The 72089-nt window shown below is 42.8% G+C and overlaps 1 protein-coding gene across 1 annotated transcript; it reads right to left on the bottom strand.

Annotated features, from left to right (window-relative positions):
* Positions 1 to 21998: 21998 nt before the first annotated feature.
* LOC123481589 lies at positions 21999 to 45531 on the bottom strand. The gene is made up of 5 exons (XM_045206126.1): positions 45492 to 45531; positions 44845 to 45293; positions 42743 to 42807; positions 25913 to 26105; positions 21999 to 22040 (listed from the first exon to the last, which is right to left on the bottom strand). The coding sequence occupies exons 1-5, from the start codon at positions 45529 to 45531 to the stop codon at positions 21999 to 22001; spliced, it is 789 nt and encodes a 262-aa protein (XP_045062061.1).
* Between the last annotated feature and the right edge of the window lie 26558 nt (positions 45532 to 72089).

Genomic DNA, 72089 nt, shown 5'->3' with positions numbered 1-72089 from the left:
CACTGAGAGACCTGACTGACTAGCCACTTCCTGAACAATAACATCCCATAAGCTACATCTGGATCTTTGATTATACAGCCCCACCTCTTAACACCACTGTGAAATGTTTTCTGTTGTGTCTTTCTTTCTACAGTATATGTTGTCAGGTTTTTGTAGTGTTTCTGGGTTTCCTGTCACTGTGGTCCTCAGAGCACAGTAGTACAGAGCAGAGTCTGTCACTTCAGCAGAGGAGGTCTCCAGATCCACACAGGTTCTCTCCTTGTTCAGTGTAACAGACAGTCGAAAGTATTGTGGATCACCTCTCACTTCATATGGATTATTGGTAGGAATTGGAGACCTGATCCAGAGTACTGTCTATACCACAGCAGACTATCTGCTTTTACTGTATAGTTACAGGAGAGCTTAACTCTACTACCTGTGATGTCACGAGAGGCTGTGTCCTGGAGGGACGTTACATCCCCCTGAGATGGCTGCAAACCCAGACAGCTATGGCTCCATCTGCTGGTATGGTCGGGAACTCCAACCCTCTATGGCCAATCTTCCCACGCAGCTGAAACCAATCAGGAGCTGATGAGCTGAAGGTTTGTTGAAGGGAAGAGACACAGTCTCCAAGCTGGGCTCTCTGGAGGACAAGAGTGCTGCACGTCCACTTCCAGGAGGAATATAAGGATTTGGAGATACTTACCTTTGGGGAAATACTCACCTTTGGATATATGCACCTGTGGAAATACGTGTGGGACATTTGGAAGGACGTTTTGCTGGGTTGGCCACTAGCTGCAACGTGGAATACAGTAAGACTGGGGAAAAGTTATTTGAGCGAGGGAGAGTTATGATTTTGGATGTGGAAGAGACATCCCTGAACTGTTAACCCTTAAAGAGCCACCAGAGAACAGAATTGTGTTATACTTTCGTTAGTTTCCCAAGACCTTTAATAAAATCCTTGTTTTTGGTTGAACCTGGTCTCCTTGCACTACTTGAGCAATCCCGCTGAAAGCTGTGTAGCCTCTCGTGACATCACAGATGGTGGAGAATACAGGCACGCTCAAGCTGCTAATAGTGCATGTCAGAGGAGGATACCGAAGGTTTGATCACCCAGTTTTCCAAGTTGGCCGTAGGCTCCCCGCGCGACTGAAATGGAGGACATATTGAAAGCCCTTGTTGCTGGCCAGCAAGCCCAGATGCAAGCAAACGTGGCTCTCTTGGAGGAGCAAAAGAAAGCCAACCTTCTGAAGGCAGAGGAATTGCAGTTGCAGAGACAGAGGGTGGTCCAAAATACCCGCCCAATAAAGGCAAGTGACTTTATATCTAAGATGGGAGCTACCGATGACATTGAGGCATACCTGCATGCATTTGAGGCCACGGCCACTAGGGAAGCCTGGCCCAAGCAACAGTGGGTTGGTCTGTTAGCCCCCCCTTTCTAACCGGGAAGCGCTGAATGCTGTCCGGGACCTGGGCCCTGACCAGGTTACTGACTATGATGCCCCTGAAGTCTGAGATCCTCAGCAGATATGGACTCACAAAGTTTGGTATGGCCCAGCGCTTTCACAGTTGGACCTTCCAACCAGACCAACCTCCTCGGGCGCAGATGCATGAACTTGTCCGAATCGCAAGGAAATGGCTGGATCCGCAGAGGGAATACAGCAGCGGCGGTGGTGGAGGCCGTTGTGGTGGATCGTTACCTACGCGCCCCCTGCCTTATGAGGCAAAACGGTTCATCAGTCAACAGGCCTTGACCACGGCTGATCTGACCGTGGAAGCTGTGGAAAAGTACCAGGCCACAGCGGAGATGCTGAATGCTTCCCGAAAAAGACCCCAGGAGGGCGGCCCCACCACAAATGGGGAAAACCCGTCCAAAGGACCCCAAGGTCTCGAACCCCGCCGTCAGGACTTATCCCGGCTCAGGGGGAGCCAGAAACCAGGCGGGTCCAAGAAGAGTACACCAGGATGGGGAACCTCGACAGTGTTACCGGGTGTGGGGAGATGGGACATATCTCCTGGCAGTGTGGGAAACCAGCCGATGAACCTATGCCCACTGCGGAGTCCTCCAGCTCAGCACCCACACATCGTTTTGCCTCGCTCTTGGGAGTCGTAGATGGCGGCCCAGATCGACCCCCCACCTGCCCGGTAACTGTGAATCACCATGATGTGGAGGCCTTACTGGATTCTGGTAGCCGGGCCACCCTGGTGCGTAAGGATTTGGTGGGCCCAACGTGTCTGACCCGGGGAAAGTCCTCCCAGTTTCCTGTGTCCATGGGGACACCAGAGAATACCCCATTACTGAACTTACAATGACCAGCACACGGGGAACCATACACACGACGGCGGGGGTGGTTGATTCCTCCCCGTCCCTGTCCTAATTGGACGAGACTGCCCAGCCTTTTACCCACTCTGGAGAGAGTCTCAGGAGAGGATAACCCGAGTACCTCGGAAACGGAGAGGCAAGACTCATCCTGGGAAGGCTCCGGTGCAATCCTCCGAGTTACTCACTCCCGCCCGGGCTCTGATAGGGATGGCAGGTGCCCAGACCGACACCGAGACTGGTCCGGATACGGGAGAAGAGAACGCAGCCCAGGGAAAGTGCTCCGTTCTCCAGTGAAGAAGACGTCCCAGGCACCCAAGAGCTTCCCCCTCTCACAGGCCAGTATGGTACGGCTCAATTACAAGATCCTACTCTTGCAAATGCCTTAAGAAATGTGCAGGTATTAGAAGGTGTAGTGTTAGGTGATAAGACAACCCCTACTTACCCCCATTTCGCAGTAAACCGGGGGTTAGTATATCAGATAGTCAAGAAAAATGAGGAAGTGCATGAACAGCTCCTCGTGCCACAGCCCTATCGGGCCACAGTACTCAACCTAGCCCACACACACCCGCTAGGGGGCCCACTGGGGTAGAGAAGACTAAGGAAAGAATCATGCAACGTTTCTTTTGGCCAGGAGTACACAAAGAGATAGAGAACTACTGCCGTGAGTTGCCCTGAGTGTCAGCAGGTTGCGCCAAAGCCCACATATAGAAACCCGCTCATTCCCTTGCCCATTATCGAAACTCGCTTTTGAGAGGATTGGATTAGACATAGTCGGGCCCTTACCGAAAAAGTGCCAGGGGACATCAATACATTCTGGTCGTTCTGGACTATGCGTCCCGGTACCCGGAGGCCATTCCGCTGAGGAAGGCTACATCCAGACAAATCGCCAGGAGCTGTTCCGTCTCTCAACTAGTCTGGGAATCCCAAAAGAGATATTGACGGACCAAGGGACTCCATTCATGTCCAGGGTGATGAAAGAACTCTGTGCTTTACTGAAAATCAAACAGCTGAGAACCTCGGTCTACCACCCCCAGACAGATGGCCTAGTCGAACGTTTTAACAAAACACTAAAATCCATGCTGCGGAAAGCGGTAGGGGAAGATGGGCGCAACTGGGATCAGCTGTTACCATACATATTATTTGCGGTGAGAGAGGTACCTCAGTCTTCTACTGGTTTTTCACCCTTTGAGCTCTTGCTTTCCTACAGACCCAGAGGACTGCTCGACATCACCAAGGAGGCCTGGGAGGAGCAGCCATGCCAACAGCGGACACTGATCGACCATGTAGGGGCTATGAGGGGAGAGAATGAAGGCCATCTATCCCATGATGCGGGAACACCTGGAGGCCAGTCAGCGGCAACAGCAAGCCTCCTACAACAGATCTGCTCAACCCAGGGAGTTTAAGCCGGGGGACAGAGTGCTGGTCCTGGTGCCAACCGTTGAGTGCAAATTCCTGGCAACCTGGCAAGGACCATATGAGGTCATTGAACGCATGGGAGAAGTAAACTACAAGGTGAGGCAACCAGATAAAAGGAAAACTGAGCAGATTTATCATGTTAACCTTTTTAAAGAAGTGGCACGCCAGAGAGGCGCTGTTCAGCTCTCTACCCCCACAGAGACCCAGGAACCGGCGCGAGAAGAGGTTCAGCTGGGTCCAAATCTGTCCCCACATCAACGACAGATGGCCCTGGAACTCGTGGAGCAGAACCAGGATGTCTTCTCCTCCCTTCCGGTCACACAGAGGTGGTCCAACATGAGATCCGCACCATGCCTGGCCGAACGGTAAACCAGCGCCCGTACCGCGTGCCAGAGGCTCGTAAAGTGGTTATACAGAAGGAGGTAAGGAAGATGCGGGAGTTGGGAGTAATCGAAGAGTCCCACAGTGCCTGGGCAAGTCCCATCGTACTAGTTCCCAAGCCAGACGGTTCAGTACGATTTTGTAATGACTATCGAAAGTTGAATGAAGTGTCTGAATTTGATGCATACCCAATGCCTCGTGTCGATGATTTAATAGACTCCTTGGGGCATGCTCGTTTCCTAACCACTCTTGATCTCACAAAGGCTACTGGCAGGTGCCCTGACCCCGGCGTCTAAGGAGAAGACAGCCTTTGCCACCCCGGAGGGGCTCTACCAGTATACCCGACTTCCGTTTGGTCTCCACGGGCACCTGCCACGCTTCCAACGCCTGATGGATCGAGTCCTGCGCCCCCACAAGAGGTACGCAGCGGCTTATTTGGATGATGTTGTTATACAAAGTCAGGATTGGGCCAGCCACCTACCCGGGTACAAGCGGTGCTGGATTCGGCTCAGGGAAGCAGGGCTCACGGCAAACCCGAAGAAGTGCAAGGTGGCCTTCAGTGAGACAAACTACCTGGGGTACACCATTGGGCGGGGGTTGGTCAAACCACAGGAAGCCAAACTGCGGGCCATACAGGACTGGCCGCAGCCCATCAACAAGAAGCAAGTAAGGTCATTTTTGGGCCTCGCTGGCTACTATAGACGCTTTATTGCAGATTTTGCTACCATAGCTGCACCGTTGACGGAGCTGACGACCAAACGCCACTCACGAATGGTGAAGTGGAACCCTGCGGCGGAGGCGGCTTTCCTCAACCTGAAGCGAGCACTCTGCTCCAGTCCGATCCTGGTGGCACCAGACTTCAAGAAGGAATTAATTGTCCAAGCGGATGCTTCGGAGGTGGGTCTGGGTGCTGTCCTCACCCAGGCACATGACGGTGAAGAACATCCCATTCTCTACCTAAGCAGAAAGTTACTTCCAAGAGAGAAGAACTATTCAACGGTGGAGAAAGAATGTCTGGCTGTAGTCTGGGCCCTGGAGTCCCTGGTTCTATCTCCTGGGCCGACGTTTCATGGTGGTATCTGATCACGCCCCTCTGCAGTGGATGGCCAAGAACAAGGAATCAAACAGTAGAGTAACCAGATGGTTTTTGAGCTTGCAAACCGTTTAACTTTTCTGTTGTCCACAGGGCTGGCAAGCACCACGGCAATGCGGACGCCCTCTCCCGGCGTGATGCCTTCTTCGCTGCCTTTACCCGACGAGGACGTCGGTCCCGAGGAGGGGGATGTGTGATGTCACGAGAGGCTGTGTCCTGGAGGGGACGTTACATCCCCCTGAGATGGCTGCAAACCCAGACAGCTATGGCTCCATCTGCTGGTATGGTCGGGAACTCCAACCCTCTATGGCCAATCTTCCCACGCAGCTGAAACCAATCAGGAGCTGATGAGCTGAAGGTTTGTTGAAGGGAAGAGACACAGTCTCCAAGCTGGGCTCTCTGGAGGACAAGAGTGCTGCACGTCCACTTCCAGGAGGAATATAAGGATTTGGAGATACTTACCTTTGGGGAAATACTCACCTTTGGATATATGCACCTGTGGAAATACGTGTGGGACATTTGGAAGGACGTTTTGCTGGGTTGGCCACTAGCTGCAACGTGGAATACAGTAAGACTGGGGAAAAGTTATTTGAGCGAGGGAGAGTTATGATTTTGGATGTGGAAGAGACATCCCTGAACTGTTAACCCTTAAAGAGCCACCAGAGAACAGAATTGTGTTATACTTTCGTTAGTTTCCCAAGACCTTTAATAAAATCCTTGTTTTGGTTGAACCTGGTCTCCTTGCACTACTTGAGCAATCCCGCTGAAAGCTGTGTAGCCTCTCGTGACATCACATACCCTCTAAATAATACTCCTCAGGGCTGGTTGGGGTAATATCATCCACTAAAGTATCACCTGTGAAGGAGACGAAAATAAGCATGAGACTAAATATCAAAACCTCTTATTTTATATTTGAAGCAGCCCAATATTTACGAATGAAATAATGCCAGACAGTGTGGAAATTACTTTACATAAAACCTTACCTACCAACAAGTGGTGAAAACAGTAAGATTGTAGTGAGCAACATCGTGGTGTATGTGACAGAAAATGCAGCTACAGGACAGGGGTTATCTCAACTGTCTGATATGCAGTGTATTGTGATATGTGATATGCAGTGTACTGTGATCTGCAGGATGTGATATTTGATATGTACTGTTTGGCTGCTGTCTGTCTGCCCTGCAACTACCTCCACTGTCAGGAGGAGGAGCCACCTGCTCAGAGAAATAGAGGTTTGTGTAGTGTTGAGGTGAGGCCCTCTACAGAAGATAGGGAGTTATACTGTATATCTTTGTTGATTTAAATGGTGTTGATTGGGGTGTAGAAGGACTGATAATGTGGACTTCTTTAAGCGTTAAGGTGTTGTCAACCTGAGTTGGAACTGACAGATAATAATTAGATCTGAAACAGTTCACAACAAGGATTGTTATCCACTGCTTCTGTACAGTTGTTGTAAAGTGTTTCTGGATTTTCTGTCACTGTGGACCTCAGGGCGCATTAGTACAGAGCAGAGTCTGTCACTTCAGCAGAGGAGATGTCCAGATCCACACGGGTTCTCTCTTCAGTCAGATTAACAGACAGAGGGGGTCTTCAGGTTTAGCTCTTATTACAGAGGGCTTTGAGGTGACTGTAGTGTAGAAGAGGAGTTGGTATGCTGATCCAGAGTACTGTCTGTGCCAGAGCAGAAAGTCAGATTTTACTATATAGTAACAGGAGATCTTAACTCTGCTACCCTCTAAATAATACTCCTCAGGGCTGGTTGGAGTAATATCATCCTCTAAAGTATCACATACAAGTGCTGAAATCAGTAGAATACAACAGAGTAGCATCATGGTCCATGTTAGAGATCAGAAATGAATGTGTTATTTAGAAAACAGCAAAGCCAAAACACTGCTATGACTTTGAAATGATAAGTAGCCATATACAATGTTGCTCCTCCTCTTTACATAGGTTTTTAAACACAACCACCAGGTTTCCTGTTAAAAATAAAAACCTTGAGATGTAACATCTCCTGTTGGTCATGTCATGTAACTATAGAATGTGTCAGGTTAGGTTTTTGTACAGCGTATGTAGGTTTCCTTTCACTGTGGGCGTCAGTGCACAGTAGTACATAGCAGAGTCTTTCTCTTTAGCAGAGGAGATCTCCAGATCCACACGGGTCTTCTCATCATTTAGTTTGACTGACAGTCTAGGATCCAGACCTGGAGCCCGTGATGGAGACCCAACACCATGCAGGATAAGCAGGATATACTGAGGAGCTGATCCAGGGTCCTGGAGATACCATTGAAGAGAGACTGCAGATGAGTAGGTGCATGAAAGTGTAATATTGCTACCTGCTGGAGCATACACCTCCTCTCTGATTGGTTCAATGGTCTGACCATTACTGTCACCTGCAAGAGATACAAAATATGTTATTCTTCTATTATTACTCTGTTATAGATCTATTTTAAACACATAAAACATATATTTTTTTACGGATTATAGTAGATTACTTACATGCAAATACTAAAAACAAAATAAAAGTGTAATGGTTGACATTGTGGCTGAAACTGGAAGTTAAAATGATACCACACAGCACAACAAGATTTGTGTATACTAAAAAAACATCCTTCTCCTTCTAGTTTTGAATGGACCATCTGTTCTCAAAACTTTGAAGCCCCACCCCAAAATACAGAGAGTTGTCAGATCATGCAGAAGTAACAGCAGACTTGTTGCTGCTGCTTGATGCCACTGTCACATCCTCAAAATGCAGGTCTGCACTGAAATATGATTACCTTGGTCTCCATCTATTGGATATTGTATAAAACTGTGTTATCTATCTCCATTTATTTTCTTGATTTTAGGGCAACAGAGTTGCTTGATGCAAGATCTGCAAGATATTCATTTATTCAACATGAGGCGTTCATTCATTAATAGTTTATTTTATTTTCTTATTTAAATCTAGAATCTAAAGTATATATAAGCAACACAATCAGATAGCCTTAATACATTTCTGTCACGTTTCCATGTTATGTTCATTTTTAGTGTTCATTGAAAATCTTTCATTGCTCATTTTCTGTGTATGTGTGTTTTGTCTATGCAAGGTAATGTTGAAATAGAAAATAAGGGGATATCTAGGGGATGTCAGTTTTCTTTCCAGGTGTTTGTACAGTGTACACAGGTTTCCTGTCACTGTGGGCTGCAGGGCACAGTAGTACAGAGCAGAGTCAGACAGCTGCACCCTCCAGATCATCAAGGGGACTGATTGTTTCTTGCCATTTAGACTTGCATCAAACCTCTCCTTGAACCCTGCAGCATTGTCTCCAGATCCAAAAGAATAACGGCTCAGCATATGTTTAGGGAAGTCATTTGCTTCTTGTTTGTACCAATATAGATATGCATTATTAGTACTGGTCTTATATTGACAACTCAGTGTTACCAGTCCTCCTTCTGTAACAATCACACCTCCTGGTTGCTGTTGCACATTATCTCCTGTGCACTCTGGGGAAAAAAGAAAGACTGAGTGATAGTTTTAAGATGATAGAAATTTAAACTATAGGTCAAATTAGTTAAAGATGAGATAAACCAATGAGAGAAAAGGTTCCTTCATACCGAAGCACAATACAGCAAGAACCAGCCAGATGATCAGACAAAGTACCATGGCTATGCAGAACACACAGGGAGTGACTGTGAGTTACAGTAAGAGGTAGAGATCTCTCTCTCTCTTCCATGTCCATCTCAGCCTGTATATCATCATCAACTGACAGACATGAAGGAGGAGCCTGTTCAGAGAGAGGAAAGATTGTATAAAATGTATGAATCAATATTGTGTCTGGCAATATTAGATATTCTCACTCTCTGCAGTACATTAGACAAAGTGAAAAGCTTACATCTTGCTCACATGAAATCGAAAGTAGCTTAAAGCAATTGTCAATTACATAAATGTTCCATGATGTGAGTATGACAAACATATACAGTGGGGAGAACAAGTATTTGATACACTGCCGATTTTGCAGGTTTTCCTACTTACAAAGCATGTAGAGGTCTGTAATGTTTTATCATAGGTACACTTCAACTGTGAGAGACAGAATCTAAAACAAAAATCCAGAAAATCACATTGTATGATTTTTAAGTAATTAATTTGCATTTTATTGCATGCCATAAGTATTTGATCACCTACCAACCAATAAGAATTCCGGCTCTCACAGACCTGTTAGTTTTTCTTTAAGAAGCCCTCCTGTTCTCCACTCATTACCTGTATTAACTGCACCTGTTTGAACTCGTTACCTGTATAAAAGACACCTGTTCACACACTCAATCAAACAAACTCCAACCTCTCCACAATGGCCAAGACCAGAGAGCTGTGTAAGGACATCAGGGATAAAATTGTAGACCTGCACAAGGCTGAGATGGGCTACAGGACAATATGCAAGCAGCTTGGTGAGAAGGCAACAACTGTTGGCGCAAGTATTAGAAAATGGAAGAAGTTCAAGATGACGGTCAATCACCCTCGGTCTGGGGCTCCATGCAAGATCTCACCTTGTGTGGCATCAATGATCATGAGGAAGGTGATGGATCAGCCCAGAACTACACGGCAGGACCTGGTCAATGACCTGAAAGAGAGCTGGGACCACAGTCTCAAAGAAAACCATTAGTAACACACTACGCCGTCATGGATTAAAATCCTGCAGCGCACGCTAATGTCGCCCTGCTCAAGCCAGCGCATGTCCAGGCCCGTCTGAAGTTTGCCAATGACCATCTGGATGATCCAGAGGAGGAATGGGAGAAGGTCATGTGGTCTGATGAGACAAAAAAATATAGCTTTTTGGTCTAAACTCCACTCGCCGTGTTTGGAGGAAGAAGAAGGATGAGTACAACCCCAAGAACACCATCCCAACCGTGAAGCATGGAGGTGCGAAACATCATTCTTTGGGGATGCTTTTCTGCAAGGGGACAGGGCGACTGCACCGTATTGAGGGGAGGATGGATGGGGCCATGTATCGCGAGATCTTGGCCAACAACCTCCCCTTCCCTCAGTAAGAGCATTGAAGATGGGTCGTGGCTGGGTTTTCCAGCATGACAACGACCCGAACACAGCAGCCAGGGCAACTAAGGAGTGGCTCCGTAGGGGCATATCAAGGTCCTGGAGTGGCCTAGCCAGTCTCGCAGACCTGAACCCAATAGAAAATCTTTGGAGGGGAGCTTAAAGTCCGTATTGCCCAGTGACAGCCCCGAAACCTGAAAGATCTGGAGAAGGTCTGTATGGAGGAGGCCAAAATCCCTGCTGCAGTGTGTGCAAACCTGGTCAAGACCTACAGGAAACGTATGATCTCTGTGAATTGCAAACAAAGGTTTCTGTACCAAATATTAAGTTCTGCTTTTCTGATTAATCAAATACTTATGTCATGCAACAAAATGCAAATTAATTACTTAAAAATCATATAATTGATTTTCGTTTTAGATCCGTCTCTCACAGTTGAAGTGTGCATGATGATAAAAAATTACTAGACCTCTACATGCTTTGTAAGTAGGAAAACATGCAAAATCGGCAGTGTATCAAATACTTGTTCTCCCCACTGTATATATATATATTTTTGAAAAGGTGCAGTTATTCTATTATAATTCAGGGAACAAACACTCATGTAGCCTACAGAGTATCTAATTCAGGTCTACTACTGTACATGAAGTATATTGAAATGTTTGATTTGGGTCCCAACTTTTCAGTGGTACTGTATGTTTCTATGGACACATGTGAACCAAATAGTTTTGTAAGGACTCTATCTCCTGTTGTCACAGTGGGCCTCAGAGCACAGGTAGTAACAGCAGAGTCAGACATCTGCAACCTCTGGATTGTCAAGGGGACTGATTTTGTGTGACATTCGAGACGGGCATCAAATCTTTCCTTGAACTCAGTAGTAGTGTCTCCAGGTGAAAACTTATCCCTTCTCAGCATAAACATGGGGGTTGCTATTTGTTTGTTGTTTGTACCAGAAGAGATATGGTTATTGATCAGTTGTATCGAATAGACAAGTGAGTGTTGTTGGTTGTCCTTCTACAACCATTGCATCTTCTGTTGGCTGTGTTACATATATTTGTGCAGAGCAGAAGACTATCTTCACAACATATAATAATAATGTATATAAATAAAATGAACAAATGCACAGAAAGAGAGCAGATGAACAGAGTGATGTTATACCAAAGCAGCATGCAGCCAGAACATGCAGGATCAGCCAGTTTCTCATGACTAGTCAGTCAGTTTGAAGTGTAAAAGGTAAGGAGCAGAACAATGCTGATCTATCTATCACAGAGCTTTGACACCCTCTGTCCTACTGTTGATGCTTCATGTTGTTCTGTATTACATGCAGTAGTAGACCATGGGGAGGTATCTGTCTGTATGGCATCCTCTGATTCAGGGGTGTGTGTGCTTTGTTAGGTTGCCCCCTCAGGTTGACTTTCATACTACACCACCAAAATCAAATCAAATCAATGTTATTTGCCACAGTGAAATGCTTACTTACAAGCCCTTAACCAACAATGCAGTTTTAAGATAAAAAATGTTAAGTAAAAAATAGATAAGTAAAAAATTAAAAATAATTAAAGAGCACCAGTAAAATAAAATAACAGTGCGGAGGCTATATTCAGGGAGTACCGGTACAGAGTCAATGTGCGGGGGCACTGGTTAGTTGAGGTAATTGAGGTAATATGTACATGTGGGTAGAGTTAAAAAGACTATGCTTAGATAATAAACAGAGCAGCAGCAGCGTAAAATCACCACCTCAAGCTGAACCCTGGCAAGACGGAGCTGCTCTTCCTCCCGGGGAAGGACTGCCCGTTCCATGATCTCGCCATCACGGTTGACAACTCCGTTGTGTCCTCCTCCCAGAGTGCGAAGAGCCTTGTCGTGACCCTGGACAACACCCTGTCGTTCTCCGCTAACATCAAGGCGGTGACCCGATCCTGCAGGTTCATGCTCTTGACAACATTCGAGAGTACGACCCTGCCTTACAGAAGCGGCACAGGTCCTAATCCAGGCACTTGTCATCTCCCGTCCTGGATTACTGCAACTCGCTGTTGGCTGGGCTCCTGCCTGTGCCATTAAACCCTACAACTCATCCAGAATGCCGCAGCCCGTCTGCTGTTCAACCTTCCCAAGTTCTCTCACGTCACCCCCCTCCTCCGCACACTCCACTGGCTTCCAGTTGAAGCTCGCATCCGTTACAAGACCATGGTGCTTGCCTATGGAGCAGTGAGGGGAATGGCACATCCAGGCTCTGATCAGTCCCTACACCCAAACGAGGGCATTGCGTTCATCCACCTCTGGCCTGCTGACTCCCCTTCCTCTGCGGAAGCATAGTTCCCGCTCAGCCCAGTCAAAACTGTTCGCTGCTCTGGCACCCCAATGGTGGAACAAGCTCCCTCACGACGCCAGGACAGCGGAGTCACTCACCACCTTCCGGAGACATTTGAAACCCCACCTCTTTAAGGAATACCTGGGATAGGATAAAGTAATCCTTCTACCCCCCCCCCAAAAAAAAATAAATAATAATAAATACATTTTTGTAAAGTGGTTATCCCACTGGCTATAGGGTGAATGTACCAATTTGTAAGTCGCTCTGGATAAGAGCGTCTGCTAAATGACGTAAATGTGCCCTTGAGCAAGGCACTTAACCCTAATTGCTCCTGTAAGTCGCTCTGGATAAGAGCGTCTGCTAAATGACTAAAATGTAAATGTAATGTAATGTAAAAGATGGAGTGCAGTGGGGTAGGGTGGGGGGGACAATGCAAATAGTCTGGGTAGCCACGATTAGCTGTTCAGGAGTCTTATGGCTTGGGGATAGAAGCTGTTAAGAAGCCATTTGGACCTAGATTTCGTGGTCCGGTACCAGGTGGCTGGAGTCTTTCACAATTTTTAGGGCCTTCCTCTGACACCGCCTGGTATATAGGTCCTGGATGGCAGGAAGCTTGGCCCCAGTGATGTACTGGGTCGTATGCACTCTACCCTCTGTAGCGCCTCTGCAGTCGGAGGCCAGCAGTTGCCATACCAGGCAGTCATGCAACCAATCAGGATGCTCTCGATGGTGCAGCTGTAAACTTTTTGAGGATCTGAGGACCCATGCCAAATCTTTTCAGTCTCCTTAGGGGGAATAGGCTTTGTCGTGCCCTCTTCACGACTGTCTTGGTGTGTTTGGACCATGATAGTTTGTTGGTGATGTGGACTCCAAGGAACTTGAAGCTCTTAACCTGTTCCACTACAGCCCAAGCTGTGTAAATTGTGAGGAGGAGTAACTACAAACAATAACATTGTTGTACTTTGTCATATTCCCAAGTGCTTTTCCAACCAATATTAAAATACCTGTCTAACTGAAATTGAAGACTAGAAGAGTGACAAATTCATCTTTCTCACAGTTCATTGAATATGAAGACAGAGAAACACTAGACAACCTGGTGATTGCACACAGCACAGGTGTGACCACACTTCTCTGATCTCAACCTCTGCTATTATGATATCACATTGTGGTTTGATGTTTAATTATGTTCCACACAGCAACAAAGCATTTTTGGTCTGCAAGTTTTTGTACGGCATCTTATACACTTTGTATCACTGGGTATAATCACTGAGAGCACAGTAGTAGAGAGCTGTGTCTGCCAGGGTTAGGCTTGTTATAACCAGTTCAGTTGATGTCCAGGATGTTGTGGGTTTATATCTCTTATCAGGGATATGTTCATAATCGCTGTATGATCTGGCACCTTTATACAGTAGAAACTGAGGAGCCTGGTTAGGATAATGCCGGTACCAGTGAATTAAGATGTTACTGCTGCTTGTTTCATATGTACAGCTCAGAGTCACTGATGATCCCTCAGTGGGGGTGTACTCCTCCTTGTCAGGAGTCACACTATCTCCAGATACCATTCCTGCAGAGGAAAAATAGATAAAGCTGATTGAAAACTCATGCTAATTATTTACATTTAAATGACTTTAATATACATGTTTTCCTACCAATACCATAATAATAATAATAATAATAATCTGATTATAAGGATGCAAGGATTTCAAATGTTTAGGTATTGTTTACCTGTAGCCATAATCAGAAGGATCAATACACTGATTGATTTCTCCATCTTCAGACTGATGTTTGCATGCATTCACTCTCCTCTGAAATGTTCTTCTGTGTGTCACTGTATGAGGTATACAGCCCTGGTTACGTCACACCCACCACATAAGTAAGGCTTGCATTTTTTCTACACTAGTGCCAAGGATACACTCGTGCCAGGGATACACAGTGGGCATCAAAGCACAGTAGTACACAGCAGAATCAGACAGCTGTACCCTCTGGATCGTCAAGAGGACTGATTTGGTGATGGAACTGAGATGGGGCATCAAATCTCTCCTTGAATTTATCATGAAAATCCCCTGATCCAATGACATCTTTCCACAAAACACATTCAGGGTAATTGTTTGTGGATTGAACGTACCAGAAGAGAGATGGAGCTGATAAACTGGTGTTGTATTCGCAGTTGAGTGACGTGTTCTTCTTCATAAGCAGTCACTTCTCTCTTTGACTGACTAGCACTGTCTGCTCCTCTGCACTCTGGAAACAAAGAAGAATACCTTTGTGATAAATGTCAGGATTCCAGTAACATCAGAGTATTGAGAAAAAGATAATGAGAGCCATATCCTACCAAAGAGAAGTGCAGCAAGAACAACAGAAGTACACAGCCAATGTCCCATACTTATCATATGATACAAAGACCAAACAAAATGATGTTACAATATAGAAACTGGTGCGCTCTCTTGATTCCTGTCTTTGTGGCAGCACAGGCCTAGACCATGCAGCAAAGCACAGAGGGGATGTTCAAATAGACAAGTCATTTCAGAGTAGAAAGCAACACTCACTTGGTACTGTGGCCCCTTGTGGTTGATGCTGGTTTTTACATTACTCTACACAATACTGAGTATAACTTTTTTCTCCTGAATTAATCTAGTCAGACACTACTAGCTGTGTATGTTCTAATCCATGAGATATGTTAATGGAATTTTTATGTCTCTTACATCTACAATTAGAGCTGATTTGGAAGAGGGAGCTCTATTGGCATCAACAATGACTTACTGTATAATCATCATCACTATGATTATCATCATCTACTACCACTAGTCTTGGTAGTATCAGGAAGGTAGTGAGAAGGTTGCTGTGTCAATTTCAAAGTGGTGTTGAATACTGTACAGACAGGTGTATTGTCATTGTGTAGCTCAGTATGTTTTTGTAAGGGGCTGTATATCCTGTTGTCACAGTGGGCTTCAGAGCACAGTAGTACACAGCAGAGTGAGACAGGCTGCAACCTCTGGATCGTCAAGGGGACTGATTTGGAGTCTTTATCTATGGGCATCAAATCTCTCCTTGAACTCAGTGGCATTTGCACTTCCAACAGAAAAACGTCCCAGCATGAACTTTGGGAAAGCCATTTACTTTATGCTTGTACCAGAACAGGTGAGATTAGTTAATATCAACTGCATCAAATTGACAGCCTAGTGTGACCTGTTCTCCCTCAGTAGCGATCACATCTCCTGGTGGCTGAGTGACTGTGTCTTCTCCTCTGCATTCTGAAAAGGAATGAGAAAAATATCAAGCAACATGATATACATTTTAAATTAATTCATTTAGCAGACTTATCCAGAGCGACTTACAGTAGTGAGTGCATACATTTTTGTACTTTTTCATACTGGTCCCCCGTGGGAATCTAACCCACAACCCTGGTGTTGCAAGCACCATACTCTATAACTGAGCCACACGGGACCACACTTGATAGAGGATATAAAGACATATGGAATGAATACTGGTAGTGTTATACTGAAAAATATGTTTGAAAAAGAAAAGGATGGGAGCAAAAGGCAGTAAACGAGTTAGGAAAATAATGTTATCATACCATAACAACATGCAGCAAGTATCAGCACATTCCTCAGCCAGGGTTCCATGCCTACAGTGAGATGGGTGGGAGAAGAGTAAAACACACTGATGTATGCTACATGTGACATAAGACTATGAAATCATTGTCTCCTCCTCTTTCAGTGTATCATCAAACATTGAGAAGCTTGTGACATTGTCTTAATAACACTCTACCCTGAGTTTTTGTGCAGTGACTGAATCTACTGATGTCACAGTGGACCTCAGAGCATAGTACAAGCAGAGTCAGTTGGCTGCAACCTCTGGATCATTCAAGAGGACAGAGCTGATGTTGAAATTCAGCCTGGGAATCAAACGGCTTCCTCTTCTTGAACTCATCACTATTGCTCCCTTCTGAATAGCGATCTCTTCTCAGGATATACTGAGGGAGAGTCCCCAGTTAACTGGATGTACCAGAAGAGATCAGGAGATGTAGTATGTGTAGTGTTAGTTACAGCTGAGTGTTACCAGCCCTCCTTCAAGGGCAGGTAACACCTCCTCTCCGTGGTCAACGGCCTCTTCACCTTTGCAATCAGAAAAAATATAATTTGGTTTATAATACTGCTACAGGTTCAGAGAATGAGAATGCCTAGAAAGGAGAAGACTATACTGTACCAAAATAGCATGCAGCCAGGATAAGTACAGTATTCTAAGCCAAGGGCCATTATGATTAATGTATAGGGGAAGAATAGACTGTTACAGACTTTTATGTTCCATCCACTGCAGCTGAGAGTCTCTCATAATTGTGGGGCTCTGCAGCAGGGGAGAAGCTTATTGTATATTCAATTTAGATGAACTGCTAGAAGGATTCCCTGTGAAATGCTGCCCCTTCTCAGGTTGATTTAGTTTGATAGCTGCTAATTGTGGGGAAAATTATACCAGCAAACCACACCTGTAAAGTGTTGACATGCTGCATGCATCATTATAAGGTTGAATTGGGTGTTATAACTCGTGACATATGTAATTATTTTAAGATGGTCATACCATGAGTAATTCATTTGATTTGGAAGTTTAGAAACCCTTTAGGTATAAAAACATAACAAAATGATTTGATAAAATATTCAATTTGGCCTTTATTACCAAATCCCATGGGGGAACATTGAATACAGTCATAAATGGACAAGAAATGACATTCAAAAAAATAAATCACACAGAATAAGGTTAAGTGTCAGTTCTATATCTAGGAGATAAGAAAGCTCAGGAAAACACATATTTAACCCCTTAAATTATCCATCATGTTTGTGGGAGAGTCTCCCCTTTTTCACAGTGGGGTCACAGTTTGTAGCCCAAACGGTGTACGCTCATACGTATTCGTGAGAGTCTCTCATCTTTAAATAGAGTGGTCATATCATTTTTCTAGGTCCAAACCGTTCGGACTCTACAGACGTTTTTTGTGAGAAGACCGATTTTCGTGATGTCATATGGTTTGACAAACGGGCGCTGAAACTCAGCCACCTTCCACCACAGATCGAAAGACCGCCATAGCCTGATGCGGTGGATTGAGATGCAGCCCATGCAAATTATATTTCTAGCTTAAAGGAATAGAAGCAAACTGATGAGACTCCACTGTTGCCTATTGACTCTCAGTAGTAACTTGCCCTTGAATGATATTAAGCAATGTCAAGGTTTCACCTTGTTGGGCAGAATGTTGAACACTAGATGGAACTATTGTATCATTATACATAGAAAAACCTTGTCACTGGACTTCACCTTGGTGGGAGGGCAGTCTACAGGAGGAGCAGAGACAAAGAAGATCTGTCACATAACAGTCAGGAGGCAGAGAGAACAACTCTCAGTTATTGTGGCTGAAGAGTGAGAAGCAGTGTTTAAGAAACTTGGCTCACTTTGGCCTGATCAACCCATCCTTCAGGGAAGGTGTAGTGGGCAGCGACATGTAGGATAAGAAGGTACCTCACCTGAAGATCAGCCAGGAGCTGCGGAAACGGCTGTTTGTGGGTAAATATAAAGAAAACCCTTCATAATTTTTAGTCGCTCTTCAACAGTTTGATACACATTTCAATGATAACAAATTGTAGCGTTTTCAGCACTGGGTTCTTTGTAAGGCCGGTTTTACACATACAAACACACAACACCAGTCCAAGTGAAGGGTTATACCGGATTATTAATATCAAGCTTTGACAGCGTTGTTGATATACAATACCCAAAACAAACTAAGTAAACACTTCACCACCAGTGGAAGGTCCTCCAAGCTTTGTCTTTGGGGGTTCAATCCTTATTGAAATCATATTTTCCTTTCTTCTATAAAACCTACTTCTCCACCGTACGCTCTGTCTCTCCAATAACCTCCTACTCCTTCACCTGCCGGGTCAACAAAAAAACAAAGAAAGAAAACCCAGGGCATGGTTAAGTTTAGTAACTGATTGGTTTCACCTGTCTGCGGTTTGGCTCTGATTACAACTGGAAACAGGTGTGTCTGGTCTGCTCGCAGACTAGAAGTTTCCACTGAGCTGTCTGTGGTCCTGCCTCTGGGGAATACTTCACATTGCTGTCCAGGGTCCTGGCAGCCAAAAAACAAAGGAACCTCGCAGGTACATAACGTCCATCCACAACACAACCCCTGAAACCGCAACAATATTATGAAAATTCATAACGGCTATTGTAAATATTATAATATTTTTCTTACAATCAATCTTACAATCAAAGTTTCACATTTAACCTTTGAGTGTGAATAACAAAATAAAACCACCTTAAGGACAGGTGAAACATTCCAGTCATAGGCTTTATTAATAGGAGACATTAAATCATTCATTAGTGTTTTGATGTCCTCAAAGTAAGGGTTAGAGAAAAGTAAAAAAATAACCCAGATAAATTCCTGCTGATGTGCTCCCTGCTGAGTGTTTTTTTTACAGTGTGTGTAGGTTTCCTGTAACTGTGGGCCTCACAGCAAGTAGTACACAGACGCAGAGTCTGTCACTTCAGCAGAAGAGCTCCCCCAGATCCACACAAGTCTTTTCATCATTTATTTTGACTGACAGTCTAGGATCCAGACCTGGAGCCCGAGATGAAGATCCAACACCATGCAGGGATAAGCAGGATATACTGAAGGAGCTGATCCAGGGTCCTGGAGATACCATTGAAGAGAGACTGAGATGAGAGGTGACATGAAAGTGTAATATTGCTACCTGCTGGAACACCACACCTCCTCTCTGGTTGGCTCAATGGTCAGATAATTACTGTCACCTGCAAGAGATGCAAAATAAAAAAAAAATAATAATTCTTCAAAATAATTATTCTTCTGTGGCCTTGTTATCAATCTATTTTTCAACGCATCAACACTTAGTTTAGATTCAACATAAAACAATTAAGTAGATTATTTACATGCAAGTACTAAAAGCAGCAAATTAAATGTGGGGATTGACATTGTGGCTGAAACTGGAAGTTAAAATGATAACACACAGCACGACAAGTTTTGTGTATACTAAAAACATCCTCCTCCTTCTAGTTTTGAATGACCCATCTGTTCTCAAACCTTTGAAGCCCCACCCCAAAAATACAGAGAGTTGTCAGATGAGAAGAAGTAACAGCAGACTTCTTGCTGTTGCTGATGCCACTGGGTCACATCCTCAAAAATGCAGGTTTGGATTGAAATATGATTACCTTAGTCTCTCTCTATTTGGATATTGGGAAAAACTCCATTTATTTTCTTGATTTTTAGGTCAACAGAGTTGGCAGAAGGATCTGAACTGTCTACTGTGATGTCATAGGGGAACATTGCTTGAAGGGAAATCTAGTTAGATAATTAATCTATTGAACATGAGGCATTCATTTTCACAGTTATTTTGGTTTCATATTTCCAATCTAGAATCTAAAGTATAAATCAGCAAAACAATCAGATAGCATTATTGGGTTTCTCTCACTTTTCCATTCAAAATTGGAATCAACATTATTCTTTTGTTGTTAATTTAAAAATATTGAAGTGTTCATTTTCAGTGGCAGGGTGTTTCATCTATAAAGGTAATGATAACATTTAAAATTAGCCTGATGTTTTTTTTTCACTTGCAGGGTATGTCACTCTTTTATTCAGTTCAGGTTTTTGTACAGTGTTTCTGGGTTTCCTGTCACTGTGGGCCTCATGGCAGTAGCAGAGTGCAGAGTCTGTCCACTTCAGTAGAGGAGATCTCCAGATCCACACGGGTTCTCTCATCATTCAGTTTAACAGACAGCCGTGGGTATGTAGGAGAAGCGTTCACTTGCACGGGGTTTGAGGACACTCCGGTGAGGAGGAGGAAGATGGGGATGATCCAGGGTACCGTCGATACCATTGGAGATTACTAGCAGAGGAGTAGTTTACAGGACAGCTTTATGACATCACCCTCCAACCCAATTCACTATCATGTTGGGAGTAATGTCATTCCCATGACTTTGCCACCTGGAAAACATTTATGAAAACAGGAATTATTATCAGAAATTATCATACAATTCTACTCATTATTCAGTCAAGTGTATTAAAAATTGTCAAAAGATCCTTCTGGGAATATGACTCAGTCTTCAGTAACCATTCATAGTGATTGGATATGAAGAACAACATCAAACTCACCCACTAGTGCAAATATTAAAATTGATCCCCGGTATCATTATGGTAAGTGTTATTTAACACAGTGAAAATAGTGAACACAAGTATAGTTATGACAGAATAGCTTCTCACTGTCAGCTATGAAAGGTATTTCCTTTCTTCTGCCTCAATTATGTAACACCTCCCTTGACTTTTTAAAATGGCACACAACAAAAAGTTCTGTACACACCCACATGCACACACAGTGTTTTGTAAAGGGGGCTGTATATCCCTGTTGTCACTGTGGGCCTCAGAGCACAGTGGCGTACAGAGCAGAGTCAGACAGCTACATAACCCCTGGATCGTCAAAGGGGACTGATTGTGTGTCTTGGCATTACAGACTTTCCTTGAACCCTGCAGCCTTGTCTCCAGATCCAAAAGAATAACGGCTCAGCATATGTTTAGGGAAGTCATTTGCTTCTATGGTATTGTACATGTATCATTAAGAGCAAATGTAGGAGGAATCAAAGGTAAAATAATAATATTAGTAATAAGCATGGATATGTTGTAAAATTAAAAACCTATATGCCTTAAAATGTTTATGGATTGAGACAGTTGAAGGGTTAATACGAGCAGAGACATTTATGTGTTTTCATAAAACTCCTGCAGCTGGTCTGGGAATGTCAATGACGTGATGGCTGTGTGGAGATTGGAGTAACAATGGAACTAGTGTTATCATTTCTTTATGCTTATGACCTTATGACCTGAGACATGGCCACATGCACATAATCTCAGGGGCCGGGGAGGATGATGAATGATAAATGTTTTATAAGGTGTTATGAAATGATAATGGTGAAACAGAATGAACATGTTGGATATTTTATAATCCAGATACATGCTTAAATAAGGAATATAGACATGGAGTATATGCTGTGTTTTAATTGAATACATGTGTTCTTTCACAGGGGCTATTAAACTGTGGCCCATGGGCTTGTTATAGACACATGGTATGCATTACATTAGTTTTTTAAGAAGGGGCCTAAGCACGCAGCCAATAGAATGATAGAATGAGAGGGGTGGTACAGAACTAAAAAAAGTTAGGAATGTACGGCATGTTTTTCATTTGTGTGGATATAAAGAGATCTCTAAGCCAGAGAGAGACAGTTTTTGTTCCATGGAGTAGCTGGGCTTTGTTATGCAATAAAGTCTAATTCTTGAATTCTAGCTCCGATTGTCTTGAGAGATATTTTTGAGTTGATTATCTATTAGTCAAATATTTCTACCACGACACTTCTTGTTTGTACCAATATAGATATGCATTAGTAGCACTGGTGTTATATTGACAGCTCAGTGTTGCCAGTCTTCCTTCTGTAGCAATCACACCTCCTGGTTGCTGTTGAACATGGTCTCCTGAGCACTCTGGAAGACAAACAAATATAAAGTGAGTGATAATGAAAGATTCAAAAAATTAAAATTAGATAGATGACGAAATGGTTCCATCTTACCAAAGCACAGTACAGCAAGAACCAGCCAGATGATCAGACAGAGTACCATGGTTATGAAGAACACACCGAGAGTGACTGTGAGTTACAGTAAGAGGTAGAGATCCTCTCTCTCTCTCTTCCATGTCCATCTCAGCCTGTATATCACCATCAACTGACAGACATGAAGGAGGAGCCTGTTCAGTGAGAGGTAAGATTGTATAGAAATGTATGGGTCAATATTACCTTGTCAGTATTATATTAGCACTCTTTGCCGTGACATTAGAGACTGAGTGAAACATTTCGTCTTAGCCCAAAATAATATGGTAGGTATTGACAATGACATAAATATTGTATGAAGTGAGTATGATTAACTTATTTGAAAATAAATGTTTGAAAAGATACACATATTCAATTCATATTCTTCTACTGTATATAAGGGACCAAATAATTCATAACAATATGTCTCCGTAATCATATGTATAGTTTGAACAGGATCATTTCATAGCTCCTCCCTTTGACATAAAACCCATTCAATGATGGCTCTTAAGGAAGTTAGGTGGTAGTGATGAAGGTTTGGTTTACTAAATGACAGTAAAGATGGCATCAAATGGCATTTATATGAGAGAATATTTAGAACGTTAAGTCATATGACATTTCTGATAGTCATGATATATTTACTTTATTTCCAAATATAAAATGTGGTCACTGGTAGTTGAACAAGCAAATCACTTTCATATTTAAATAAGGGAATATAATGGATGGGAGGTAAGATCTATTCAGACTCAGGTTCTAGGGGTCTCAGGTTAGATATAAGCACTCTTTCCAGTACATTAGCCAAAGTGAAAAGCTTACGTCTAGTTCACAAGAAATGAAAAGTAGCTTAAAGCAATTGTCAATTACATAAATGTTCCATGAAGTGAGTATGATGAACATATATTTTTTGGAGGTGAAAATGTACACATACTCTATTATAATTCAGGTACAAACACTCATGTAGTCTAAAGAGTATCTAATTCAGGTCTACTACTGTACATAAAGTATATTAAAATACATATTGCGCTTTGGTCCCAACTTTTCATTGGTACTGTATGTTTCTATGGACACATGTGAAACCTATAGTTTTTGTAAGGTGGCTATATATCCTTTTGTCACAGTGGACCTCAGAGCACAGTAGTACACAGCAGAGTCAGACAGCTGCACTCTCTGGGTCATCAAGGGGACTTTGATTTTGGAAAGTGTGAAATTTTTAGACGGGCATCAAATCTGTCCTTGAACTCAGTAGCAGCTTCCCCAGGTGAAAATGTATCCCTTCTCAGCATAAATATGGGCTTGCCATTTGCTTGTTGTTTGTACCAAAAGAGATATGGTGATTGATCAGTTGTAATGAATAGACAAGAGAGTGTTGTTGGTTGTCCTTCTAAGACCATTACATCTTCTGTTGGCTGTGTTACATTCTCTTCTGCTCTGCACCTTGAAAATAAAGATAAATATATCTTGACAACATATAAAATAATGTATCTAAATAAAATGAACAAATGCACAGAAAGAGACAGATGAACAGAGTGATGTTAACAAGCGCATGCAAAAACATGCTGGGGATCACCTGAGTTTCTCTTACTAGTCAGTCAGTTTGAAGTGTAAAGGTAAGGAGCAGAACAATGCTGATCTATCTATCACAGAGCTTTGACACCCTCTGTCCTACTGTTGACTTGCTTCATGTTGTTCTGTATTAAGTGCGTAGTAGACCATGTGGGGAGGTGTCTTGTCTGTATGGCATCCTCTGATTCAGGTGTGTGTTCTTTGTTAGTTGCCCCCTCAGGTTGACTGTCATACTACACCACCAAGCAATGTGAATTGTGAGGAGTAACTACAAACGATAATATTTTTTGCACTTTGTCATATTCCCAAAGTGCTTTTCCACCGATATCAAAATATCTGTCTAAGTGTGGAATTCAAGACTACTGATATGAAGACAGAGAAACACTAGACCTCCTGTGATTGCACACAGCACTGGTGTGACCACATTCTCTTTGATCTCAACCTCTGACATTATGATATCAAAGTGTGGTTTGATGTTACATTTGTATCCCTGCTTCATCACAGCATTTTTGGTCTGCAGGTTTTTGTATAGGGTCTTATATGTATCACTGGTTATAACAATCCCTGAGAGCACAGTAGTAGAGATGAGTCTGCCAGGGTTAGGTGTGTTATGATCAGTTCAGTTGAAATCCGGACGTTGCGGATGTATATTTCTTTTCAGGGATATGTTCACTACGGCTCTGTGATATGGCAGCTTTATACAGTAGAAACTGAAGAGCCTGGTTAGGATAATGCCGGTACAAGTAAAGGTCAATATAATTCCTGTTTATTTTGTTCTGCAGGTGTTTGTACAGGGTATTTTATGTATCACTGGTTATAACAATCACTGGAAGCACAGTAGTAGAGATAGGGATATGTTCACTACGGCTCTGTGATATGGCAGCTTTATACACAGCCTGGTGTCATAGACTAGACGTAACATAGTAAATGTAAATCCGGGACAGTCAAATAAGTATGGTATGTTATGTTTGGTATGGTTACATAAGACAGATGGTTACTTAAGGCAATAACAAAAGTAGGGTGGTTAGTCGGGGTGGATGGTTGGGCGTATAACGTGAACGTCTAACAACCCTAAAGTTGTGAGTTCAAATCACAGCATGGACAACTTAAGCATTTTAGCTAATTAGATAATTTTCTACTACTACTACTTTTTAGGTACTTTGCAATGACTTAGAATGTTAGCTAACCCTTCCCCTAACCCTTTCCTTAACCCTATAACCTAATTCCTTAACTTAACCCTAATCTTAACCCTGACCCCTAACCCTAACCTAGCTAGCCACCTAACTAGAATTCGTAACATATCATACATTTTGCAAATTTGTAACATATATAACAAATTGTAATTCGGAACATATCATACGGAATTGGGTGTCTCGGATTTACATACAGAATAATATGAAATGATCTGAGACCAGGTTGTTATACAGCCGAAACTGAGGGGCCTGGTTAGATAATGCAGGTACCAGTAAAGGTAAACATAATTGCAGCTCAGAGTCACAGGTTTTCCCTATTTAATGATGATTTCATTATTTACAGCAGTAATGTGATCCCCAGCAATCTGTCCTGTAAAGATAATTTAGAAACAAAATCAATAGACAGTAGTTTAAAAAAGTAATTACCATCAACAATACAGGCTCATTTACAAAATGTTGTAAGGCTCACCTGTACAAAATGTATAGAAAATCCAGATTAAACCAAATAACATCATCATTCATCTACTATATGCTGGATCACAGTCAATTTAGTGTATGTAAACTTCATGCTGGACCAACTAATTCACAGAAATATGTATCCTGTAATCATATGTACAGTTTGAATAGGATCATTCCTGTAGATCCTCCCTTTGACATAAAACCAATTCAATGATGGCTCTTAATGAAGTGTGGTGGTGGTGATGAAGGTTTGGTTTACTAAATGACAGTAAAGATGGCATCAATGGCATTTATATGAGAGACTGTTTAGAATGTTTAGTCAGATGAAAATATTCTGATTTTCATGACATATTTATTTCATTTCCAAATTAAAAGTCTGTTCACTGGTAGTTGAACAAGTAAATAACTTTCATATTAATAGAAGGGAATATAATGGATGGAAGATAAGATATATTCAGACTCAGGATCTATTGTTTCTAGGGGTCTCAGATTCAGGTTCTCTGTGTTTGTATTGTCAAGATAGGTTTTTGTACAGTTTTCTGGGGTTTCCTGTCACTGTGGGCTTCAGACCACAGTAGTACAGAGCAGAGTCTGTCACTTCAGCAGAGGAGATTTCCAGATCCACACGGTTGTCCTCTTTTTCATGTGTGAGGGTCCATTTTGTACTATCAGTGTTGGTTATGAACCCAGAGTAGTCCAGTATGAGGAACTGTGGAGAGGATCCAGGGTGCTGGCGATACCATAACAGACTGGTGGTTAATGAGCTGTTGTATCTACAGGAGAGTTTAACACTACTAACCTCCATAACATCCACTACATCTCTGTCTGGAGTAATTATGTCTTCAACACTTGCACCTGTAAAAAAGAAAAACATGGATTACTGAGTCAATGTAGACAGCATACACTATATCCACACTTGGTGTTTCAAAGTGTATTAGCACTTGATATTGATAATACCATATTGTAATGAACACTGAACAGTGTACATTCTGTTAGTACACATTCAGTTAAAGGAGAGTGAATTCTTACCTACAAGTACACACAAAAACAAGCAGCATCATAGCCACTGGGTGTTAGACAGAGACTCATTTCTAAATTGAAATAAAAATGTATTGTTGTAACTTTCAAAACAGAATACATGACACTACTTTGAAAGCATTATATAACTTACCTATTGCTGAGAACATTATAATTGACCAGATGAACAACATAGCTGGGGATGGAAGTCAAACTGACTAATTTCACAACAGAAGCTGAATACTCCAAACCAACTTCATCTGCAAGGTTTTCAGTTTATAATTTCTGCTTAGTTTACCTACAAGCTCCACCCCAAAGTACAGTTGCTCTAAATATACTCCATCTCTGCTTTCTTTCCCTCTCCTCTACACTCCTCTGTCCCATTGACATATATCTCCTCTCCTCCTCTCTCATCTCCTCTCCTCTCTTCCTCTCTCATCTCATCTGCTCTTCTCATTTCTCTTCTCCTCCTCTCTCTTCTCCTCTTTTCTCTTCTCCTCCTCTCTCTCCATTCTCATACAGTTGAAGTCGGAAGTTTACATACTGTCATTAAAACTCTTTTTTCAACCATTCCACACATTTTTTGTTTACCAACTATAGTTTTGGCAAGTCGGTTAGGACATCTACTTTGTGAATGACACAAGTCATTTTTCCAACAATTGTTTACAGACAGATTATTTCACTTATAATTCACTGTATCACAATTCCAGTGGGTCAGAAGTTTACATACACTAAGTTGACTGTGCCTTTAAACAGCTTGGAAAATTCCAGAAAATGATGTCATGGCTTTAGAAGCTTCTGATAGGCTAATTGACATAATTTGAGTCAATTGGAGGTGTACCTGTGGATGTATTTCAAGGCGTACCTTCAAACTCAGTGCCTCTTTGCTTGACATCATGGGAAAATCTAAAGAAATCAGCCAAGACCTCAGAAAAAAAATTGTAGACCACAAATTTGGTTCATCCTTGGGAGCAATTTCCAAATGCCTGAAGGTACCACGTTCATCTGTACAAACGATAGTATGCAAGTATAAACACCATGGGACCACGCAGCCGTCATACCGCTCAGGAAGGAGACGCATTTTGTCTCCTAGAGATGAACGTACTTTGTTGCAAAAAGTTTAAATCAATCCCAGAACAACAGCAAAGGACCTTGTGAAGATGCTGGAGGAAACAGGTACAAAAGTATCTACATTAAGGAGAACAAGTATTTGATACACTGCCGATTTTGCAGGTTTTCCCTGCTTACAAAGCATGTAGAGTCTGTCATTTTTATCATAGGTACACTTCAACTGTGAGGGACCCGGAATCTAAAAACAAAAATCCAGAAAATCACATTGTATGATTTTTAAGTAATTAAATTGCATTTTTATTGCATGACATAAGTATTTGATCACCTACCAACTGTTTAAAAATTTCGGCTCTCACAGACATGTTAGTTTTTTCTTTAAAAAGCCCTCCAGTTCTCCACTCTGTCCTGTATTTAACTTACCTGTTTGAACTCGTTACCTGTATAAAGACACCTGTCCACCTCAATCTGACTTGAATCCAACCTCTCCACAATGGCTAAGACCAAGAGGCTGTGTAAGGACATCAGGGATACAGAGTGTAGACCTGCACAAGGCTGGATGGGCTACAGGACAATGAGCAATAAGCTTGGTGAAGGCAACATTTGTTGGCGCAGGTATTAGAAAATGGAAGAAGTTCAAAATGACGATCAATCACCTCGGTCTGTAAAACGTGCATGATCTCACCTTGTGGGGCATCAATGATTGTGGGGAAGGTGAGGATCAGCCCAAAACTACACAGCAGGACCTGGTCAATGACTGAAGAAGAGCTGGGACCACAGTCTCAAAGAAAACCATTAGTAAGCACACTACGCCGTCATGGATTAAAATCACACAGTGTAATGTCGCCCTGCTCAAGCCGAAAGCGCATGTCAGGGCCAATCTGGAGTTTGCCAATGACCATCCTGGATGATCCAGAGGAGGAATGGAGAAGGTCGCATTAGTCTGTTGAGACAAAAGCATAGCTTTTTGATCTAAACTCCACTCGCCGTGTTTGGAGGGAAGAAGGATGAATGCAACCCCCAGAACACCATCCCAACTTGTGGAATGAGATGGTTTGGAACAGCGTGGGGATGCCACCAAAGGGGACAGGGCGACTGCAGCGTATTGAGGGGAGATGGATGGGGCCATGTATCGCGAGATCTTGGCCAACAACCTCCTTCCTCAGTTAGAGCATTGAAGATGGAGTCGTGGCTGGGTCTTCCAGCATGACAGCGACCGAAACACACAGCCAGGGCAGCTGAGGTGGCTCCGTAGAAGCCATCTCAGGTCCTGGAGTGGCTGCTTGGTCTCGAACCTGAACCCAATAGAAAATCTTTTGAGGTAGCTGAAAGTCTGTATTGGTTAGCGACAGCCCCCGAGAACCCTGAAGGATCTAGAAGTCTGTATGGATGAGTGGTGAAATCCCTGCTGCAGTGTGTGCAGCTGGGTCAAGACCTACAGGAAATGTATGATCTCTGTAATTGCAAACAAAGGTTTCTGTACCAAATATTAAGTTCTGCTTTTCTGATGTATCAAATACTTATGTCATGCAATAAAATGCAAATTAATTACTTAAAATCATACAATGTGATTCTGGTTTGTTTTAGATTCCGTCTATTAGTATACCTATGATAAAATTACAGACCTCTACATGCTTTGTAAGTAGGAAAACCTGCAAAATCGGCAATGCTATTAAATACTTATTTTCTCCACTGTATATCCACAGTAAAAAATTGTCCTATATCAACATAACCTGAAAGGCCTCTCAGCAAGGAAGAAGCCACTGCTCCAAAACCGCCATAAAAAAGCTAGACTACGGTTTGCAACTGCACATGGTGACAAAGATCGTACTTTTTGGAGAAATGTCCTCTGGTCTGATGAAACAAAAATAGAACTGTTTGGCCATAATGACCATCGTTACAGTGGGAAAAAAAAGTATTTAGTCAGCCACCAATTGTGAAAGTTCTCCCACTTAAAAAGATGAGAGAGGCCGGTAATTTTCATCATAGGTACACGAGAAAAAAATCCAGAAAATCACATTGTAGGATTATTAATGAATTTATTTGCAAATTATGGTGGAAAATAAGTATTTGGTCAATAACAAAAGTTTCTCAATACTTTGTTATATACCCTTTGTTGGCAATGACACAGGTCAAACGTTTTCTGTAAGTCTTCACAAGGTTTTCACACACTGTTGCTGGTATTTTGGCCCATTCCTCCATGCAGATCTCCTCTAGAGCAGTGATGTTTTGGGGCTGTCGCTGGGCAACACGGACTTTCAACTCCCTCCAAAGATTTTCTATGGGTTGAGATCTGGAGACTGGCTAGGCCACTCCAGGACCTTGAAATGCTTCTTACGAAGCCACTCCTTCGTTGCCCGGGCGGTGTGTTTGGGATCATTGTCATGCTGAAAGACCCAGCCACGTTTCATCTTCAATGCCCTTGCTGATGGAAGGAGGTTTTCACTCAAAATCTCACGATACATGGCCCCATTCTTTCCTTTACACGGATCAGTCATCCTGGTCCCTTTGCAGAAAAACAGCCCCATAGCATGATGTTTCCACCCCCATGCTTCACAGTAGGTATGGTGTTCTTTGGATGCAACTCAGCATTCTTTGTCGTTCAAACACGACAAGTTGAGTTTTTACCAAAAAGTTCTATTTTGGTTTCATCTGACCATATGACATTCTCCCATTCCTCTTCTGGATCATCCAAATGCACTCTAGCAAACTTCAGACGGGCCTGGACATGTACTGGCTTAAGCAGGGGGACACATCTGGCACTGCAGGATTTGAGTCCCTGGCGGCGTAGTGTGTTACTGATGGTAGGCTTTGTTACTTTGGTCCCAGCTCTCTGCAGCTCATTCACTAGGTCCCCCCGTGTGGTTCTGGGATTTTTGCTCACCGTTCTTGTGATCATTTTGACCCCACGGGGTGAGATCTTGCGTGGAGCCCCAGATCGAGGGAGATTATCAGTGGTCTTGTATGTCTTCCATTTCCTAATAATTGCTCCCACAGTTGATTTCTTCAAACCAAGCTGCTTACCTATTGCAGATTCAGTCTTCCCAGCCTGGTGCAGGTCTACAATTTTGTTTCTGGTGTCCTTTGACAGCTCTTTGGTCTTGGCCATAGTGGAGTTTGGAGTGTGACTGTTTGAGGTTGTGGACAGGTGTCTTTTATACTGATAACAAGTTCAAACATGTGCCATTAATACAGGTAACGAGTGGAGGACAGAGGAGCCTCTTAAAGAAGAAGTTACAGGTCTGTGGGAGCCAGAAATCTTGCTTGTTTGTAGGTGACCAAATACTTATTTTCCACCATAATTTGCAAATAAATTCATAAAAAATCCTACAATGTGATTTTCTGGATTTTTTTCCACAACTTGTCTGTCATAGTTGAAGTGTACCTATGATGAAAATTACAGGCCTCTCTCATCTTTTTAAGTGGGAGAACTTGCACAATTGGTGGCTGACTAAATACTTTTTTTCCCCACTGCAGGTATGAATAATTGAAAAAGATTCGTTTTTGACAATTTCCAATTATTATTTCTCAATTTGATAGTTTGAATATACCAGTTATTTAAATAAGAAGGTAATGTCATCTAAAACAATAATCTGTTTCCAATACTTGGAACACTGTCCAAAATTGAAGAAGATCCATGTAAATGTTTTAGTACTGAATACTGAGCTGATAAGTCAGCACCAACTTTTTGAAGGCCCTATTGTATTTGTTAAACAACAGGTTTTATATTTTGACTAGTCCCAGGGACAGTTAGTACAGAACAGGTCGATGCAACCCGATTGTGGTAAGAGCTATGGAAACAATCTGAGTCTACAGATCCCTTGTGTATGTGTGTGTATTTTCAATTGTACAACCCGGAGTGAAGGGTTTGAAAGGATAAAGAGTCTGGTTTTATTTGTTGATTTCGCTTACTTTATTAGAAGTATAGAACCTGCTTTGATAGAAGCTATAATCTAATGCTTACCTTCAAATTTAACGGTAATCATCACAGAGTGATAAAAGGAGGGAATATGAGGGAAAATGTTATTGTCTGAAGAGATAAGCCTTGAATTGTAAACAGCATCTTCTCTCACTCTATCTTGGTTCACGTTAAGTGACTGTAACCTCCTCCTCAGACCAATTGGCAGTACGCCCAGAACATGGTTCTGGGAACCAAAAGGAGTATATGTTTCAAGGTCCCAGCTTTGAGAGAAGAAACCTTATGAGGTGTCAGTCAGTCACGTGCAGGAAACAACATTAATTATGAATAATTAATAATGTAAATCATGCTTATATAACTTGGTGGTGTAGCAGTATAAGAAGACTGAAAGGGAATGCCCTATTCAGAGTTTTCATCAAGCTTGGATTGAGTTTGTGAACCTCTCCGGCCGTTATAATAAAGATTGATTAATTTACATTGAGTTTGAGTCCTTAGTGGTGAATTTCAACGACAGTAGTAAAACATATTTTGTTGAAGTAAAGTCATTTAAATGTGATTAACTAAGTTGATTTCTAAAAAGTCTTAAAAAATAAGCATGTGTTTTCAATCAACTTTATTATCTATTTTTCCTCTGCAGGAATGGTATCTGGAGATAGTGTGACTCCTTACAAGGAGGAGTACACCCCCACTGTGGGATCATCAGTGTCTCTGAGTTGTACATATGAAACAAGCAGCAGTATCATCTACCTTTACTGGTACCAACAATACCCTAACCAGGCACCTCAGTAACTACTGTATAAAGGTGCCAGAGAAAATTGTGTTGACCGTATCTCTAATCATCCATTTGACTCTACAACGTCCCAAACTTCAACTACACTCATGATAAAACAAGTAACTCTGGCAGACACAGCTCTCTACAACTGTGCCCGGAAGGAGGCCCGGTGATACAGAGTCTCTGAGAGGATGTACAAAACTAGTACACTGATAAATGACTTTTTTTAGATGAGCTTGTTAGTCATTTCCTGACCACAGATCATTATCAGGCAACAGAGGTCTGTAGATTAGATTATTGCGTTTTTTTTATTTTATTTTTTTATTTCACCTTTATTTAACCAGGTAAGCCAGTTGAGAACAAGTTCTCATTTACAACTGCGACCTGGCCAAGATAAAGCAAAGCAGTGCGATAAAAACAACAACACAGAGTTACATATGGGGTAAACAAAACATAAAGTCAAAAATACAAACAGAAAATATATATACAGTGTGTGCGAATGTAGTAAGTTATGGAGGTAAGGCAATAAATAGGCCATAGTGCAAAATAGTTACAATTTCGTATTAACACTGGAATGATAGATGTGCAAAAGATGATGTGCAAATAGAGATACTGGGGTGCAAATTAGCAAAATAAATAACAATATGGGGATGAGGTAGTTGGGTGGGCTAATTTCAGAATGGCTGTGTACAGGTGCAGTGATCGGTAAGCTGCTCTGACAACTTACGCTTAAAGTTAGTGAGGGAGATAAGAGTTTCCAGCTTCAGAGATTTTTGCAGTTCGTTCCAGTCATTGGCAGCAGAGAACTGGAAGGAATGGCGGCCAAAGAAGGTGTTGGCTTTGGGGATGACCAGTGAGATATACCTGCTGGAGCACAGACTACGGGTGGGTGTTGCTATGCTGACCAGTGAGCTAAGGTAAGACGGAGATTTGCCCAGCAGTGATTATAGATGACCTGGAGCCAGTGGGTTTGGCGACGAATATGTAATGAGGGCCAGCCAACAAGAGCGTACAGGTCAAAATGGTGGGTAGTATATGGGGCTTTGGTGACAAAACATATGGCACTGTGATAGACTACATCCAATTTGCTGAGTAGAGTGTTGGAGGCTATTTTGTAAATGACATCGCCGAAGTCAAGGATCGGTAGGATAGTCAGTTTTACGAGGGCATGTTTGGCAGCATGAGTGAAGGAGGCTTTGTTGCGAAATAGGAAGCCGATTCTAGATCTAACTTTTGATTGGAGATGCTTAATGTGAGTCTGGAAGGAGAGTTTACAGTCTAACCAGACACCTAGGTATTTGTAGTTGTCCACATACTCTATGTCAGACCCGCCGAGATTAGTGATTCTAGTCGGGTGGGCGGGTGCAAGCAGCTTTCGGTTGAAGAGCATGCATTTAGTTTTACTAGTATTTAAGAGCAGTTGGAGTTTTGTTAACACAGTGTCCAATGAAGAGCTAGATGTATACAAAATGGTGTCGTCCGCATAGAGGTAGATCAGAGCTTTACCAGCAGCAAGAGCAACGTCATTGATATACACAGAGAATAGAGTCGGCCCTAGAATTGAACCCTGTGGCACCCCCATAGAGACGGCCAGAGGTCCAGACAACAGGCCCTCCGATTTGACACATTGAACTCTATCTGAGAAGTAGTTGGTGAACCAGGTGAGGCAGTCATTAGAGAAACCAAGGCTATTTAGTCTGCCAATAAGAATGAGGTGGTTGACAGAGTCGAAAGCCTTGGCCAGGTCGATGAAGACGGCTGCGCAGTACTGTCTTTTATCGATCGCGGTTATAATATCGTTTAGGACCTTGATCGTGGCTGAGGTGCACACATGACCAGCTCAGAAACCGGATTGCATAGCGGAGAAGGTACGGTGGGATTCGAAATGGTCGGTGATCTGTTTGTTAACTTGGCTTTCAAATACTTTCGAAAGGCAGGGCAGGATGGATATAGGTCTGTAACAGTTTGGATCTAGAGTGTCACCCCCTTTGAAGAGGGGGATGACCGCGGCAGCTTTCAATCTCTGGGGATCTCAGACGTTACGAAAGAGAGGTTGAACAGGCTAGAAATAGGGGTTGCGACAATTTCGTGGCTAATTTTAGAAAGAAAGGGTCCAGATTGTCTAACCCAGCTGATTTGTAGGGGTCCAGATTTTTCAGCTCTTTCAGAACATCAGCTGTCTGAATATGTGTGAAGGAGAAGGGGGGGGGGGCATGGGCAAGTTGCAGCGGAGGGTGCAGAGCTGTTGGCCGGGGTAGTGGTAGCCAGGTGGAAAGCATGGCCAGCCGTAGCAAAATGCTTGATGAAATTCTCGATTATTGTAGATTTATCGGTGGTGAAAATGTTTCCTAGCCACAGTGCAGTGGGCAGATGAGAGGAGGTGCTCTTATTTTCCATGGACTTTACAGTGTCCCAAAACTTTTTGGAGTGAGTGCTACAGTATGCAAATTTCTGTTTGAAAAAGCTAGCCTTTGCTTTCCTAACTGATTGTGTATATTGGTTCTGCATATCGCGGGGGCTGTTCGATGCTAATGCAGTACGCCACAGGATGTTTTTGTGCTGGTCAAGGGCAGTCAAGTCTGAGGAGAACCAGGGTCTATATCTGTTCTTAGTTCTGCATTTTTTGAAAGGGGCATGCTTAATTAAGATTGAGAGGGTAGCACTTTTAATGAACAACCAGGCATCCTCTACTGATGGAATGAGGTCAATATCCATCCAGGATACCCGGGCCAGGTCAATTAGAAAGGCCTGCTCGCTAAAGTGTTTTAGGGAGCGTTTGGTTACACCTGTTGTTAGAGTAAGTCAACACATATTTAGCATAATAGAGGAAACGTGTATTACATCAAAACTAAAGAATATTTGAAAAGGCATTTTTCTTTCTGGTATTCATTCACTTCAGAAGATCCTCTGAAAAAGAATTGGTGTTGTGTTTAGAGGAAGAGCTAGTATGAGAATGAAAAGGAGGACTCAAAATGGCATGAAGGACTTTCCTCAGTGCATTGAAATCTTGTCTCTCTGACATTAACCATGCTGTGCTGGTTCACCTTGTTCTTTTTAACATTTGTGGGTAAGTACAATACATTTAACAGTAATGATAATGTGTAATTACTTCATTACAAGCTTGGAAAAACAACACACAAGCTTTGACCGGACAAATATAACTTTTATTTCACATGTTAGTTTTCTGCAGGTGATAGTTCTGAGGATGGAATTTTCTCCAACAGTCTTGAAGAGGATGTGATACATGTTGGCAGTGTCAAGCTTTCCTGCAACTACACAGTATTTGGTGGAGACAGTGTCTTATGGCATCACCAATATCCCACATCTGCTCCTCCTCATTCCATCGCGAACACAATGGCTGTAACGTGTGGATCTGGAGATCTCCTCTGATGAAGGGACAAACTCTACTCTGTACTACTGGGCTCTGCAACCCACAGTGACAGTTTACCCGGAAACACTGTACAAGAACTGTACAGAAGCAGGGGATAAAAATCCTTGTTGTCAACTGTTTCAGATCTTTTTATTATCTGGCAGTTCCAACTCAGGATTACAACCTTTCATATTTGATTCATACAATAATGGAGGGAATCTACCTCCTACACAACCCAGTGGAAGGATTGAGAGATTCTGTATCACTGAAGAGAGGACATACAGTTGAAGTCGGAAGTTTACATACACCTTAGCCAAATACATTTAAACTCAGTTTTTCATAATTCCTGACATTTAATCCTCGTAAAAATGCCCTGTTTTAGGTCAGTTAGGATCACCACTTTATTTTAAGAATGTGAAATGTCAGAATAATAGTAGAGAGCATGATTTATTTCAGCTTTTATTTCTTTCATCACATTCCCAGTGGGTCAGAAGTTTACATACACTCAATTAGTATTTGGTAGCATTGCCTTTAAATTGTTTAACTTGGGTCAAACATTTCGGGTAGCCTTCCACAAGCTTCCCACAATAAGTTGGGTGAATTTTGGCCCATTCCTCCTGACAGAGCTGGTGTAACTGAATCAGGTTTGTAGGCCTCCTTGCTTGCACATGCTTTTTCATTTCTGCCCACACATTTTCTATAGGATTGAGGTCAGGGCTTTGTGATGGCCACTCCAATACCTTGACTTTGTTGTCCTTAAGCCATTTTGCCACAACTTTGGAAGTATGGTTGTGGTCATTGTCCATTTGGAAGACCCATTTGCGACCAAGCTTTAACTTCCTGACTGATGTCTTGATATGTTGCTTCAATATATCCACATAATTTTCCTTATGATGCCATCTATTTTGTGAAGTGCACCAGTCCCCCCTGCAGCAAGGCACCCCCACAGCATGATGCTGCCACCTGTGCTTCATTGTTGGGATGGTGTTCTTCGGCTTGCAAGCTCCCCCATTTTCCTCCAAACATACAGTGGGGGAAAAAAAGTATTTAGTCAGCCACCAATTGTGCAAGATCTCCCACTTAAAAAGATGAGAGAGGCCTGTAATTTTCATCATAGGTACACGTCAACTATGACAGACAAATTGAGAATTATTTTTCCAGAAAATCACATTGTAGGATTTTTTATGAATTTATTTGCAAATTATGGTGGAAAATAAGTATTTGGTCACCTACAAACAAGCAAGATTTCTGGCTCTCACAGACCTGTACCTTCTTCTTTAAGAGGCTCCTCTGTCCTCCACTCGTTACCTGTATTAATGGCACCTGTTTGAACTTGTTATCAGTATAAAAGACACCTGTCCACAACCTCAAACAGTCACACTCCAAACTCCACTATGGCCAAGACCAAAGAGCTGTCAAAGGACACCAGAAACAAAATTGTAGACCTGCACCAGGATGGGAAGACTGAATCTGCAATAGGTAAGCAGCTTGGTTTGAAGAAATCAACTGTGGGAGCAATTATTAGGAAATGGAAGACATACAAGACCACTGATAATCTCCATCGATCTGGGGCTCCACGCAAGATCTCACCCGTGGGGTCAAAATGATCACAAGAACGGTGAGCAAAAATCCCAGAACCACACGGGGGACCTAGTGAATGAGCTGCAGAGAGCTGGGACCAAAGTAACAAAGCCTACCATCAGTAACACACTACGCCGCCAGGGACTCAAATCCTGCAGTGCCAGACGTGTCCCCCTGCTTAAGCCAGTACATGTCCAGGCCCGTCTGAAGTTTGCTAGAGTGCATTTGGATGATCCAGAAGAGGATTGGGAGAATGTCATATGGTCAGATGAAACCAAAATATAACTTTTTGGTAAAAACTCAACTCGTCGTGTTTGGAGGACAAAGAATGCTGAGTTGCATCCAAAGAACACCATACCTACTGTGAAGCATGGGGGTGGAAACATCATGCTTTGGGGCTGTTTTTTCTGCAAAGGGACCAGGACGACTGATCCGTGTAAAGGAAAGAATGAATGGGGCCATGTATCGTGAGATTTTGAGTGAAAACCTCCTTCCATCAGCAAGGGCATTGAAGATGAAACGTGGCTGGGTCTTTCAGCATGACAATGATCCCAAACACACCGCCCGGGCAACGAAGGAGTGGCTTCGTAAGAAGCATTTCAAGGTCCTGGAGTGGCCTAGCCAGTCTCCAGATCTCAACCCCATAGAAAATCTTTGGAGGGAGTTTAAAGTCCGTGTTGCCCAGCGACAGCCCCAAAACATCACTGCTCTAGAGGAGATCTGCATGGAGGAATGGGCCAAAATACCAGCAACAGTGTGTGAAAACCTTGTGAAGACTTAAAAAATGTTTGACCTGTGTCATTGCCAACAAAAGGTATATAACAAAGTATTGAGAAACTTTTGTTATTGACCAAATACTTATTTTCCACCATAATTTGCAAATAAATTCATTAAAAATCCTACAATGTGATTTTCTGGAGAAAAAAAATCTATTTTTGTCTGTCATAGTTGACGTGTACCTATGGTGAAATTACAGGCCTCTCTCATCTTTTTAAGTGGGAGAACTTGCACAATTGGTGGCTGACTAAATACTTTTTTTCCCCACTGTATGTCCCAAATTTTCCCACTGTGTCCCTTACAGCCTGTTTGAGTTTCCCACTGTTACTGGCGACTTATCTATCGGTCCACAGGAAGCTTATCTTTAAACCAAACACCAGATGGCAGCCTCTAATATAATCAGTCCCATGGCTCAATCCCTCTGTTCATCATTTGAATTTGTACTTGAACATTTACTTCTTCAAATTACTAAGATATTCAATTATTAGAGTGCTTTCTGAATACCACTAATATTACCATTCATTTTGTTACTTTCACTAGTCTCCATATCTGTTTCCTTCAACTAGGACCCTCCCTTTCTTCCCAATAGGAAAAACCCTCTCAATCACTACTGCTAATTCACACGGATCACTCTCAAGTTATGTTCCTTTACCCCTATTGTAAGGTTTAAAAACAAACAAAACAAACATGATAACTTTCTCCTTATTGGAAGGCATTGTTTGCATTTTAGTCTACCCTAACAAAGTTACTCTTAATATTTATTATCAATTTCTGTTGGATATTCACTTTCTGCTTCGCACTCATTAAATGTCTATTATTTCGAGATTGATATGTAATGCGCCGAAATTATGAAATACATCAACCAATTCAGAAGGGGAGGCATAACCTTTGGAGGGAGCTTCCTTTTTAAGGTAGCTCTCGAGACTAGAGTTTATTTCTGGGACCAACAGTTATTATAACTGGGCTAGCATTGCCTATCATTCGACATTCATTGGAATGTTCTGTCCATAAGGTTTCTGGCACCTGAGACAAAATAGACTGGGAGGCAGTGTCAGACCCCTACTCCTCCTGGGGGAATGGTTCAATTTGCCTGCTTACTGATTGGTTTAATATCTCATCGTTTGGGATATCAATGAAAACTCCATCTGGGGCACAGTAAATTGTAGCATTAAGTTTAGTTAAGAAGTCTCTACCTAGCAAATAAACGGTTGGGTGGGTTAATACAGAAAATTATTTTCAACGTTCATTGGTCCTATGAAATAGGGCATGGGTTTTGTTTCAAAATGTATTACTGGGGTGGAGGAAATCCCATAAGCGTTTAAGCACCTGTATCTACCAACATAGGAATTTCCTTCCCCTGTATGTTTACCATAATGTTTGGGCCAGATTGGTCTACTTATATCTGTGGGTATTACTGTTGTGGGTATTGCTGTATTAAAGATGTTGTCTCCCGTGAGGGGTGTCCCTATTGTGGCTGGTTAATTTAATGTAGTTATTGACGAAGACTCTGATTTAACATGTCGATGATATTTTGAGTTGGAAGCTGTTTTAAAAGCATAGAAAATGCACCAATCTTTGTCTGAGGCTTTATTTCCCGGACCCTTTAGACAGTCATACTCATCAGAAAACTTGATAGTGGCCATTCCATCAGTCCTCTTAGTTATGAGGGCCCAGCATGGCTCTCCTTCTCCGATGACCATCTAATTCTGGGCCAGTACTCTGGGCCTGCGTTGGTCTCTTTGGCTCAGGACTCATCTCACCCTCTGTCAGGTTTCCGCAGTGAGGGTGGTCAGAAGAACTTGGTACGGCCCTTTCCAATGGGGGTCCTTCCAGGTCTTTCTCCTGAAGTCTTTGACCACCACGAAATCACCTGGGTTCAAATAGTACTCATCTCCACCTGCCAGGCTCGGCAAAATCACCTTCACCCGGGAGAAAGAGTCTTAAGAACACTGTTAAGGGTGACACAATACTCAACCATGTCTTCCTCCATTCCTTGCAGGGACAACCTGTTCTCTGGAAATCCTCATCAGTACATTGTTAGTCATGCAAATCAAACATTGTACAACCCTACCACCAGATGCATTTTCTGCAAACACATATATTTCTTTACAAGATCCACCATCCCTCCTTTTGACACATGGTCTTGACCATGTGAACATTTGGCAAGGAATTGGAAAGTACAACGGGGCATGGCTGGTCAGCTCTCATCCAGCCATAGACCCGAGGCATCCTTCCAAGATAGAGTGAGAGGAGATGCTGTTTACAATTCAAGGATTATCTCTTCAGACAATAACTTTTTCCCTCACACTACCAATACCGTAATTGAATAATCTGATTATAAGGATGCAAGCAGTTCAAATGTTTAGGTATTGTTAACTTGTAGTCATAACCGGAATGATCAATGCACTAATTGATTTCTCCATCTTCAGACTGATTTGCATCCATTCACTCTCCTCTGGAATGTTCTTCTGTATGTCACTGTGTGAGGTGTACAGCCCTGCTAACGTCACACCTACCACAGAAGTAAGGCTTGTATTTTTTCTACACTAGTGCCAATGCTACAATAGTTTTTGTAGGGGGTCTGTATATCCTGTTGTCACAATGAACCTCAGAGCACATTAGTACACAGCAGAGTCAGACAACTGCAACTTCTGGATCGTCAAAAGGACTGATTTGATGATGGAAGTGAGATGGGCATCAAATCTCCACTTGAATCTATCATCAGAATCCCCTGGTCCAATGACATCCTTCCGCAATACATATTCAGGATAATCATTTGTGGAGATGGAGATGATAAACTGGTGCTATAGTCACAGTTGAGAGACACATCTTCCCCTTCATAATCAGTCTATTTTCTCTTTGACTGAGTAACACTGTCTGCTCCTCTGCACTCTGGAAACAAAGAATAATACTGTTATAGTGTGGACACTATATAAATAATTCCTACTGAATAGGTGGTGTACTTAACTGCAGTATAGTATTATTGCTATTCATGGGATTTTGGTTATTATGGACATTGGTGTTGACCGTGACCTTTACCCTCCTGTGATGTCATCACCCAGAGTTGGCACAGAATTAACGGGACACTACCTCATGTTGCGTTGGGTATATTGCTCTCCTGTTTTTTACTGTTTGTACATGGCTGTAACCCTTTATTTTGTAGATTGCAAGTAAAGGCAATGAACATTGAAACTCGTGTGGATAATCCTCGTAAAGTTACCACAAATACCTTTGTGAAAAATGTCAGGATTCCAGTAACATCAGAGTATTGAGAAAAAGATCATGAGAACAGTATCCTCCCAAAGAAAAGTGCAGCGAGAAAAACAGAGGTCCACAGCCAATATACTTATCATAGGATACAAAGACCAAGACAAACTGATGTTACAATATAGAAACTGGTGTGCTCACTTGATTCCTGTCTTTGTAGCAGCACAGGCCTTTACCATGCAGCATAGAACAGAGGGGATGTTCAAATAGACAAGTCATTTCAGAGTAGAAAGCAACACTCACTTGGTAATGCTGTTGTTGATGCTGGCTTTCCATAACTCTGTACACAACACAGTATTGCATTTTCTAAATTCATCTTGTAACACTGGGCTATTCTATAAGAAAACAAAAGAAATGGTCTATTTTCAAATCCATTAGATATTGTAATAGGATTGTAATGTCTCTTACATTTACATTTAGAGCTTTATTGTGAGAGGTAGCTTTATTGTCATCCAAAATGACTTACTGCATCATCATCATCATCATCATCACTATGATTATCATCATCTGCTACCACTCGTCTTGGTAGTATCAGGGAGGTAGTGAGAAGGTTACTATGTCAATTTCAAAGTGGTGTTGTATACTGTACAGACAGCTGTATTGTCATTGTGTAGCTCAGTATGTTTTTGTAAGGGGGCTGTATATCCTGTTGTCACAGTGGGCTTCAGAGCACAGTAGTACACAGCAGAGTCAGATAGCTGCACCCTCTGGATCGTCAAGGGGACTGATTTGGAGTCTGTATCGAGATGGGCATCAAATCTAGCCTCAAAATCTGTTCCATTTTTACTTCCAAAAGAAGAACGGCCCAGCATAAACCTCGGGAAGTCATTTGCTTCATACTTGTACCAGAACAGATTTAGACTTGTAGAAACTGAAGTCTCAAATTGACAGTCCAATGTGACCTGTCCTCCCTCAGTAGTGATCACATCTCCTGGTGGCTGAGTGACTGAGTCTTCTCCTCTGCATTCTGGAAATTGACACACATTTGTATTAGGGGAGAGAGAAGATAAGCAATATGATAGCGGGAATTAAAATGTATAAAATTAGTAGGAGTAGTATAAAACTGAAAGATATATTTGAAAGCATAAAGGGCTTGGAGCAAAGGCAGTAAACAAATAAGGAAAGTAATCTTACCATTAAAAAATGTAGCAAGAATCAGTATATTCTTCAGCCAGGGTTCCATACCTGCTACTGTGAGATCAGTGGGAGAAGAGTAATACCACTCTGATGTAACTAGACCATGATGAGACTATGAACTCCTTGTCTCCTCCTCTTTCTGTGTATCGTCAAACATTGAGAAGCTTGTGACATTGTCTGAACAACACTCTACCCTGAGTTTTTGTACAGTGACTGAATCTCCTGTTGTCACAGTGGGCTTCAGAGCACAGTAGTACACAGCAGAGTCAGACAGCTGCAACCTCTGGATCGTCAAGGGGACAGAGCTAGATGTGACATTCAGCCTGGAATCAAACCTCTCTTTGAACTCATCACTATCGCTCCCTTCTGAATAACGATCTCTTCTCAGGACATACTGAGGAGAGTCCCTAGTTAACTGGATGTACCAGAAGAGATTAGAAGATGGACTACTGGTAGTGTAGTTACAGCTGAGTGTTACCAGGCCTCCTTCAAGGGCAGTAACACATCCACTCTGCTGGTCAACGGCCTCTTCACCTTTGCAATCTGCAAAAAAATATTTGGGGTTTATAATACATAATAGGCTGAGGTTCAGAGAATGATAATGTAGAAAGGAGAAGCACTATACTGTACCAAAATAGCATGCAGCCAGGATAAGTACAGTATTCCTAAGCCAAGGGGCCATTATGATACATGTATAGAGGAAGAATAGACTGTTACAGACTTTATGTTCCATCCACTGTAGCTGAGAAGTCTCATAATTGTGGGGCTCTGCAGTAGGGGAGGAGCTTATGGTATATTCAATTTAGTTGAACTACTAGAGGGATTCCCTGTGAAATGCTGCCCTTCTCGGGTTGATTTAGTTTGATATGCTAATTGTGTGGGAAATTATACCACAACGACACCTGTAAAGTGTTGACATGCTGCATGCATCATTTAATTCTCTAGAGTCTAAGAGGTTGGGGACGGGTGTTATAAATTGACATATGTAATTATTTTTAAATGGTCATACCATGGATCATTTAGCTATTTGATTTGTTATTTTAGGACCCCTTTAGGTATAAAAAAAGATATAACAAAATTATTTGATAAAATATAGAATTTGGCCTTACTACCAAATCCCATAGAAACGCATTGAATAACACAGTCATAAATAACAAGAAATGACATTAAAAAAATAAATCATACGGAATAAGGTTTTAAGTGTCTGTTCTATATTAAGGAGATATAAGAAAGCCCAGGAAATATACATATATATATTAAAAAATTACACATATTTAACCCCTTAAATTATCCATCATGTTCGTGAGAGTCTCCCCTTTTCACAGTGGGGTCACATTAGTTTGTAGCCCAAACGGTGCGTACTCTACATACGTATTCGTGAGAGTCTCATCTTTCAATAGAGTGGTAATATAATTTTTCTAGTGCAAACCGTTCGGACGCTACAGACGTTTTTGTGAGAAGACCGATTTTCGGGATGTCACATGGTTTGACAAACACCACTGTAGCTCGGCCACCTTCCACCACAGATGCGCCATAGGCTGATGTGGTGGATTGAGACGCAGCCCATGTAAAAAAAACAGATATTTCTAGCTTAAAGGAATAGAAGCAAACTGATAAGACTCCACTGACACCTATTGACTCTCACTAGTAACTTACCCTTGAAAATACAAGCAATGTCAAGGTTTCACCTTGTTGGGCAGAATGTTGAACACTAGATGGAAGTATTGTATCATTATTAGACATAGAAAAACCTTGTCACTGGACTTCATAACTGTGGAGGGCAGTCTACAGGAAGAGCACAGACAAAGAAGATCTGTCATATAACTGATCAGGAGGCAGAGAGAACATCTCAGTGGTTGTGGCTGAGGAATGAGAAGCAGTGGACGAGCCACCTGGCTCACTTGGGCCTGATCAACCCATCCTTCAGAAGGTGTTGTGGGCAGCACATGTAGGATAAGAAGGTACCTCACCTGAAGATCAGACAGGAGATGCAAAAATGGCTGTTTGTGGGTAAATATAAAGAAAACCCTTTATGCTCTACATTGCGGACAACATTTAAATGTTGAGGAGGTTCTAAGAATAAAGACACTACATCCTCACATTAATAATGAATTATTATACATGTGCAAATTTTAATTACTTTTCCTATCTAGTGACCCAGACCAAAATAGCCTTTTTATATTTGTCTGGTCCATTACCAGTCAGTTGGCTTCAGCTATGTTCCTCTAAAGAGTGCAGTACATGGATTTACCACCAGAGGACCAAACCACAGAGCAGGTCCATTTTGAGAGCAATGATGTCATATAATGTATGCATACTGTTTGTATATGATGTGGTTAAAAGGTCTGACTGTAGCAGAATAGGAATATGCAGCAAATTGACAAAATCTATCAATGCTCAAATCAAATTAAGGACAGGCGAAACATTCGAGTCATAGGCTTTATTTATAGGAGACGTTAACGTCATTTGATGTCTAAACAGTAAGGGTTAGACACAAGTAAAAAAAATGAACCAGATACATTTCTGCTGATGTGGTCCCTGCTGAGTTTTGTTTTACAGTGTGTGTAGGTTTTCTGTCACTGTGGGCCTCACAGCATAGTAGTACAGAACAGAGTCTGTCACTTCAGCAGAGGAGATCTCCAGATACAAATGTTTTTTCTCATCATTGAGTTTCACAAATATTCGAGTGGTCAAAGGATCTGCTTTCTTTATAAACCCTAAACCTGAGATGTACAAGAGGAACTCTGGCCTTTGTGCTGTGTCTTGGTGATACAAATATAATTCATCTCCACCAGTAGCTGCTCTGGAGTAGTTGTAAGACAGGGTAACAGGGGTTCCCTCTAAACAATACTCTTCTTTCTTGAGTGGAGTGAGGTCCTCACAACTGACACCTGAATAGAGAATGGTTTTTAAACACACATTTAATTGTTCATGAAAATATATTTGAAGTGTAATTGATTTCAAATTGACAATTATGGCAATGCATTGTATTGAATTGAATTGTACTGTATTGTTTTGTATTGTATTGCCTATCAATAAATATGGTCAGGAACAACACTGAATACTGCAACACCATAACAGAGACATACTGACAGACAGATCCAAGCGGTCTCTGAAAGTTTCCTCCTGTTTTTATGTTTCTATACTGCTTGTTCAGCCCATCCTCTGCCATAAGTCTCTCTCCTTAACATACAGTAGGTATGTTACTTAAGTACTGTATGCTGTACAAGATGTCTGTTTCCTCCCATGGTTCACTGTGGTCTTCATGGCACATTAGTACAGAGCAGAGTATGTCACTTCAGCAGAGGAGTTATTCAGATCACCACATTTGGTCTCTGTATCAATATAACCTAACAGAATAGCAGGCGACCAATTCTCTTGGAGGTCTGTATCTATCATCCATAGAAGGAATGTTGGCATTTTCCCAGCACTGGTTTGACGATCCCAGTAGAATCTTTTTCCAATTGTAGAACTTGAGGAGCAGTTATAGGACAGGGTGACAGTGGTTCCCTCCAAGACATGCCCTTAATTTCTCAAATGAGCAATAGCATTCTCAAAACTGTAATCTGTATTTTTTTTAAAGTGTAGTTGTAGTGCATATGTTAATGAAAAGAAAATATAATGTAAAACACAATGTAATTTTTGTATGCATGCTTATCACTTAAGTGTCACTTACCTACAAATGTGCATAGCAGCAGCACTGCATACAGAAACATAATCATGGCTATCTCTGAATATTTACTCCTCTGTTGCCTTGATGTATCTTACTTCATTTCTGCTTACTGTAGCTCCTCCTCTTCTCATTGGTTTCTTGCCAAGGCACTTGACAGGTTTTTGTACAGTGTGTCTGGGTTTCTTCTCACTGTGGGCGCCATCGCACAGTAGTACAGAGCAGAGTCTGTCACTTCAGCAGAGGAGATCTTCAGATCCACACGTTTGTCCACTTTGTCGATGGTAACGGTCAGACGAGGATGTGGGGGAGTAGCTTTAAATATAGACCCCTCTGGTGTGATGTACAGGAGGAATTCTGGTTTGGATCTGGGATATTGGCGGTACCACTGTAGATTGTAGACAGTGCCATCATATTTGCAGGAGAGATGGACATTCCTTCCCTCCTGAACAAGCTCTTTAGTTGTCGCAGGTTTTATTGAATCCCCAAAACTGTTTCCTGCAAAAAATGTAACAGTAGAAATTGTAGTTGTAACTGACGTTTAACAAATGTTCCATAACTGTTAAAAATATAAAATTAACATCTACGATATTATTGTACTAAGATAAGTGTTATGGAATAAAATATATTCTTCATTCACTGTAAGATTAAATTCACAGATGAGAGCAAGGATTATTCCACATAATAACTCACCTAAACAAGCTGAAAAGAGAACTAATGAGAAGAGTAACATCTTGTTAGACCTTTGAGAAACAGACAGACAGACAGACAGACAGACAGACAGACAGACAGACAGACATCACTGAGAGACCTGACTGACTAGCCACTTCCTGAACAATAACATCCCATATGCTACATCTGGATCTTTGATTATACAGCCCCACCTCTTAACACCACTGTGAAATGTTTTCTGTTGTGTCTTTCTTTCTACAGTATATGTTGTCAGGTTTTTGTAGTGTTTCTGGGTTTCCTGTCACTGTGGTCCTCAGAGCACAGTAGTACAGAGCAGAGTATGTCACTTCAGCAGAGGAGGTCTCCAGATCCACACAGGTTCTCTCCTTGTTCAGTGTAACAGACAGTCGAAAGTATTGTGGATCACCTCTCACTTCATATGACGTATTGGTAGCTGTGACCAGGTAAAGGAATTGGAGACCTGATCCAGAGTACTGTCTGTACCACAGCAGACTATCTGCTATTACTGTATAGTTACAAGAGAGCTTAACTCTGCTACCCTCTAAATAATACTCCTCAGGGCTGGTTGGAGTAATATTATCCTCTAAAGCATCACTTGTGAAGGAGACGAAAATAAGCATGAGACTAAATATCAAAACCTCTTATTTTATATTTGAAGCAGCCCAATATTTACGAATGAAATAATGCCAGACAGTGTGGAAATTACTTTACATAAAACCTTACCTACCAACAAGTGGTGAAAACAGTTAGATTGAAGTGAGCAACATCATGGTGTATGTGACAGAAAATGCAGCTACAGGACAGGGGTTATCTCAACTGTCTGATATGCAGTGTATTGTGATATGTGATATGCAATGTACTGTGATATGTGATATGCAGTGTACTGTGATCTGCAGGATGTGATATGTGATATGTACTGTTTGGCTGCTGTCTGTCTGCCCTGCAACTACCTCCACTGTCAGGAGGAGGAGCCACCTGCTCAGAGAAATAGAGGTTTGTGTAGTGTTGAGGTGAGGCCCTCTACGGAAGATAGGGAGTTATACTGTATATCTTGTTGATTTAAATGGTGTTGATTGGGGTGAAGAAGGACTGATAATGTGGACTTCTTTAAGCGTTAAGGTGTTGTCAACCTGAGTTGGAACTGACAGATAATAATTAGATCTGAAACAGTTCACAACCAGGATTGTTATCCCCTGCTTCTGTACAGTTGTTGTAAAGTGTTTCTGGATTTTCTGTCACTGTGGATCTCAGGGCACAGTAGTACAGAGCAGAGTCTGTCACTTCAGCAGAGGAGATGTCCAGATCCACACAGGTTCTCTCTTCATTCAGATTAACAGAGAGTCGGGGTTCTTCAGTTTTAGCTCTTATTACAGAGGGCTTTGAGGTGACTGTAGTGTAGAGGAGGAATTGGTATGCTGATCCAGAGTACTGTCTGTACCAGAGCAGAAAGTCTGATTTCACTATATAGTAACAGGAGATCTTAACTCTGCTACCCTCTAAATAATACTCCTCAGGGCTGGTTGGAGTGATGTCATTCTCTAATGTATCACCTACAAGGGCTGAAATCAGTAGAATACAACAGAGTAGCATCATGGTCCATGTTAGAGATCAGAAATGAATGTGTTATTTAGAAAACAGCAAAGCCAAAACACTGCTATGACTTTGAAATGATAAGTAGCCATATACAATGTTGCTCCTCCTCTTTACATAGGTTTTTAAACACAACCACCAGGTTTCCTGTTAAAAATAAAAACCTTGAGATGTAACATCTCCTGTAGGTGATGTCATGTAACTATAGAATGTGTCAGGTTAGGTTTTTGTACAGCGTTTGTAGGTTTCCTTTCACTGTGGGCGTCAGTGCACAGTAGTACATAGCAGAGTCTTTCTCTTTAGCAGAGGAGATCTCCAGATCCACACGGGTCTTCTCATCATTTAGTTTGACTGACAGTCTAGGATCCAGACCTGGAGCCCGTGATGGAGACCCAACACCATGCAGGATAAGCAGGATATACTGAGGAGCTGATCCAGGGTCCTGGAGATACCATTGAAGAGAGACTGCAGATGAGTAGGTGCATGAAAGTGTAATATTGCTACCTGCTGTAGCGTACACCTCCTCTCTGATTGGCTCAATGGTCTGACCATTACTGTCACCTGCAAGAGATGCAAAATATGTTATTCTTCTATTAATACTCTGTTATAGATCTATTTTCAATGCATAAAATCTTTGTTTCGATTCAACATAAAACATATATTTTTTTACGGATTATAGTAGATTACTTACATGCAAATACTAAAAGCAAAATAAATGTCGGGGTTGACATTGTGGCTGAAACTGGAAGTTAAAATGATAACACACAGCACAACAAGATGTGTGTATACTAAAAAAACATCCTTCTCCTTCTAGTTTTGAATGGACCATCTGTTCTCAGACCTTTGAAGCCCCACCCCAAAAACAGAGAGTTGTCAGATCAGCAGAAGTAACAGCAGACTTCTTGCTGCTGCTTGATGCCACTGTCACATCCTCAAAATACAGGGCTGCACTGAAATATGATTACCTTAGTCTCCATCTATTGGATATTGTATAAAACTGTGTTATTTATCTCCATTTATTTTCTTGATTTTAGGGCAACAGAGTTGCTTGATGCAAGATCTGCAAGATATTCATTTATTCAACATGAGGCGTTCATTCATTAATAGTTTATTTTATTTTCTTATTTAAATCTAGAATCTAAAGTATATATGAGCAACACAATCAGATAGCCTTAATACATTTCTGTCACTTTTCCATTTTATGTTAATTTTTAGTGCTCATTGAAAATCTTTCATTGCTCATTTTCTGTGTATGTGTGTTTTGTCTATGCAAGGTAATGTTGAAATAGAAAATGAGGGGATATCTAGGGGATGTCAGTTTTCTTTCCAGGTGTTTGTACAGTGTGCACAGGTTTCCTGTCACTGTGGGCCTCAGAGCACAGTAGTACAGAGCAGAGTCAGACAGCTGCCCCCTCCAGATCATCAAGGGGACTGATTGTTTCTTGGCATTTAGACTTGCATCAAACCTCTCCTTGAACCCTGCAGCGTTGTCTCCAGATCCAAAATAATAACGACTCAGCATATGTTTAGGGAAGTCATTTGCTTCTTGTTTGTACCAATATAGATATGCATTATTAGCACTGGTGTTATATTGACAACTCAGTGTTACCAGTCCTCCTTCTGTAGCAATCACACCTCCTGGTTGCTGTTGCACATTATCTCCTGTGCACTCTGGGAAAAAAGAAAGACTGAGTGATAATTTTAAGATGATAGAAATTATAAAACTATAGGTCAAATTAGTTAAAGATGAGATAAACCAATGAGAGAAAAGGTTCCTTCATACCGAAGCACAATACAGCAAGAACCAGCCAGATGATCAGACAAAGTACCATGGTTATGTAGAACACACAGGGAGTGACTGTGAGTTACAGTAAGAAGTAGAGATCCTCTCTCTCTCTCTTCCATGTCCATCTCAGCCTGTATATCACCATCAACTGACAGACATGAAGGAGGAGCCTTTTCAGAGAGAGGAAAGATTGTATAAAAATGTATGAGTCAATATTGTGTCCGGCAATATTAGACATTCCCACTCTCTGCAGTACATTAGACAAAGTGAAAAGCTTACATCTTGCTCACATGAAATCGAAAGTAGCTTAAAGCAATTGTCAATTACATAAATGTGAGTATGACAAACATATATATTTTTTTTTTGTTTGAAAAGGTGCAGTTATTCTATTATAATTCAGGTACAAACACTCATGGAGCCTACAGAGTATCTAATTCAGATCTACTACTGTACATAAAGTACACTGCTCACAAAAATAAAGGGAACACTAAAATAACACATCCTAGATCTGAATGAATACAATAATCTTATTAAATACTTTTTTCTTTACATAGTTGAATGTGCTGACAACAAAATCACACAAAAATTATCAATGGAAATCAAATTTATCAACCCATGGAGGTCTGGATTTGGAGTCACCCTCAAAATTAAAGTGGAAAACCACACTACAGTCTAATCCAACTTTGATGTAATGTCCTTAAAACAAGTCAAAATGAGGCTCAGTAGTGTGTGTGGCCTCCACGTGCCTGTATGACCTCCCTACAACGCCTGGGCATGCTCCTGATGAGGTGGCGGATGGTCTCCTGAGGGATCTCCTCCCAGACCTGGACTAAAGCATCCGCCAACTCCTGGACAGTCTGTGGTGCAACGTGGCATTGGTGAGTGCATTTATCAGACCCAAAACCCATGCGGGGTGCTCTCGGGTGCCCCGGCCGCTTTGGTGACTCTAGATAACCTCGAGCCGATCGCGCGCCCTTTGTGGCGGTGACGTCTCATTCGAATGTCTGCCCTATCAACTTTCGATGGTACTTTCTGTGCCTACCATGGTGACCACGGGTAACGAGGAATCAGGGTTCGATTCAGGGTTCGATTCAGCTGTAGCTCAGCTGGTAGAGCACGGCGCTTGTAACGCCAAGGTAGTGGGTTCGATCCCCGGGACCACCCATACACAAAAAAAAAAAAATGTATGCACGCATGACTGTAAGTCGCTTTGGATAAAAGCGTCTGCTAAATGGCATATTATATATTATATATGTCCCAGATGTGCTCAATTTGATTCAGGTCGGGGAACGGGCGGGCCAGTCCATAGCATCAATGCCTTCCTCTTGCAGGAACTGCTGACACACTCCAGCCACATGAGGTCTAGCATTGTCTTGCATTAGGAGGAACCCAGGACCAACCGCACCAGCATATGGTCTCACAAGGGGTCTGAGGATCTCATCTCGGTACCTAATGGCAGTCAGGCTACCTCTGGCGAGCACATGGAGGGCTGTGCGGCACCCCAAAGAAATGCCACCCCACACCATGACTGACCCACCGCCAAACCGGTCATGCTGGAGGATGTTGCAGGCAGCAGAACGTTCTCCACGGCGTCTCCAGACTCTGTCACGTCTTTCACGTGCTCAGTGTGAACCTGCTTTCATCTGTGAAGAGCACAGGGCGCCAGTGGCGAATTTGCCAATCTTGGTGTTCTCTGGCAAATGCCAAACGTCCTGCACGGTGTTGGGCTGTAAGCACAACCCCCACCTGTGGACATCGGGCCCTCATACCACCCTCATGGAGTCTGTTTCTGACCGTTTGAGCAGACACATGCACATTTGTGGCCTGCTGGAGGTCGTTTTGCAGGGCTTTGGCAGTGCTCCTCCTGCTCCTCCTTGCACAAAGGCGGAGGTAGCAGTCCTGCTGCTGGGTTGTTGTCCTCCTACGGCCTCCTCCACGTCTCCTGATGTACTGGCCTGTCTCATGGTAGCGCCTCCATGCTCTGGACACTACGCTGACAGACACAGCAAACCTTCTTGCCACAGCTCGCATTGATGTGCCATCCTGGATGAGCTGCACTACCTGAGCCACTTGTGTGGGTTGTAGACTCCGTCTCATGCTACCACTAGAGTGAAAGCACTGCCAGCATTCAAAAGTGACCAAAACATCAGCCAGGAAGCATAGGAACTGAGAAGTGGTCTGTGGTCACCACCTGCAAAACAAGTCCTTTATTGGGGGTGTCTTGCTAATTGCCTATAATTTCCACCTGTTGTCTATTCCATTTGCACAACAGCATGTGAAATGTATTGTCAATCAGTGTTGCTTCCTAAGTGGACAGTTTGATTTCACAGAAGTGTGATTGACTTGGAGTTACATTGTGTCACAACATATAATAATATAATAATAATATAATAATAATGTATCTAAATAAAATGAACAAATGCACAGAAAGAGACAGATGAACAGAGTGATGTTATACCAAAGCAGCATGCAGCCAGAACATACAGGATCAGCCAGTTTCTCATGACTAGTCAGTCAGTTTGAAGTGTAAAAGGTAAGGAGCAGAACAATGCTGATCTATCTATCACAGAGCTTTGACACCCTCTGTCCTACTGTTGATGCGTCATGTTGTTCTGTATTACATGCAGTAGTAGACCATGGGGAGGTGTCTGTCTGTACCGCATCCTCTGATTCAGGGGTGTGTGTGCTTTGTTAGGTTTCCCCCTTCAGGTTGACTTTCATACTATGCCACATGCGCCGAATACAACAGATCTTTGTTTCGATACAGTGAAATGCTTACTTACAAGACCTCAACCAACAATGCAGTTTTAAGATAAAAAGTGTTAAGTAAAAAATAGATAAGTAAAAAATAAGAGCACCAGTAAAATAAAATAACAGTGCGGAGGCTATATACAGGGGGTACCGGTACAGAGTCAATGTGCGGGGGCACTGGTTAGTTGAGGTAATTGAGGTAATATGTACATGTGGGTAGAGTTAAAGTGACTATGCTTAGATAATAAACAGAGCAGTAGCAGCATAAAAGATGGGGTGGGGTGGGGTGGGGGTGGGGGGGTGGGGGGGGGGGCAATGCAAATAGTCTGGGTAGCCATGATTAGCTGTTCAGGAGTCTAATGGCTTGGGGGTAGAAGCTGTTAAGAAGCCATTTGGACCTAGATTTCGCGCTCTGGTACCGGGTGGCTGGAGTCTTTGACAATTTTTAAGGCCTTCCTCTGACACCGCCTGGAATATAGGTCCTGGATGGCAGGAAGCTTGGCCTCAGTGATGTACTGGGCTGTACGCACTACCCTCTGTAGCGCCTTGCGGTCGGAGGCCAGCAGTTGCCATACCAGGCAGTGATGCAACCAATCAGGATGCTCTCGATGGCGCAGCTGTATAACTTTTTGAGGATCTGAGGACCCATGCCAAATCTTTTCAGTCTCCTTAGGGGGAATAGGGGGAATATTCTTTGTCGTGCCCTCTTCACATCTGTCTTGGTGTGTTTGGACCATGATAGTTTGTTGGTGATGTGGACTCCAAGGAACTTGAAGCTCTTAACCTGTTCCATTACAGCCCAAGCTGTGTGAATTGTGAGGAGGAGTAACTACAAACAATAACATTGTTGTACTTTGTCATATTCCCAAGTGCTTTTCCAACCAATATTAAAATCCCTGTCTTAACTGAAATTGAAGACTAGAAAGTGACAAATACATCTTTCTCACAGTTCATTGAATATGAAGACAGAGAAACACTAGACAACCTGGTGATTGCACACAGCACAGGTGTGACCACACTTCTCTGATCTCAACCTCTGCCATTATGATATCACATTGTGGTTTGATGTTTAATTATGTTCCACACAGCATCAAAGCATTTTTGGTCTGCAGGCTATTGTACGGCATCTTATACACTTTGTATCACTGGGTATAATCACTGAGAGCACAGTAGTAGAGAGCTGTGTCTGCCAGGGTTAGGCTTGTTATAACCAGTTCAGTTGATGTCCGAGACGTTGTGGATTTATATCTCTTATCAGGGATATGGTCATCATCGTTAGATGATCTGGCACCTTTATAAAGTAGAAACTGAGGAGCCTGGTTAGAATAATGCCGGTACCAGTAAAGGTAAATATCATCGCTGCTTGTTTTATATGTACAGCTCAGAGTCACTGATGATCCCACAGTGGGGGTGTACTCCTCCTTGTCAGGAGTCACACTATCTCCAGATACCATTCCTGTAGAGGAAAAATAGATAATAAAGCTGATTGAAAACTCGTGCTTATTATTCACATTTAAATGACTTTACTTCATAAATAAATGTTTTCCTACCAGTACCATAATAATAATCTGATTATAAGGATGGAAGGAGTTCAAATGTTTAGGTATGGTTTACCTGTAGTCATAATCAGAATGATCAATACACTGATTGATTTCTCCATCTTCAGGCTGATGTTTGCATGCATTCACTCTCCTCTGAAATGTTCTTCTGTGTGTCACTGTGTGAGGTGTACAGCCCTGGTTACGTCACACCTACCACATATATAAGGCTTGCATTTTTCCTACACTAGTGCCAAGGATACACAGTGGGTCTCAAAGCACAGTAGTACACAGCAGAGTCAGACAGCTGCACCCTCTGGATCGTCAAGAGGACTGATTTGGTGATGGAACTGAGATGGGCATCAAATCTCTCCTTGAATTTATCATCAAAATCCCCTGGTCCAATGACATCTTTCCACAAAACACATTCAGGGTAATTGTTTGTGGATTGAACGTACCAGAAGAGAGATGGAGCTGATAAACTGGTGGTATAGTCACAGTTGAGAGATGTGTCTTCTCCTTCATAAGCAGTCACTTCTCTCTTTGACTGAGTTACACTGTCTGCTCCTCTGCACTCTGGAAACAAAGAAAAATACCTTTGCGAAAAATGTCAGGATTCCAGTAACATCAGAGTATTGAGAAAAAGATAATGAGAGCCGTATCCTACCAAAGAGAAGTGCAGCAGGAACAACAGAGGTCCACAGCCAATGTCCCATATTATCATAGGATACAAAGACCAAGACAAACTGATGTTACAATATAGAAACTGGTGTGCTCTCTTGATTCCTGTCTTTGTAGCAGCACAGGCCTAGACCATGCAGCACAGCACAGAGGGGATGTTCAAATAGACAAGTCATTTCAGAGTAGAAAGCAACACTCACTTGGTAATGTGGCCCCCTTGTGGTTGATGCTGGCTTTTCCATTACTCTATACACAATACTGAGTATAACTTTTTTCTCCTGACTTAATCTAGTCAGACACTACTAGCTGTATATGTTCTAATCCATGAGATATTGTAATGGCATTTTATTGTCTCTTACATCTACAATTAGAGCTGAATTGGAAGAGGGACCTTTATTGGCATCAACAATGACTTACCGTATAATCATCATCATCATCATCATCATCATCACTATGATTATCATCATCTGCTACCACTAGTCTTGGTATCAGGGAGGTAGTGAGAAGGTTACTGTGTCAATTTCAAAAAGTGGTGTTGTATACTGTACAGACAGGTGTATTGTCATTGTGTAGCTCAGTATGTTTTTGTAAGGGGGCTGTATATCCTGTTGTCACAGTGGGCTTCAGAGCACAGTAGTACACAGCAGAGTCAGACAGCTGCACCCTCTGGATCGTCAAGGGGACTGATTTGGAGTCTTTCTCTAGATGGGCATCAAATCTCTCCTTGAACTCAGTTGCATTTGCACTTCCAAAAGGAAAGCGTCCCAGCATGAACTTTGGGAAGCCATTTACTTTATGCTTGTACCAGAACAGGTAGATATTATTAATATTAACTGCATCAAATTGACAGTCCAATGTGATCTGTCCTCCCTCAGTAGCGATCACATCTCCTGGAGGCTGGGTGACTGTGTCTTCTCCTCTGCATTCTGGAAAGGAATGAGAAAAGTATCAAGCAACATGATATACATTTTAAATTCATTCATTTAGCAGACTTATCCAGAGCGACTTACAGTAGTGAGTGCATACATTTTTGTACTTTTTCATGCTGGTCCCCTGTGGGATTCTAACCCACAACCCTGGTGTTGCAAGCACCATACTCTATAACTGAGCCACACGGGACCACACATTATAGAGGATAGATAGACATATTAAATGAATACTGGTAGTGTTATACTGAAAAATATGTTAGAAAAAAGAAAGGGATGGGAGCAAAGGCAGTAAATTAGGAAAATAATATTATCATACCATAATAACATGCAGCAAGAATCAGTAAATTCCTCAGCCAGGGTTCCATGCCTACAGTGAGATGGGTGGGAGAAGAGTATAACACACTGATGTATGCTACATGTGACATAAGACTATGAAATCATTGTCTCCTCCTCTTTCAGTGTATCATCAAACATTGAGAAGCTTGTGACATTGTCTTAATAACACTCTACCCTAAGTTTTTGTGCAGTGACTGAATCTACTGATGTCACAGTGGACCTCAGAGCACAGTAGTACAAAGCAGAGTCAGATGGCTGCAACTTATGGATCGTCAAGGGGACAGAGCTAGATGTGAAATTCAGCCTGGAATCAAACCTCTTCTTGAACTCATCACTATTGCTCCCTTCTGAATAACAATCTCTTCTCAGGATATACTGAGGAGAGTCCCTAGTTAACTGGATGTACCAGAAGAGATCAGGAGATGGACTACTGGTAGTGTAGTTACAGCTGAGTGTTACCAGTCCTCATTCAAGGGCAGTAACATGTCCACTCTGCTGGTCAACAGCCTCTTCACCTTTGAAATCTGAAAAAATATATTTGGGGTTTTATAATACATAATAGGCTAAGGTTCAGAGAATGATCATGTAGAAAGGAGAAGCACTATACTGTACCAAAATAGCATGCAGCCAGGATAAGTACAGTATTCCTAAGTCAATGTTCCATTATCATTAATGTATAGAGGAAGAATAGACTGTTATAGTCTTTATGTTCCATCCACTGTAGCTGAGAAGTCTCATAATTGTGGGGCTCTGCAGTAGGGGAGGAGCTTATGGTATATTCAATTTAGTTGAACTGCTAGAAGGATTCCCTTTGAAATGCTGCCCTTCTCAGGTTGATTTAGTTTGATATGCTAATTGTGGGGGAAATTATACCACAACGACACCTGTAAAGTTATAAATTGACATATGTAATTATTTTAAGATGGTCATACCATGGATCATTTAGCTATTTGATTTGGAAGTTTAGGACCCCTTTAGGTATAAAAAAATATATAACAAAATTATTTGATAAAATATTCAATTTGGCCTTTACTACCAAATCCCATAGAAACGCATTGAATAACAGATTCATAAATGACAAGAAATTACATTCAAAAAATAAATCATACGGAATAAGGTTTTAAGCGTATGTTCTAAATCTAGGAGATATAAGAAAGATCAGGAAATATACATATATATAAAAAATATATATATTTTACCCCTTAAATTATCCATCATGTTTGTGAGAGTTTCCGCTTTTCACAGTGGGGTTACAGTAGTTTGTAGCCCAAACGGTTCATACGCTACATACGTATTCGTGAGAAGACTGATTTTCGGGATGTCAAATGGTTTGACAAACACCGCTGTAGCTCAGCCACCTTCCACCACAGATGCGGAACACCTCAATAGGCTGATGCAGTGGATTGAGATGCAGCCCATTCTTAAAGGAATAGAAGCAAACTGACACCTTGTCACGGTTTACTAAGCCCGAACCCAGAAGCAGACCAGGACAAGGTACGTTGAGAGAAAGGTGAGTGTTTATTTAATCGATTCCGAGTGAGGCTGAATAATCCAGGGAACAGAGCGGGTGGCGTGGATGGGTTGTTGAGGGTGCAGTGGTTGGTCCGGTACTGGCTCGGCAGCCGCCGACCATCAGGCAGAGGTTGGGTGAAGGTTCCGGGTGCGAGACTGCAGACAGAACAAAAACGGAGGTCAGTACACAGCAAGTCACAAGGTGCAAAACAACAAAACTAACACTAATGGCTCAGAGGCTGATACGCTGACAAACATACTGTTCATAGCTAACGATCCGGCAGGAACTGGATGTTAGGCCAGAGCCTAAGAAGGGTGATGATCAGGACCAGGTGTGCAGATTGCTGATGGGATGCAGGTGCGGAAAACAAGAGCGCTCCCCGGAGCGTTCCCCGAACCCTCGGGAAACTGGAGATTACGAACAGGAACACTAGTCACCAGCCAGGACCCGACTCAGACAGCCGGGATCGTTACAGTACCCCCTCCGACGAACGCCACCGGGCGGACTCCCGGAGCGCCAGGATGGAGGCGGTAGAAGTCACTGATGAGGTCCGCATCTAGGACCTGTCGCCGCGGAATCCAACTCCTCTCTTCAGGGCCATACCCCTCCCAGTCCACGAGATACTGGAAACCCCGGCCCCGCCGTCTGGAATCCATGATGCGACGCACCGTGTAGGCAGGACCACCTCCGATCATCCGAGGAGGAGGAGGAGGAGGCGGAGGAGGCAACAGAGGACTGAGGAAGACAGGCTTGAGGCAGGAGACATGAAAGGTGGGATGGACTCTGAGCGTCCTCGGTAGTTTGAGTCGAACTGCCACTGGATTGATCACCTTCTCCACCACAAACGGACCAATGAACTCGGTAACAACTTCCTAGACTCAGTCCGTAACGGAAGATCCCGTGTGGCCAACCAAACCCTATCTCCGATGGTATAGGTGGGAGCGGGGATCCGGCGACGATTCGCCTGGAGCTGATACCGGTCCGAAACTCTAAGGAGTGCCTTTCTGGCCCGATGCCAGGTCCGGTGGCAACACGAATATGGGCCTGAACAGAAGGCACTGAGAGCTCCTTCTCCTGAGAAGGAAACAGGGGAGGTTGGTAGCCATACAGGCACTGGAAGGGAGACATCCCAGTGGCAGATGTAGGAAGAGTATTGTGGGCATACTCAACCCAAGGCAACTGAGAGACCCAGGAGGTGGGGGTTGGAAGAGACCAGACAGCGTAGCGTGGATTCCATCTTCTGGTTGGCTCTCTCCGCCTGACCATTGGATTGGGGGTGAAAACCAGATGTGAGACTGACTGTAGCTCCAATGGCCAAACAGAAGGACTTCCAGACCGCAGAGGTAAACTGAGGGCCACGGTCGGAAACGATATCACTGGGCAAACCGTGGACCCTGAAAACCTCCCTAACCAGGATCTCGGACGTCTCCGAGGCAGAGGGAAGCTTGGCAATAGGCACAAAGTGGGCGAACTTGCTGAATCTGTCCACGATAGTCAGAACGACCGTGTTCCCCTCAGAAGCGGGCAACCCAGTGACGAAGTCCAGGGCCAGATGCGACCATGGTCGCGGGGAATAGGAAGGGGGTGAAGTAGTCCAGAGCTGGGCCGATTGGTACTCTTATTCTGCGCACACACTGGACAGGCAGCAACAAAACCCCGAGTATCCTCGGCCATGGCAGGCCACCAAAAACGTCTGCGAAGAAACGCCATTGTCCGAGCCACGCCAGGGTGACAAGCCATCTTGCTGGCGTGGGACCATTTGAGGACAGCAGGATGAACCGACTCAGGCACAAACAACCGACCGGGTGGACCGTTACCGGGACCGGGCTGAGTCCGAAGGGCCGCCAGCACCTCCTCCTCAATCTTCCACATAACTGCTCCCACGACGCAGTTCCGGGGGAGGATTGTCTCGGTCTTGGACCCACTCTCCTCCGTCTTGGAGAACATCCGGGACAAGGCGTCCGCCTTGCCGTTCTTAGATCCAGGTCGGAACGTCAGGGCAAACTTGAATCGTCCGAAAAACAACGCCCACCTGGCCTGGCCGGGGAGTTGAGACGTTTAGCCGATTGCACGTAAGCAAGATTCTTGTGGTCAGTCCAGACAATAAACGGTTGCTCCGCCCCCTCCAACCAGTGGCGCCACTCCTCCAAGGCAAGTTTCACCGCGAGAAGCTCCCGGTTACCCACATCGTAATTCCTCTCCGCAGGCGAAAGGCGACGAGAGTAGTAGGCGCAGGGATGGAGTTTACTGTCCGTGGAGCATCGCTGCGACAGGATGGCGCCAACTCCCACATCAGACGCGTCCACTTCAACGGCGAACTGACGGGCCGTGTCCGGTTGAGAGAGAATCGGTGCGTTGGTGAATCGCCTCTTCAAATCCAGAAACGCTCGATCCGCCTCCGGATTCCACTTGAAGGTCCTGATACTGGAAGTCAAGGCAGTTAACGGAGCGGCCACACGGCTGTAATCCCGGATGAATCTGCGGTAGAAATTCGCAAACCCCAAAAATCTCTGGAGCTGCAATCTCGTACCGGGCTGGGCCCATTCCAGAACCGCTCTAACCTTCTCCTGGTCCATCCTAATCTCTCCCCTGGAGATGATGTACCCGAGAAAGGATGTCGTGTGGGCGTGAAACTCGCACTTCTCGGCCTTCACGAACAGGCGATTCTCCAACAATCGCTGCAGAACCTGCCGGACATGCTGGACGTGGTCGGAAGGTTCCTTCGAGAAGATCAGAATGTCATCCAGGTAAACAAACACAAAGAGACCGATCATATCTCTCAGGACGTCGTTCACCATACTCTGGAATACCGCTGGAGCATTGGTCAGTCCAAACGGCATCACCTGATACTCGAAGTGACCCATCGGTGTATTGAAACCCGTCAACCACTCGTCCCCCTCTCTGATCCGGACCAGGTGATACGCATTGCGTAGGTCTAGCTTGGTGAACACCGTAGCACCCTGTAAGGAGTCGAAGGCAGAACTCATCAAGGGCAGGGGATACTTGTTCTTGACCGTGATGTCATTCAACCCCCGATAATCAATACACGGTCGAAGAGAGCCATCCTTCTTACCCACAAAGAAGAATCCTGCCCCCAGGGGTGATGACGAGGGACGAACGAGACCAGCAGCTAGGGACTCCTTGATGTAGGTCTCCAACGCCTCACGTTCAGGTCGGGAGATACTGTATAACCTTCCCTTGGGGTAGACAGCTCCAGGGACCAGGTTGATGGCACAATCATATGGTCGGTGGGGAGGGAGTGACAGAGCCTTCTGCTTACTGAAAACTTCCCCCAAATCGTGATATGTCTCGGGAACCAGGGACAAATCTGGGGGTTTAGCCTCAATCACCTGACTGGGAACCGAATGGGGGCAGGCAGTCTTGAGACAGTTAGCATGACAATCAAGGCTCCAACTCGTTACCTTGCCCGTCACCCAATCGAACGTGGGATTGTGTTCCTTCAGCCAGGGGTATCCAAGGACCAGAGGAACATGGGAAGACGGCAGAATGAAGAATGAAATCATCTCAGAATGATTCCCCGACAACCGCATCTTAACCGGTTCAGTCCTCATCGTGATACGTGCCAGACTACTGCCGTTCAGAGTGGTCGCTTCAATGGCTTCCGGCAATTGCTCCTTGGAAAGCCCCAGCTGTTCCACCAACTCGGCATCAAGAAAGCTTCCATCGGCACCTGAATCGATAAAGGCGTTAAGCGCTAAGCTCTGATTCCTGTTCACAAGGGTAGCCGGGAAATGGGGTCTGACAGAGGTACTGAGAGGTTGAAACTGGCTCGCTAAAAGTCCTCCCAACTTTAGCGAGCCGGGCAGTTTGACGACCGCCGGGAACAAGTGGAGATGTAATGTCCCGAGCTACCACAGTAGAGGCAGCAGTTGGTCTTACGTCTATGTTGACGCTCCTCCTTGGTTAACCCGTGCCGCCCCACTTGCATGGGTTCAGAATCGGGAGAGAGGACCTCTCCACTAATCCATTGTGGTGGAGAATGATCGACGTGTTCTGGTCCACCCCCCGACCCGACTGGGAACTGAGAAGCTGATCGATTGGACGGACCCCATTGCTTCTCCCTCCTTCGCTCTCGGACTCGATTATCCACCCGAATAGACAAGGCTACCAAGCTGTCCAGGTCACTAGGCTCCGGATAGGAGATCAACTCATCCTTGAGCTGCTCCGACAGACCCTGGTAAAAGGCCGCTTGCAGAGACTCCTCGTTCCACCCACTCTCCACAGCCAACGTCTTGAACTCGATCACGAAGTCGGCCACGCTGCGAGTTCCTTGGCGAAGCGAAAACAGGCGCCTAGCTGCGTCCCTCCCTCGGACGGAATGGTCGAAGAGCTTCCTCATCTCGGCCGTGAACCCCTGGTATGAAGCCATGCAGGGATCCTGTCGTTCCCAAACGGCTGACGCCCACTCCAGCGCTCGACCACGCAGCAACTCAATCACAAAGGCTATCCTAGCCTTGTCTGTGGCATAAGAGTAGGGCTGTAGATCGAACACTAATCCACACTGCATAAGGAAGGAACGGCATCTTCCCAGCTCCCCCCTCATATTTATCCGGCGTCGGAACCTTGGGCTCACGGATGGACACAGCTTCAGAAGCGGCAGGCGAGATGGGTGAAACCGGTAGTGGATCCTCCACCGGACACTTGCGTTGGTTCTGGACCTCCGTCAGACCGGTAGAAAGGTTCCGAACTGACAACGCGATCTCCTGTAGTACCGTGCTATGATGGCCCAACATCTTCTCCTGCTGGGTAATAGCATGGCGAACAGAGTCCAGGTCCGCTGGGTTCATTACTGGCCGGATCGTTCTGTCACGGTTTACTAAGCCCGAACCCAGAAGCAGACCAGGACAAGGTACGTTGAGAGAAAGGTGAGTGTTTATTTAATCGATTCCGAGTGAGGCTGAATAATCCAGGGAACAGAGCGGGTGGCGTGGATGGGTTGTTGAGGGTGCAGTGGTTGGTCCGGTACTGGCTCGGCAGCCGCCGACCATCAGGCAGAGGTTGGGTGAAGGTTCCGGGTGCGAGACTGCAGACAGAACAAAAACGGAGGTCAGTACACAGCAAGTCACAAGGTGCAAAACAACAAAACTAACACTAATGGCTCAGAGGCTGATACGCTGACAAACATACTGTTCATAGCTAACGATCCGGCAGGAACTGGATGTTAGGCCAGAGCCTAAGAAGGGTGATGATCAGGACCAGGTGTGCAGATTGCTGATGGGATGCAGGTGCGGAAAACAAGAGCGCTCCCCGGAGCGTTCCCGAACCCTCGGGAAACTGGAGATTACGAACAGGAACACTAGTCACCAGCCAGGACCCGACTCAGACAGCCGGGATCGTTACACACCTATTGACTCTCACTAGTAACTTGCCCTTGATAATACAATGTCAAGGTTTCACCTTGATGAGCAGAATGTTGAACACTAGATGGAACTATTGTGTCATTATTATACATAGAAAAACCTTGTCACTGGACTATAGGAGGAGCACAGACAAGGAAGATCTATCATATAACTGATCAGGAGGCAGAGAGAACATCTCAGTAGTTGTGGTTGGAGAGGGAGGAACAGTGGATGAGCCACCTGGCTCACTTAGGCCTGATTAATCTGTCCTTCAGAAGGTGTAGTGGGCAGCACATGTAGGATAAGAAGGTACCTCACCTGAAGATCAGCCAGGAGCTGCAGAAATGGCTGTTTGTTGGTAAATATTGTTAGAAATTGCGTAATTCAAATCTGGTATTGGAATAAGAATCAAGAGATCTTCAATCCAAGCTTAATTTATTATATGCAAAATGTATGTATGATAAGTATGAAGGTTCGTATACGGGCTCACTGAAAAACCACGCAGGGCAGACAGAGAACTAAAAAACCGCTCACAGGTTCCCCCCCAAATACTCTGACAGATAGTTCCCACCTCTTCTGTTGGCCAATCAGAGTAAAGGACTGAGTGTGGTTCAGCCAATCCGTTGGCGCAGGGGTTGGTCCCAACTCCTCTTCTCCATTTATTGCACACTGTTGCCAGGCATAAGTTGCTATCATAATAACCTGTGGAGTCAGCACCCAAAAGACACCATTCCACTGTACTCCATGTACCCACGTTCAAGGACAGTTTCACAGACAACAAAGAGAGAGTGTTCGTATCTGTGAGAAATACAAGTCTTATCTCATCCTAGCCCCTAACGTTCCTTACATGAATAACAGCCTGTTATGTGAAACAATTTATATCAGTACAGTTCATTAATGCATTCCTTCCAAGCTATTAATCACATACAGATCCAATTATGAGAAAAATAGAACCCAACAATATAAAGAAAACCCTTCATAATTTTTAGTCGCTCTTCAACAGTTTGATACACATTTCAATGATAACTAATTGTAGCATTTTCGGCACTGGGTTCTTTGTAAGGCAGGTTTTACACATACAAACACACAACACCAGTCCAAGTGAAGGGTTAAACCGGTTTATTACAATCAGGCTTTGACAGCGTTGTTGATATACAAAACCCAAAACAAACAAAGTAAACACTTCACCACCAGTCTTTGGGGGTTCAATCCTTATTGAAATCATAATTTCCTTTCTTCTATAAAACCTACTTCTCCACCGTACGCTCTGTCTCTCCAATAACCTCCTACTCCTTCACCTGCCGGGGTCAACAAAAAAGACAAAGAAAGAAAACCCCAGGCGCGGTTAAGTTTAGTAACTGATTGGTTTCACCTGTCTGCAGTTTGGCTCTGATTACAACTGGAAACAGGTGTGGCTGTTCTGCTGCAGACTAGAAGTTTCTGCTGAGCTGTCTGTGGTCCTGCCTCTGGGGAATACTTCACATTGCTGTCCATGGTCCTGGCAGCCAAAAAACAAAGGAACCTCGCAGGTACATAACGTCCATACACAACACAACCCCTAAAACCGCTACAATATTATGAAAATTCATAACGGCTATTGTAAATATTATAATATTTTTCTTGCAATCAATCTTACAATCAAAGTTTCACATTCAACCTTTTAGTGTGAATAACAAAATATATACTGAGGAGATGATCCAGGGTCCTGACGATACCACTGAAGAAAGACTGCAGATGAGTAGGTCCATGAAAGTATAATATTGCTACCTGCTGGAAAATACACCTCCTCTCTGGTTGGCTCAATGGTCTGACCATTACTGTCACCTGCAAGAGATGCAAAATATGTTATTCTTCTATTATTACTTGTTATCAATCTATTTTCAACGCATCAACACTTAGTTTAGATTCAACATAAAACAATTAAGTAGATTACTTACATGCAAGTACTAAAAGCAAAATAAATGTGGGGATTGACATTGTGGCTGAAACTGAAAGTTAAAATGATAACACAGAGCACGACAAGATTTGTATATACTAAAAAAACGTCCTCCTCCTTCTAGTTTTGAATGGACCATCTGTTCTCAAACCTTTGAAGCCCCACCCCAAAATACAGAGAGTTGTCAGATGAGCAGAAGTAACAGCAGACTTCTTGCTGCTGCTTGATGCCACTGTCACATCCTCAAAATGCAGGTTTGGACTGAAATATGATAACCTTAGTCTCCCTCTATTGGATATTGGAAAAAACCATTTATTTTCTTGATTTTAGGTCAACAGAGTTGGCAGAAGGATCTGACCTGTCTACTGTGATGTCATAGGGGGAAACATTGCTTGAAGGGAAGATCTGTTAGATAATTCATCTATTCAACATGAGGCATTCATTTTCACAGTTTATTTTGGTTACATATTTCAATCTAGAATCTAAAGTATAAATCAGCAAAACAATCAGATAGCATTATTGGGTTTCTCTCACTTTTGAGTGACATATTCTTTTGTTGTTCATTTAAAATATTGAAGTGTTCATTTACAGTGTAGGTGTGTTTTATCTATACAAGGTAATGATAACATTTAAAATTAGCCTGATGGATTTTTTTCACTTAGGGTATGTCAGTTTTATTCAGTTCAGGTTTTTGTACAGTGTTTCTGGGTTTCCTGTCACTGTAAGCTGTAGGGCACAGTAGTACAGAGCAGAGTCTGTCACTTCAGCAGAGGAGATCTCCAGATCCACACGGGTTCTCTCATCATTCAGTTTAACAGATAGCCGTGGGTATGGAGGAGTAGCGTTCACTACAGAGGGGTTTGAGGACACTACGGTGAGGAGGAGGAAGATGGGAGATGATCCAGGGTACTGTCGATACCACTGGAGAATAGTTACAGGACAGCTTTATGACATCACCCTCCAACCCAAACACCTTATCTGTTGTTGGAGTAATGTCATTCCCATGACTGCCACCTGGAAAACATTTATGAAAACAGGAATTATTATCAGGAAATTATCATACAATTCTACTCATTATTCAGTCAAGTGTATTAAGAATTGACAAAAGATCCTTCACAGGAATATGACTCCAGTCTTCAGTAACTACATTCACAGTGATTGGATAATAAGAATAGCATCAAACTCACCCACTAGTGCAAATATTCAAATTGATCCCAGTATCATTATGGTAAGTGTTATTTAACACAGTGAAAATAGTGAACACAAGTATAGTTATGACAGAATGACTCCCCTGGTTTCTCACTGTCAGCTATGAAAGGTATTTCCTTTCTTCTGCCTCAACTATGTAACACCTCCCCTTTACTTAAAAAATGGCACACAACAAAAAGTTCTGTACACACCCACGTGCACACACAGTTTTTTTTAAGGGGGCTGTATATCCTGTTGTCACTATGGGCCTCAGAGCACAGTAGTACAGAGCAGAGTCAGACAGCTGCAACCTCTGGATCATCAAGGGGACTGATTGTGTCTTGGCATTTAGACTTGCATCAAACCTCTCCTTGAACCCTGCAGCCTTGTCTCCAGATCCATAAGAATAATGGCTCAGCATATGTTTAAGGAAATAATTTGCTTCTTGTTTGTACCAATATAGATATGCATTATTAGCACTGGTGTTATATTGACAGCTCAGTGTTGCCAGTCTTCCTTCTGTAGCAATCACACCTCCTGGTTGCTGTTGAACATGGTCTCCTGAGCACTCTGGAAGACAAAAAAATATAAAGTGAGTGATAATGAAAGATTTAAAAAAGAAAAATTAGATAGATGACGAAATGGTTCCATCTTACCAAAGCACAGTACAGCAAGAACCAGCCAGATGATCAGACAGAGTACCATGGTTATGAAGAACACAAAGAGAGTGACTGTGAGTTACAGTAAGAGGTAGAGATCCTCTCTCTCTCTTCCATGTCTATCTCAGCCTGTATATCACCATCAACTGACAGACATGAAGGAGGAGCCTGTTCAGAGAGGAGTAAGATTGTATAGAAATGTATGGGTCAATATTACCTCGTCAGTATTATATTAGCACTCTTTGCAGTACATTAGAGACGAAGTGAAACAACTACGTCTAGCCAAAATAATATGGTAGGTATTGACAATGACATAAATATTGTATGAAGTGAGTATGATTAACTTATTTGAAAATAAATGTTTGAAAACATACACATATTCAATTCATATTCTTCTACTGTATATGCGGGACCAAATAATTCACAACAATATGTCTCCCGTAATCATATGTATAGTTTGAACAGGATCATTTCTGTAGCTCCTCCCTTTGACATAAAACACATTCAATGATGGCTCTTAAAGAAGTTAGGTGGTGGTGATGAAGGTTTGGTTTACTAAATGACAGTAAAGATGGCATCAATGGCATTTAAATTAGAGAATATTTAGAACGTTAAGTCATATGACATTTCTGATATTCATGATATATTTACTTTATTTCCAAATATAAAATGTGGTCACTGGTAGTTGAACAAGCAAATAACTTTCATATTTAAATAAGGGAATATAATGGATGGGAGATAAGATCTATTCAGACTCAGGTTATATGGTTTCTAGGGGTCTTAGATTCAGGTTCTCTGTGTTTATATTGTCAAGATAAGTTTGTGTACAGTTTTCTGGGGTTTCCTGTCACTGTGGGCTTCAGACCACAGTAGTGCAGAGCAGAGTCTGTCACTTCAGCAGAGGAGATCACCAGATCCACACGGTTGTCCTCTTTTTCATGTGTGAGGGTCCATTTTGTACTATCAGTGTTGGTTATGAACCCAGAGTAGTCCAGTATGAGGAACTGTGGAGAGGATCCAGGGTGCTGGCGATACCATAACAGACTGGTGGTTAATGAGCTGTTGTATCTACAGGAGAGTTTAACACTACTACCCTCCATAACATCCACTACATCTCTGTCTGGAGTAATTATGTCTTCAACACTTGCACCTGTAAAAAATAACAACATGGATTTCTGAGTCAATGTAGACAGCGTACACCATATCCACACTTGGTGTTTCAAAGTGTATTAGCACTTGATATTGATAATACCATATTGTAATGAAAACTGAACAGTGTACATTCTGTTAGTACACATTCAGTTAAAGGAGAGTGAATTCTTACCTACAAGTACACACAAAAACAAGACTGAGTACAGCAGCATCATAGCCACTGGGTGTTAGACAGAGACTCATTTCTAAATTGAAATAAAAATGTATTGTTTTAACTTTCAAAACAGAATACATGACACTACTTTGAAAGCATTATGTTATATTGCTGAGAACATTATAATTGACCAGATGAACAACATAGCTGGGGTTGGAAGTCAAACTGACAAATTTCACAACAGAAGCTGAATACTACAAACCAACTTAATCTGCAAGGTTTTCAGTTGATCATTTCTGCTTAGTTTACCTACAAGCTCCACCCCAAAGTACAGTTGCTCTAAATATACTCAATCTCTGCTTTCTTTCCATCTCCTCTACATTCCTCTGTACCGTTGACATATATTTCCTCTCCTCCTCTCTCATCTCCTCTCCTCTCTCATCTCATCTGCTCTCCTCTCATTTCTCTTCTCCTCTTCTCTCTTCTCCTCTTTTCTCTTATCCTCCTCTCTCTCCTCTCATACAGTTGAAGTCGGAAGTTTACATACACTTAGGTTGAAGTCATTAAAACTATTTTTTCAACCATTCCACACATTTTTTGTTAACCAACTATTGTTTTGGCAAGTCGGTTAGGACATCTACTTTGTGCATGACACAAGTCATTTTTCCAACAATTGTTTACAGACAGATTATTTCACTTATAATTCACTGTATCACAATTCCAGTGGGTCAGAAGTTTACTTACACTAAGTTGACTGTGCCTTTAAACAGCTTGGAAAATTCCAGAAAATGATGTCATGGCTTGAGAAGCTTCTGATAGGCTAATTGACATCATTTGAGTCAATTGGAGGTGTACCTGTGGATGTATTTCAAGGCCTACCTTCAAACTCAGTGCCTCTTTGCTTGACATCATGGGAAGATCTAAAGAAATCAGCCAAGACCTCAGAAAAAAAATTGTAGACCTCCACAAGTCTGGTTCAGCCTTGGGAGCAATTTCCAAATGCCTGAAGGTACCACGTTCATCTGTACAAACTATAGTATGCAAGTATAAACACCATGGGACCACGCAGCCGTCATACCGCTCAGTAAGGAGACACATTCTGTCTCCTAGAGATGAACGTACTTTGGTGCAAAAAGTGCAAATCAATCCCAGAACAACAGCAAAGGACCTTGTGAAGATGCTGGAGGAAACAGGTACAAAAGTATCTATATCCACAGTAAAAATAGTCCTATATCGACATAACCTGAAAGGCCGCTCAGCAAGGAAGAAGCCACTGCTCCAAAACCGCCATAAAAAAGCCAGACTACGGTTTGCAACTGCACATGGGGACAAAGATCGTACTTTTTGAAGAAATGTCCTCTGGTCTGATGAAACAAAAATAGAACTGTTTGGCCATAATGACCATCGTTATGTTTGGAGGAAAATGGGGGAACTTGCAAGCCGAAGAACACCATCCCAACAATGAAGCACGGGTGGCAGCATCATGCTATGGGGGTGCTTTGCTGCAGGGGGGACTGGTGCACTTCACAAAATAGATGGCATCATGAGGAAGGAAAATTATGTGGATATATTGAAGCAACATCTCAAGACATCAGTCAGGAAGTTAAAGCTTGGTCGCAAATGGGTCTTCCAAATGGACAATGACCCCAACCGTACTTCCAAAGTTGTGGCGAAATGGCTTAAGGACAACAAAGTCAAGGTATTGGAGTGGCTGTGGTATCTGAACAATTTATGACTTTGCTGACGGTTGCAAATGGTCTTAGAGGATGTTGACTCAGCTTAAGGGAGCATCTGGAGAGTAGTTCTATAGGGGCACCCTAAAACAGAGGAAGTCTGTTAGGTGGAGTCCTGGGATTGGTCTGTTGGGGAAAACACCCATATCAGGTTACATAGGATATACAGTGCCCTCCACTATTATTGGCACCCCTGTTTAAGATGTGGTCGAGGACTTCCAAAAATTCTCCTTTTTTTTAAAACAACATAGAACCCAAATTTAAAAAAAGAGAAAAATCCAACCTTTTATTTAAGTACATTACTTTGGTGGTAAAAAAAAAATCACACATTTAGAAAAAAAAAAACTTGAAATCATGTGTCCCACAATTATTGGCACCCCTAACAATTCCGCTGAAAATTTTAATTGATTTTTTAAAAAATATATTTTTCTGTAGTTGCTAAAGTTGGTCAGGGTATCTAGGAACTTTTAATTAGTAATTCATGACTTCCTGTTTCCCTGGGGTATAAATATGACGTGACACAGAGGCCTAATTCTTTTACCCATTTGTCAACATGGCAAAGACAAGAGAACACACCATTCAAGTAAGGCAGATTTGTGTCGACCTTCATAAGTCAGGCAATGGCTACAAGAAAATAGCCACTCGCCTTAACTTGCCCGTATCTACAGTCAGAGGAATCATTAAGAAGTTTAAAACAACTGGAACAGTGACAAACAAGGCTGGAAGAGGTCCCAAGTTTATCTTGCCACAACGCACAGTGAGGAGGATGGTAAGAGAAGTAAAAAAAAGTCCTAAGCTCACTGTCACAGAATTGCATCAAAGAGTGGCATCTTGGGGTCACAAAGTCTCAAAAACAACCATCAGACGCTCTCTACATGCCAACAAGCTGTTTGGGAGGCATGCAAGGAAAAAGCCTTTTCTCACTAACACTCACAAACGTAAACGTCTGGAGTTTGCTAAGCGGCACTGGGACTTCAACTGGGATCGTGTGCTTTGGTCAGATGAGACTAAGATTGAGCTTTTTGGCAACAAACACTCTAAGTGGGTCTGGCGTAAAACAAAAGATGAGTATGCCGAAAAGCACCTCATGCCCACCGTGAAGTATGGTGGAGGATCTGTGATGCTGTGGGCCTGTTTCTCTTCCAAAGGCCCTGGGAACCTTGTTAGGGTGCATGGCATTATGAACGCTTTGAACTACCAGGACATTTTAAATAAAAACCTGATGGCCTCTGCCAGAAAGCTGAAGATGGGTCGTCATTGGGTCTTTCAGCAGGATAATGATCCAAAACATGTGGCAAAATCTACACAAAAATGGTTCAGCAGTCACAAACTCAAGGTCCTCCCATGGCCATCTCAGTCCCCAGACCTCAACCCAATCGAAAACCTGTGGGGCGAGCTAAAGAGGAGAGTGCATAAGAGAGGACCCAGGACACTGGATGATCTAGAAAGATTGTGCAAAGAAGAATGGTCAAAGATCCCTCTCTCTGTGTTCTCCAATCTTGTGAAATGTTATAGGAGGAGATTAAGTGCTGTCTTGTTGGCAAAAGGGGGTTGTACAAAGTATTAACATCAGGGGTGCCAATAATTGTGGGACACATGATTTCAAGTTTTTCTTTTCTAAATGTGTGATTTTTTTTTTTTTACACCAAAGTAATGTACTTAAATAAAAGGTTGGATTTTTCTCTTTTTTTGCATTTGGGTTCTATGTTGTTAAAAAAAAAAGGAGCATTTTTGGAAGTCCTCGACCACATCTTAAACAGGGGTGCCAATAATTGTGGAGGGCACTGTATATACTATGGTTTGGGACAAAGGAGGGGAGAATAACATATTAGAGATTGGGTTAGGTTATTCTCCAGATGTCTGCAGATATCTGTAAATTGACGCTGAAATCCTTTGTTATAAATAAACCTTTATAATCAAAGTACAGTGTCCGCGGATTCCTTGTTCTCACAGCATCTCAGCATCGTTTTCTCGACACTACATGGCCATCACAAAGCCCTGACCTCAATCCTATAGAAAATGTGTGGGCAGAAATGAAAAAGCATGTGCAAGCAAGGAGGCCTACTAACCTGATTCAGTTACACCAGCTCTATCAGGAGGAATGGGCCAAAATTCACCCAACTTATTGTGGGAAGCTTGTTGAAGGCTACCCGAAA

The sequence above is a fragment of the Coregonus clupeaformis genome, chromosome 21 (assembly GCF_020615455.1).
Source record: "Coregonus clupeaformis isolate EN_2021a chromosome 21, ASM2061545v1, whole genome shotgun sequence".
In the NCBI taxonomy this organism is placed as follows: domain Eukaryota; kingdom Metazoa; phylum Chordata; class Actinopteri; order Salmoniformes; family Salmonidae; genus Coregonus; species Coregonus clupeaformis.
The sequence above is the reverse complement of the archived record's forward strand: the minus strand, read 5'-3'. Positions and strand labels throughout refer to the sequence as shown.

Coding starts and splice junctions, on each gene's coding strand:
- LOC123481589 (XM_045206126.1), bottom strand. CDS start 45,531: ATGAAGACCACAGTGAACCATGGGAGGAAACAGACATCTT. Junction 26,106..42,742: donor CTGCCCTTGAAGGAGGCCTG/GTAACACTCAGC, acceptor ATTAACCACCAG/TCTGTTATGGTATCGCCAGC. Junction 22,041..25,912: donor ACTGTGGTCTGAAGCCCACA/GTGACAGGAAAC, acceptor TTTGTCTTCCAG/AGTGCTCAGGAGACCATGTT.